This window comes from Salmo salar, chromosome ssa13, assembly GCF_905237065.1.
Source record: "Salmo salar chromosome ssa13, Ssal_v3.1, whole genome shotgun sequence".
Lineage (NCBI taxonomy): Eukaryota > Metazoa > Chordata > Actinopteri > Salmoniformes > Salmonidae > Salmo > Salmo salar.
This window is the reverse complement of record NC_059454.1, coordinates 34,567,450-34,638,690: the sequence shown is the minus strand read 5'-3', so window position 1 is coordinate 34,638,690 and position 71,241 is coordinate 34,567,450. Positions and strand designations below refer to the sequence as shown.

The following is a 71,241-nucleotide window of genomic DNA, read 5'->3' as shown; positions in this document are numbered from 1 at the left end:
CTTTGCCTTGATGACAGCTTTGCACACTCTTGGAATTCTCTCAACCAGCTTCATGAGGTAGTAACCTGGAATGCATTTGTGGAATTTCTTTCCTTAATGCATTTGAAACAATCAGTTGTGCTGTGACAAGGTAGGGGTGGTGTGTGTGTAATATATATGAATGATAACCCTATTTGGTAAAAGCCCAAGTCCATATTATGGCAACAGCTCAAATAAGCAAAGGGTAACTACAGTCCATCATTACTTGGGATTTTTGGTTCTAACCACCGTGTCATTGTGAGACTCAGAGTAGGTGAATGGATGATCTCTGCATGTGTGGTTCCCAGAGTGAAGCATGGAGGTGTGGGAGTGCTTTACTAGTGACACTGATTTATTTAGTATTCAAGACACACTTAACCAGCATGGCTACCATAGCATTCTGCAGTGATACGCCATCCCACCTGGTTTGCGCTTAGTGGAACTATAATTTGTTTTTCAACAGGACAATGACTCAACACACCTCCAGGCTGTGTAAGGGCTATTTGACCAAGAAGGAGAGTGATGGAATGCTGCATCAGATGACCTGACCTCCCAATTGAGATGGTTGGGGATGAGTTGGATTGCAGAGTGAAGGGAAAAGTAGCCAACAAGTGCTCAAAATATGTGGGAACTCCAACACTATTGGAAAAGCATTCCAGGGGAAGCTGGTTGAGAGAATGCCAAGAGTGTGCAAAGATGTCAAAGCAAAGGGTGGCTACTTTTGAAGAATCTAAAATATATTTTGCTTTGTTGGACATTTTTTTTTTTTTTTTGGTTACTACATTATTCCATATTTTATTTCAGTGTTGATGTCTTCACTATTAATCTACAATGTAGAAAATAAAAAACCTTTTGACTGCTACTGTATATTGAGAGAATACACAGATTACATGGTGCACTACATAAGGATATACAGTGCTTTTGGAAAGTATTCAGACATTATAGAAATGTTTCCAAATGTAGATTTTTTTTTTGAAGATACCTTATGTAAATAAGTATTCAGACATTTTGCTATGACACTCAAAATTAAGCTCAGGTACATCCTGTTTCCAGTGATCATCCTTGAGATGTTTCTACAACTTGATTGGAGTCCACCTGTGGTAAATTCAATTGATTAGACATGATTTGGAAAGGCACACACCTGTCTATATAAGCTCCCACAGTTGACAGTGCATGTCAGAGCAAAAACCAAGACATGAGGTCGAAGGAATTGTCTGTGGAGCGCCGAGACAGGATCGTGTCGTGGCACAGATCTGGGGAAGGGTACCAAAACATTTCTGCAGCATTGAAGGGCCTCAAGAATACAGTGGCCCCCATTCTTAAATGCAGTAGTACAGAGAGATCCTTGAAAACCAGCTCCGGAGTGCTCAGGACCCCAGACTGGGGGGCGAAGACAACCAAGGAGTGGCTTCGGGACAAGTCTCTGAATGTCCTTGAGTGGCCCAGCCAGAGCCTGGACTTGAACCCGATCGAACATCTCTGGAGAGACCTGAAAATAGCTGTGCAGCGATGCTCTCCATCCAACCTGACAGAGCTTGAGAGGATCTGCAGAGAAGAATGGGACAAACTCCCCAAATACAGATGTGCCAAGCTTGTAGCGTCATACCCAAGAAGACTCTAGGCTGTAATCGCTGCCAAAGGTGTTTCAAAAAAGTACTGAGTAAAGGGTCTGAATAGTTATGGAAATGTGATATTTTTATTTGTAATACATTTTCTAAAAACCAGTTTTTGATTTGTAATTTTGGGGTAGTGTGTGTAGATTGAGGGGGGGAAATGATTTAATCAATTTTAGAAGTGGTCCCGTGTGGCTCAGTTTATAGAGCATGGTGTTTGCAACGCCAGGGTTGTGGGTTCGATTCCCACGGGGGACCAGTACTGGGGGGGAAAAAAGAATGAAATGTATGCACTCACTACTGTAAGTTGCTCTGGATAAGAGCGTCTGCTAAATGACTAAAATGTAAATGTAGAATAAGGCTGTAACATAATGTGGATAACGTCAAGGGGTCTGATTACTTTCCGAATGCATGAAGATTAAGTGTTTGAACCTACATTAATATAAAGTATGCTAATTTGGTTATGTACTGCTATCATGTGGAAATTACTTCTCATGCTTTGTCTCGAGTAATAAATACATTTTAAAGTGTACTGTCCTTATTGTACCTTCAACTACTGTAGGGTGATTTTAATCCACTTTGCAATACGGACAATACAGGCACTACATCAATATACTGAGACCCCATGGTTGCATCGTGGGCCATATCTGCACTCCTACTCCGAAAAGAATGCACACTTGAGAATTCTAAGCTTTATTAGGTTGATACATTTAAAGAAATGCACTTATACTCTTAATGTTGACAAAACGTGAATGTCTTTTTTGTATAAAACAAATAAACATATTGTAAGGTGTAGTTCCTGTCAAAGAAGCAACAATCTGTCCTAACGCAAAAATCGTTAGTTTACACTGCAACAATTTGCATTAAGACTTAAGTGCCTGGAATGCAGAAACCATACAAAGTATGTGACAGACAAGAAATTTGATCAAATAAAAACTATACAGCTTGACATACTGTATATATTGTTCAATACCGACTTACCGAAGCCATCATCACTTTCCCAGTTGAAGGGGGATTTATGTTTATGTCAGGTGTTCACGAAGGCATTATATACACCTTAAGGTAAATTATTTATAAATCACTGTCTGGCAATGCTTCCCTGACACTATTCAACATGAAAGGGTTTTGTTCTGTTGTCACTGATCCCAATTCAGCTTTGTGTCTGTGACCCTTGAACTCTTCGGACAAGACTGAAGCCACCAATCTGTTTAACTTAAAAATACTGAGATGGCTCTAGGAAATAAGTTTTATTTTATAAGAGGGTAATTATCACAGGTTCTAGTAGAGATCGAGCTACTTCAATTAAGTCCACACACACACTACTTTGCAAACATTTAAGTATTTGTATCAGTTACCAATAGGATTGAAGTACTCTTGTGCAATAATGGTTTGTGTTTGTCCAAGTAATGTTGTTGAAATGCTCTAACCAATAGGAGAGGAAATGCTCAGAGCAGCACACATTTGCGCCTCTTCTTGGGTTCCGGAGGCTCCAGGGCAGCCAGTATTGCCTCATCAAACACATTCTTTAGTCCTTTCTGCAAACACAAAACATGAATGTACCAAATACATATTTCAACCTTGCAGTGTGTAACCACAACTATTGTAATTGTTTGAATGTAAAACAAATTTGACTGAACTGGGAGAGAGTTGTAATTTAAACTATCCTTTATTCATATATCATAACAGGTTTTAGTCATTCAAGATTGCAAAGATCTTAACCTCCAATGGAAAACTTAAACTTTCAATAATGTTTAGTTACGGTCTTTGATATAGTAGTAGAAAAAAAATACATTGATGTGATAGAAAAACATTAAGTTAGTTGAAGCTCATAATACTTGTTTAGACAGCACAGAAATGTTTCCTGGAAGGGTTGAATGGAACCGAAGCATATAAATACTGAGGTATTATATTTTATAAGGAACACACAAACTCAGCTACAGCCTAATGTAAACTTGCACATTAAGTACTAAAATGAAAGTGTTGGCATCCTTGACACGAAGGCCAAGGCAGTATGGTCTATTGTGATTAGGGTAAGTCAAAACAAAATCAGACATTGAAATGAAGTTAATGGGCACACATTTTAAAAGAGCAACTTGGTTAGTTACTTGACAGACAGTAATTTCTTGACATTAAAGAAGCAGCAGACGATCAGAGGCAAAGCAAGATTTTAAAAGACACTTGTCATCAGAACAGACAGCACTTTCTCTTTCGCTGGGTTTCAGGAGGTTCTAGAGCTGCTAGGATAGCTTCATCAAATACATTCTTCAGACCTCGCTAGAGAGGGGAGAAAAGGGAAAATATGACTAGCATTAGAGAGAGGTTAGTTAGCAGACAGACAAGATTAAAGAGCATTGTAAGGATGGGTTTCCATGCAGTTCTAGGCCACCACTAACAGAGTGTAACGTCGAGCTTAGCACAAAGACGACATAGAGCAACGTGTACATCTAACACAATAGGTTGTTATCATGCAAGTCACAAGTATTACCTGTTTGGTTTATACTTTAGAACATCTCACCTGTGTCAGGGCAGAGCACTCGACATATTTGACTGCCTTCAGGTCACGGGCGAGCTTCTCAGCCATCTCAGGGCTGATAGGCTTCTGTTTGTTCTTGGCCAGCTTCTCTACTGTGGAAGGGTCATCTCTCAGATCAATCTGAGTTCCAACGAGCAGGAATGGTGTCTTGGGACAGTGGTGAGTGATTTCAGGTACCCACTGCAAGAGAGAGGAAACATTGTTTTCAAACACTCAGAATGGTCAGTCAGTCAGCTAGTCAACGACACCATAACTAGTATCTTTCCCATCCCTTCATTTTGTTGCCAATTTGACATTACATTTAACCTACTAGAAATAATTTATTTTAACTCAATATTCCTTTATTCAAAAATGTGCATTGTATGCTTCATGGGCTTGGCATTGTACTCACCTTTTCTTTAACATTCTCAAATGAAGAGGGTGAAACACTAGAGAAACAAACTAGAAAAACATCCGTCTGGGGATAGCTCAAAGGCCGTAATCTGTCATAATCCTCCTGACCTGTGGAGACGGGTATAAAGCATTGATTAAATGTGAATAGCAATCAACCAAAATATTCTTTATTCAAATTGGGAACTGAAGACCATGTCCTTGAAAAGGATCCACTCTTACCTGCAGTATCAAATAATCCTAGGGTGTACGGCTCACCGCCAATCATGACAGTTACTGCATAGTTATCAAACACCTGTGATGAGAAAATGAAAAGAGAATAAGGCATCTGTCCTATTCAGAATGGTAGTTATTGAGAAGACCCAAGTCTCTTCTGTTAGAGTCAGTGTGAAACAATCACCAAATCAATAATCAGAAAGAAATCCAATGTATAAGTTAGATGTACTTACTGTTGGTACATATTCAGAGGGGAATTTGTTGGTTGTGTATGAAATCAAAAGGCAGGTTTTTCCCACTGCTCCATCTCCAACCACAACACATTTAATCGTCTGCATATTTGTGCGGTCTACTTTTGTCTGAAAAAGACAAGTGAAAGTTAGCTACAAGACTTGAGTGGCAGGGAAGTATACCACCACCACCAGCTGTTATCCTACTAGCTAACTAGCTGGCGTCTGAAACGGGTTTGCTAGCTAGCAAACCAGGTCTAAATGGAAATGTTGTAGCTAGCAACAACCATCTAGCTACATTATGGACTTCGTTGTACAGACTCAATACAAATAGAACTAGTTACTTGGTTGTAGCTAATTTAAACTGACACAGCTAACGTTAGCTAGCTAGCTGGGTCGGTGTTAGCAGCTAACTGGCTGGCTGGCTAGCGAGCTCATTCTCAATTTCCTATTACATTTTATTTTTCCTAACAATGAATGACAAGCCGTTTGCTAAAACACCTTAAATAATCGCTTTGGTATTGCTGTTCGTGTCAATTATTGATGAGGATAAAATGTAATTCGGTGATTTTCCTACCTCTTCCTCACTGAATCTGGTATTTACTTCGCCGGGCGTTGGCAGCTGCTTGTCTTTCTGCTGCTAGTGACAGTGCGTGTGATCCCAGTCAACACCAGTAGGAGGTGCACGATAGCAAATCATGTGGAGGTAAACTTCGGGCCGATGTGGCTCTGGGACTATGAAACCACAGACGATCAATTATATTGACCAGATACTCAACCGGCCGCTCTAACAATTAAAATCAATGTCTTAAAAATGGAAGGCAAGATCACGGGGGACCATTCTAGCCAATGAGAGGGCAGATACGCGTGTGAACGACAGGCTTACCGAAAGTGTTTTTTCTCAAAGTTGCCGGGATGTCACGTGTCCTACCTATATCAGTACACTCGTGACTACCTAAGCATTACGGAAATTATATTTGATTTTATAAGCCCCCGTAGCAAATAAGCCATTACATTTTGTGTTAACCAAATTCGCCCTCTTATTGACCTCCATACAAAAACTCCTCGCTTGATGAGCAAAAAACAAAAAACGCCACCTATAGGAAAAGACAGATTTTGGACCTAGTTATGGCTCTCACTTCGCCTCTTCCTCTCTGATTTGTATTGGCGGATCACAACCAACTGAAAAGTGCATACACTGCCATCTACTGTACTGGATTGTGAGACCAGTCACGGCCTCTATTTGGCTATGGTATTTTTCTTATCTTGCCCTGTTATGGTGTGAATTCATTGCACTTTGTGACACAAAAGGGGAAGGGAAAAGGGAAGAAAAATGGCCCTACCAGCTAACCCTACACCCATTAAAACCTCACCACTCTTCCACTACTTTGGACACTATCATTCAACACACCATATAACTCCTCTGCAGTAAAATATCATACACCCAAGTACTTCTCTGCAGCTGCCACCATGACATCTATTTTCTGTGTTTTACATTCTATTTCTGGAGTACAATTGATAATAATGGCTATTAATGCTAAGAAGCCAACCTTACTGAAGCACATGCTATTCCTATCACTCTCTACTGGCCTCTGCCTACTCACAGGGATCCTCTTAGGATCCCTCACCCTGGACCAGTCTTCCTCTACTACTCTCTTCACTACCTCAGACACCTTCTGTACTACTTTGACCCTGGCAACCTCGACCTGCCTTTCTCTCACCGGACACTTCTGATCTCCAGCAACATGGGTACGCCTACAGTTAACACAGCTTTTTCCATCGATACTACACATTCCTTTGTCTCCTGCTGTCCTGCACACTTCTTACGTCTAGCGATTGCATACTACATACTGCTGCAACATGACCATAAGCTTGATACCTAAAATACTGGAATTGGCACCGTGTCACGCCCTGACCTGAGAGAGCCTTTTTTAGGTCTCTATTTTGGTTTGGTCAGGGTGTGATTTGGGTGGGCATTCTATGTCCTTTTTTCTATGCTTTGTATTTCTTTGTTTTGGCCTGGTATGGCTCTCAATCAGGGACAGCTGTACATCGTTGTCGCTGATTGGGAGTCATTCTTAGGCAGCCTGTTTTCCTTTGGGGTTTGTGGGTAGTTATTTTCTGTTTTGTACATTTTGTGACCTGACAGAACTGTTGGCTGTCGGTCTTCTTTGAAGTGTTTCTTATTATTAAAACATTAATATGAACACTCACCACGCTGTGCTTTGGTCCCCTTCTTCTACAGACCGAGAATCTTACATTTCAGTTCCCAAACTCTTCTCTACCCAATCACATATGGATCAGCCAGAATGCAAGTACCATACTCTCCAAAAATCTCACTACCACTGGGAAAATCATCGGGACGAGGCTCGACCTCAGCGGTCTTCACCGCACCTGTCTCTGCAGGTAATTCCTCCTCACTCTCATCAGGTTGAATTTCTGAGCTCCCGGTGACGCCAATCTTCCTCCCCACACTACTCCCCTCTACACTCAGCATCTTTCCTTCTTCCTCGCTGTCTATTTCCACATCTCCACGCTGTTTCCGCTCCTTTAGTAGCAAACTGTTCAAATGGTACTTGTATCTTGAATTTGTCGCGTTGACTCAAAAAGCTCTACCCAGGACAATAGTTTGACTTCTGAATACTCATGTCAAATAATTCATTATCTTGGTGCTGGGACCCCAACCCAAGTCCTGGATGAAACATTGTTGTTGACTTGTTGACATGATTTATGGATTTTATTTTATAAAACTGTAAAACTAAGAGGGGTAGGACTACCCATCTCCTGAAATTATACTCACACATAATATAGACACATGTAGCCTATTTATTTAGACATTGTATATTGTTGTTGGTGAAAAATCTGTCGATGTACCCTTGATTGAGCCACTTAATCCTAATTTGCTCCAGGTGCCGTACTTCTATGGCTGACACCGACCCCCTCCCCTATAAACTAAACATTCTACCCTTTGAAAATGTTATTTTTTTAGGACTCGCCATGTTGCACTTTCCTCCTGCACTAATGTTGTTGAATCGATAGATGCAGTGGAAGCAGTTGAAAAAGATATGCCTGGTAAAATATGTTAATGTCATATTATAATTTACAATATGATCAAGTACAAGGACATACACTGTACATTGTTTTCATATTCTCATTTTCTACAGAAAGCCATGTGGAAGGAACACAATAGTTGATCTTAAATGAAATGGTACACTTCATGCAGATCATACTGATCTGGCTTTTTGCATGGTTTCACAACACTGTGGATGAAACGTTCTGATGTTCCAGCAGGACAATCTGAGTGGCATTAAATGTGCAGAAGACATGTAGCTTTAGACATTCCTCCCAGGTCTGGAGATGACACACCAGTACCTCCCCTCCTCACTTTGCCTCAGTGCACTCATTGTGACAGTGAAGACCTCAGCATTCATATCCTCCATGATGTAGCTCCTTTCTGTAACTCTGGGCTTGCTGGTCTTCACCACAATCTGACAATAATCTAAACTAGGTCCTCTACACCACTACTTTGTGTTCTGCCTATAGTAAGGATTACACTGGCAGGAGATGGCTATAGATCTATCCTGGTAGCATATGATAGAAACATTTGTAGAATTGCAAGAAATTAACATAAAACTACAAAATGTTCTCCCAGCCTCATGACAAAATGTGAACAACAGCATGAGATGAGCTATAAAACAGAATAAAATAAATCCCTGCCCCATGGCAAAAAGTGTAGAATTGCAGGATTTTTGGGGGGCAGTAAAGGCCTCCATTTGAAGTTAGTTTTCTCTTCAAATCAGATCATCGATTTAAGTGCCAATGAATGACACCAGATCCTAGGTGTTCCCATAAAGAATTAGGTTTTCTTTACTTTTTTACTTTTTGTATTTTTTTTATAAGAAACAGTGGATTATTGGTCATTTTGTTAGAAAACCACCAAATATGTGGAATGCAGTGTATTTTTCTCTATATGCTACTTTAATATCATGATAAAATGATAAATAACAATAAATTAAACATGATACAAAACATAATTGCCTTGAATAAACATTGCAATCAAAAACACGTTACATGTTTAGTAACCTCATCAAAATCATTCAAAATAAATGTAAAGATTCCAATGCGGAGCTGCCTCCCACTGCTGTGACTTTAGAGCATTATACTTGAAGATATGCATGTTTGTGCATTATTATACATTTAAAACATCAGAATTGCGGATTCTGACACTGGCATATTCAGTCATCTCTGTGGCTGGTGAGGGTTTGGCGTTAGCACTTCGGATGGTCAGGTCACTGTAACTAAAGTGGTCATCAATCATCTGTGCCTTGGATTTACCAACGTTTGCATATGTGTGCTCATTTTCAATAACAACAACCTGTAAAATATTATACAAACAAATTACACCCTAAAGTGGTGTATTGTGAGAGACTGGTAAACGTATGCTTTTACGGTGCATTCAGAAAGTAGTCAGCCCCTTGACTTTTTCCACATTTTGTTACGTTACAGCCTTATTCTAAAATTGATTAAATTGCTTTTTTCCCTCATCAATCCACAGACAATGCCCATAATGACAAAACAAAAATTGTTTTTTAGAAATGTTTGTAAATGTATACAAATAAAAATAAACGGAAATATCACATTTAGATAAGTATTTAGACCCTTTACTCAGTACTTTGTTGAAGCACCTTTGGCAGCGATTACAGACTTGAGTCTTCTTGGGTATGACGCTATAAGTTTGGCACACCTGTATTTGGGGAGTTTCTGACATGCACTATCAACTGTGGGACCTTTTATAAACAGCTGTGTGCCTTTCCAAATCATGTCCTATCAATTGAATTTCAAGTTGTAGAAACATCTCAAGGATGATCAATGGAAACAGAATGCACCTGAGTCTCATAGCAAAACATCTGAATACTTATGTAAATTAGGTATTTCTGTGTTTTATATTTGTTACATTTGCAAACATTTCGAAAACCTGTTTTCGCTTTGTCATTATGGGGTATTGTGTGTGTAGATTGATGATACAATTTTTTTTTTAAAGTCATCCATTTTATAATATGGCTGAAACATAACAAATTGTGGAAAAAGTCAAGGGGTCTGAAAACTGTCCCAATGCACTGTATCTCCTGTACAAATAATAGGAACTTGTCCAAATACTTAGGTATAGAGTATGCTTTTGGTCTGTGTTAAATTATGAATTTCCAAACCTGTGGTTTGTCTGTGGTTTTTGTTTCATCATCCAACTCTTTTGCTTTTGGCCCACATGGTGGAAAAAAAACAGAAAAGGGAAACAGAAGAAATATATATATATATATATATATATATATATATTTTCTCAGAATAAACTAATATTCATCTCTGTCTGTGTTATGTTAAATAGGTTCAATAAGTTTCAAAATAAGATGATTATTCACCCAAAGCTGTCTTTCTCCAGAAGGTATAAACAAGCAGACCTGATCCAGCCACCATAAGAACACAAATACAGGTGGCCAGGCCAATAATGATCTGCTCCACTGGTACATACCTAAAGGGTAAAAAAGAACAAGAGAGAAACGGTGATTTAAGAGTTGAAAATGTATTATATAAGCCTTTTATCTGACTTGGCGTTTGTGAATAAAATGTATGAATTTGAGTGACTATGAATTAGTTGTAGAATTCAAGTCTTACCTTTGGTCAATTAATGTAGTTGTTGGTATGTATGTGGTTGTAAGAGGAGTTGTTGTTGCTACTGTTGTTGGTGCTATTGTAGTAGTTGTTGCTTTAAAGGATATGAGTATATTTATAGTAGCCATAACACAATATCAAATAATAAAAATAGAGCAAAATGTAATTAGTGCTTTAGTATTGTGTCAAAGGAATACCACAAAAAACAGCCAACAGAAACATGTGTTCATGACAACTTCATATAACAACCATACAGTATATTTTATTTGACTAATATTGCCTGTTTACAGCTGTTTAAGTCCCAATCACTGCCACCACAAGGTCATCTTTGACTTATCCATCCCATATATAGAACATTACAATTAAATACACATCTTTGATCGCATAACAATGTAAAGATGTATGTGTGACAGTATATTATGTAAGAAATACTGTGGATTTTCTAGATCCTTTTGTGAATAGGAAATGACTTACTTGATGGTTGGTTTCCCATTTTTGTCAGCAAATGTTGTTGTTCTCTCTAAGTGAACAGACCAAATTGGTGAGGCACAGCACACAGAGTGATGAATAACTTGACGCCCTAATCTCTTTCAACACATCTTTGAATTTAGTCTAAACTAACATTGAAAATGTCCTAAAACGGTCTTTGTCTCTGGTTATACAGTAGCCTAAGTCGACGAGCATACTCGACTTAAGGGGATGGTTTAAGATGATAAAAGGAGAACAACCAGACTTTCAAAAAAAGATAACACTTCTTACCTTTAGTAACACTTCTACAATGTTCTTAACATTCTGAGCCAAGTTTGACTTTATGTGCTTATATCGTTAGGAAACTCTCAGTATTGTGAAATTGTGTGACTCAACGTTTTTATTCATGAAGAAATAACTGTTGCGTCAGCTCAAAACATATGTCGTACGGTCGGTGTTTCCAAAGTGAGATACAGGATGTTAACTATTTGCTTAAACAGGAACACAGTAAATGAGAGAGCAGAAAAGCTCTCTCAAGAGTGTGTGGTAATGATTCATTATGTCCTTAATTGGCATTGTAGTGAGAGACAAACTATTTACAAATATTTATATCCACCAAGGACTACCTTCAGTAATAATATGCCAATAACCGATGTCAAAACCTGGTTTGGAGTAAATATGACCTTAGAGATTAGTTCACCATGAATTAACCATGTTTTAATAAAGGACCTTGGAGTTTTGGGGCTGGTGTTTAGCAACCTACTGTAGTTGTACACAATGGACCTACATGGCCCACATATGACCTTCAATTTTTGGGGCTGGTGTTTAGAAACATAATGTAATTGCACTCCTGACCAACATGGCCCACATTTGACATTGGCCAAGGTAAGTTCATATCCTATGGGTATACATAGGAGGGCCGAGCACGACCTACTAATGTCACACTTACATCTGGTTAGCTTCCTATCTCAAGTTTACAAATGCCTCCAGCAGAACATACAAGGTTGCTAAGGGAAATAGTAAGAACAAATTATTACTTCTTTCAATAAATTCTACTTTAAGGTGGTTGCTCACACTAGAACTGACACTGCACATGTTCCATTAGCATCAGAATTTTCTATTGGATTTATGCATGCCACGTCCTGACCAGTAAAGGGGCTATTTGTTATTATTGTTTGGTCAGGAAGTGGCAGGGGGGTGTTTGTTTTATGTGGTTCGGGGTTTGTTGGTTTATGTGTTTTGTAGAGGGGTGTTTGTTTAGATTAGTCTGGGGTTTTTGGTTAGGTTCTTTGTTGTGTATTTCTATGTTAGATCTAGGGTGTTTAGTTCTATGTTTAGTTTATTGGGATTGGGCCTTCAATTGGAGGCAGCTGTTCTTCATTGCCTCTGATTGAAGGTCCTATGTATAGGGGTGTGTTTGTTGTGGGAATTGTGGGAGGTTGTTTGTGCACTGCTATGTTTAGCCTGCATTACTGTTTAGCTGTCGTTCGTTTTTTCGTTTTGTTGTTTTTGTATAGTGTGCGTCATAAAATAAAGATGAGCATTCACGTACCCGCTGCATTTTGGTCCACTTCCTACGACTGCCGTTACAGAACCTCCCACCAACAACGGACCAAGCAGCGGGAGAAGGAACGACAGAGGAATTATGTGGCCTATTTGGAAACTTGGACATGGGAGGAGATCCTGGACGGGGCTGGACCGTGGCACCAGGCTGGGGAATATTGTCGCCCACCGGAGGAGATAGAGGCAGCCAAGGTGGAGCGACGCCGGTATGAAGCTCTATACACACGGTTGGCATTTAAGACTGAGAGGCAGCCCCAAGAATTATTTTTGGGGGGGCACATGGGTAGTTTGGCTGGGCCAGGGTTAAGCCCCAAGCCAATTCCCCGTGCTTATCGGAAGCAGCCTGTTATTGGTCAGGTCCCGTGCTATGGACTGATACGCACGGCGTCGAGGCCGAGCAGTCACAAGCCGGTGTGCGAGGTGCCAGCACCCCGCATTTGCCAGGGGGAAGCAGGCATCCAGCCAGTAAGGGTGGTGCCAGTACTGTGCTCGAGTCCGCCAGTGCGCCTTCACGGCCCAGTGTATCCTGTTCCCGCTCCTCGCACTAGCCCTGAGGTGCGTGTTTCCAGTCTGGCACATCCTAAGCCAGCACCACGCACCAGGCTTCCAGTGCATCAGCCCAGTCCAACTTGTCCTGTTCCTGCTCCTTGCACTAGCCTTGGGGTGCGTGTCTCCAGTCTGGTACCTCCACTACCAGCCCCACGCATCAGGCTTCCAGTGCGTCAGCCCAGTCCCGAGCTTCCGACGACAGTACCCCGTCCAGGGCTTCCGGCGACAGTGTCCCGTCCAGAGCTTCCGGCGACAGTGCCCCGTCCAGAGCTTCCGGCGACAGTGCCCCGTCCAGAGCTTCCGGCGACAGTGCCCCGTCCAGAGCTTCCGGCGACAGTGCCCCGTCCAGAGCTTCCGGCGACAGTGCCCCGTCCAGAGCTTCCGGCGACAGTGCCCCGTCCAGAGCTTCCGGCGACAGTGCCCCGTCCAGAGTGTCCGGCGACAGTGCCCTGTCTAGAGATGACCCACAGTCCGGAACCGAGTGAGACGACCCACAGTCCGGAACCGAGTGAGACGGCCCACAGTCCGGAACCGAGTGAGACGGCCCACAGTCCGGAACCGAGTGAGACGGCCTACAGTCCGGAACCGAGTGAGACGGCCTACAGTCCGGAACCGAGTGAGACGGCCTACAGTCCGGAACCGAGTGAGACGGCCTACAGTCCGGAACCGAGTGAGACGGCCTACAGTCCGGAACCGAGTGAGACGGCCTACAGTCCGGAACCGAGTGAGACGGCCTACAGTCCGGAACCGACGCAGCCAGAGTAGCCCTACAGTCCGGAAGCTCCCAGGGTCGCCCTACAGTCCGGAAGCTCCCAGGGTCGCCCTACAGTCCGGAGCTCCCAGGGTCGCCCTACAGTCCGGAGCTCCCAGAGTCACTCTTCTGCCCGAGGTCTACAGCGATGCGCTTCAGCCAGAGACATTCAGCGGGGGTGGACAGGTTAGGTGGGGGACTAAGGCCAGAGCCTAAGCCACCTCCACAGTAGGAGGATTGGGGGGGTAGCCACCCTCCCTTCCCTCCCTTTAGTTTGAGGGGTTTATTTTTTTTTGTGAGGGACCAGTAAAGGGGTTATTTGTTATTATTGTTTGGTCAGGACGTGGCAGGGGGGTGTTTGTTTAATGTGGTTCGGGGTTTGTTGGTTTATGTGTTTTGTAGAGGGGTGTTTGTTTAGATTAGTCTGGGGTTTTTGGTTAGGTTCTTTGTTGTGTATTTCTATGTTAGATCTAGGGTGTTTAGTTCTATGTTTAGTTTATTGGGATTGGGCCTTCAATTGGAGGCAGCTGTTCCTCGTTGCCTCTGATTGAAGGTCCTATGTATAGGGGTATGTTTGTTGTGGGAATTGTGGGAGGTTGTTTGTGCACTGCTATGTTTAGCCTGCATTACTGTTTAGCTGTCGTTTGTTTTTTCGTTTTGTTGTTTTTGTATAGTGTGCGTCATAAAATAAAGATGAGCATTCACGTACCCGCTGCATTTTGGTCCACTTCCTACGACGGCCGCTACAATGCAGTCTGAAATTAGGACGGAAAGATAGCAATCAGGGGAGAAGGGCCTTGGTCAGGAAGGACACCAAGAACCCGGTGGTCACTCTGAAAAACTCTAGAGTTCCTCTGTGGAGATGGGATAAACTTCCAGAAGGACAACCATCTCTGCAGCACTCCACCAATCAGGCCTTTCTGGTAGAGTGGCCAAACAGAAGTCACTCAGTAAAAGGCACATGACAGCCCGCTTGGAATTTGCCAAAAGGCGACTGAAGGACTATCAGACCATGAGAAACAAGATTCTCTGGTCTGATGAAACCAAGTTTGAACATTTTGGCCTGAATGCCAATTAAAAAAAATAAAAAATGGTAACATGCGCCGAATACAACAGGTGCAGACCTTACCGTGAAACGCTTACTTATAAGCCCTTAACCAACAATGCAGTTCAAGAAAGAGTTAAGAAAATATTTACTAAATACACTAAAGTAAAAAATCAAATAAAAAGTAACACAATAAAATGACAATAACGAGGCAATATACAGCAGGTACCAAGTCAATATGCGGGGGTACAGTCGAGGTCATTTGTACAGGTAGGGGTAAAGTGAATATGCCTAGATAATAAACAGCGAGTAGCAGCAGTGTAAAAACGAAGGGGGGTGGGTGTCAATGTAAATAGTCCAGGTGGCCATTTGATTAATTGTTCAGCAGTCTTATGGCTTGGGGGTAGAAGCTGTTAAGCAGCCTTTTGGACCTAGACATGGCGCTCTGGTACCGCTTGCCGTGCAGAAGCAGAGAGAACAGTCTATGACTTGGGTGACTGGAGTGTTTGACAATTTTTTGGGCCTTCCTCTGACACCGCCTAGTATAGAGGTCCTGGATGGCAGGAAGATTGGCCACTTCTTCTCTCTCTCTATCCTTAGTAAAGTCTATTAGAGTTGCTTCCGTGCAATGAATCCTTCCTTTGGTCTCAGATAGATAGATTGCAAACTCAGTTGGTCTTGAAGGCAATAAAAGTTGGAAAAGTTGATCGCTGTTCATTTGCCAAGGAGATGGGATCACTCAGTTCAACTTGGTGTGGCCGCACCGCAAAGAAACTTGATCTAACATCTGGCCGGACAGGGCATCAAGGAACCCTGTTGGTTCTAAGAATTCACCACATTTGGGTTCAGTGAGATAAATCTGAGATTTCACCGTAAGTGTTCACAGAATGTTCCTTCTGTACAAAAACAGTTTAACAGTCCTGATGATGTAATATGAGCCTGTAGGTACCAAACACTACTTGGGTAAAATCCATACATTTGATGTTACAGCAAAATACCATTATACCCATTTTAATGACATAGGAAAAGAGAAGGAAAATATCACTATGATTGAAGTTTATATCAACATGTCATGAGTCCTTCAGTTTGATACATTGTCTGGAAAACATGTTTTAATGTCCTTTGCGCTGTTGGTGACATTTTCTCTTTGTTACAAAGAGTAGGAAAAAGAAGTTCCTGACTTCTCTCCTCTTGGGATACACATCCCCAGTACTCAAAAACCTGGCTGGTCGTTTACTCAGTACCACATGCAGATCACAAGATGGTCTGCTGACTTGCCGAAGGTGTCTGTTTTCTGTCTGCTGACCCCCCTCAGGGCCATCTCAGAGGCGAAAAGAAGAGCAGTTTGTTTGTTCTCGTGATGGCTTGTAAAGGGGGACTCCATCACTAACAGAACTGTAAGTCTTGGCCTGGAATGTGGACTCACCCACAACCAAGGGTGCATGGTTACTTCGTGGGCTCTCGTTACAACATGATGCAACTTCATGGTCGCACCAAAGGAAGCTAAGCACCCTGTCATCTTGTGTTATTTCCTGACCTAAACTATGAATGGAGAGACGCAAGTGACTGCAACCTATGACAGATAGGACATTTAGCTTTCAAATATCATTTAGACACAGTTTGGCACCTGAAAGCAAATCATTGAGACTTGAAATAGATCCAATGTTCATGAATCTCCCATGAACTACAAAGGACATCCTTTCAGTTATGTCATTCAGGGGGAAACTCTAGCTTAAAAGCTTTAAAAGAGAGGGAATCCCTTAAGATAGCAAATATTATACTACAAGACCTACAGCAGATAGAGACAGAGTAGTTACCATACTGTAGACTGGGCACCAAATAACAAAAGGCAAGTTAGGTCTACTACTGCAAATTTTCAACTTTCATTTCTGAAGCTTGTTAAACAATGTTGTTTTGTTAGACTTCAGTGCAGCTTTTGACATTATCGATCATAGTCTGCTGCTGGAAAAACATGTTATGGCTTTACACCCCCTGCTATATTGTGGATAAAGAGTTACCTGTCTAACATAACACAGAGGGTGTTCTTTAATGAAAGCCTCCAACATAATCTAGGTAGAATCAGGAATTCCCCAGGGCAGCTGTCTAGGCCCCTTACTTTTTTCAATCTTTACAAACGACATGCCACTGGCTTTGAGTAAATCCAGTGTGTCTTTGTATGCGGATGACTCAACACTATACACATCAGCTAACATTTAACAAAGAGCTGCAGCTCATTTCAGAATGGGTGGCAAGGAATAAGCGAGTCCTAAATATTTCAAAAACTAAAAGCATTGTATTTGGGACAAATCATTTACTAAATCTCAACTAAATATTGTATTAAATAATGTGGAAATTGAGCAAGTTGAGGTGACTAAACTGCTTGAGGTAACCCTGAATTGTAAACTATCATCGTGAAAACATATTGATACAACAGTAGCTAAAATGGGGAGAAGTCTGTCCATGATAGAGCTTCTCTACCTTCTTAACAGCACTATCAACAAGGCAGATCCTACAGGCCCTAGTTTTGTCGCACCTGGACTATTGTTCAGTCGTGTGGTCAGGTGCCAAGAAAATAGCAATTGGCTCAGTAAAGGGCAGCACGGCTGGCCATTGGATGTACACAGAGAGCTAACATTAATAATATGCCAATCTCTCCTGGCTCAAAATGGAGGAGAAATTTACTTCATCACTACTTGTATTTGTGAGCGGTATTGATATATTGAATGCACCGAGCTGTCTGTTTGAACTACAGGCACACAGCTCGGACACCCATGCATACCCCACAAGACATGCCACCAGAGGTCTCTTCCCAGCCCCCAAGTCCAGAACAGACTATGGGAGGCGCACAATACTACAAAGAGCCATGACTACATGGAAATCTGTTCCACATCAAGTAACTGATGCAAGCAGTAAAATTTGATTTAAAAAACAGATAAAAATAGACCTTATGACCCAGCGAGGACTGTGAAGCAACACAAACATAGACACATGCATGCATACATACATACACGTACACATGGATTTTGTGTTGTAGATATGTGGTAGTGGAGTAGGGGCCTGAGGGCACACACTTATTGTGTTTTGAAATGTGTTGTGAATGTATTGTAATAATTTTGCTAGACCCCAGGAACAGTAGCTGCTGCCTGGCAGCACCTACCGGGGATCCATAATACAAACAAATACAAAAACAATAATGTTTTTAAAAGAGCGGATTCAAACACTTTTTAAAATGAACTTACACCACATCTGTACATACTGGAGTGTGTTCTTCAGTTTTGGACTCTGTATAGCCTTCCTGGGATCCACCATAATGTACTTGCGATGTCAAACCCAGTCGACTCTGAGTCAGATCACCTTGGTGTTCTTCTCCCAGCAGTTCTGCCTGATCATCGGCAGCTCTATCGGAGGGGTCTTCAAGAAAACATGAGTGACTATTCAAACAGTTCTCTGATCCCTGTGTGAAGCATTTTATGGAGATCCAGCCCGGTGAATACATCTTTAGATTATACAAGAAGAGCCTATTTCTGCTCACACAGTAGACATCTTGACAAGGATTTGGGCACAACTGTGCTAGTTGAATTCTCACAAAAACTATGGCTGTTATTTGAGATTGAAGCTCTGTGAATGCATCAGAAAATTTGGGAATAACCTCTGTAGCCTATTGTATTCATAGTGAGGCCCTAGTCAGCATACTTTGCAAAATTCAATCATAGTGTTGGCTGACATCGTGTTCAATGTTTGATCCATTCAAACCTATAGTACGTGTGTGTGTGTATGTTATCTCTAGTAAGATAATACCGCCCCCTCGCCCAAAGGTTGTTTGTTCAGTGCTCTAGCTGCCCTGTTCTTGTTCTAGCTTCCCTGTTCTGCCCTGTTCTACTTATCTCTGTAATATTTGCCATCATCCCCCTTCTGCCATAATATGCTGCTGTTGGATATTGGCATGGCTGTGTCCGGTCTGGCCATGTGCATCATCGACACCAATGCCAATATCCAAGTTGTCGCCATCTATCAGACGGACTCGGCTGTCTTTCGCCAGGTGAGGGAGGTAACTATGCCCAGTTCAGTTGAGTATTTTGAGTACATTTTTTTCCCGTACATCACAATTTCTTGTTTTTGCAGGCCCTACATTTCTTCATTGGTTTTGGGGCGCTGGTGAGCCCTCTGATTGTGGATCCCTTCCTGTCCAGGACAGGCTACAGGATTAGGAACACACTGAATGGTCCTGTTCATGACCGATTGCCTTGTTCTGTTAAAACTATGCAGCCTGGTCCATATTAGTGTATGTATAAAGCAATGGATTAATCTGTGGACTTCCACGTTCTATTCCCAGGGTGCAAGTGCAGGCTTTGTGTACACATACGCAGTGTCTCTGGTCCCTGATGTCTCTACCAAATAAGACCGCGGGATACCTGGCTAGTACAAGCATTTCGCTACACCTGCAATAACATCTGCTAAACAGGTGTATGTGACCAATAACATTAGATTTGATTTAGTATCTCCTGGGCAGCCATCACTGCAGGATGTCTGGTGTCCAGCCCTTTCACTGTCCGCTTCCAGCCCATTCGACTGCTCATGATCAATCTGGTAATGCAAATGATAGATAGAATACTTTATTGATTCCCAAGGGAAATGTATGACATTAATTGAGGGATGTAATTAGAACTTCATTATATTTTCATTACAATACATTTTAATAATGGAACACGAGTCACTTTAATAATGTTTAAATAATGTTTACATACTGCTTTACTAATCTCATATGTATATACTGTATTCTATTCTACTGTATTTTAGTCAATGCCACTTTGACATTGCTCAACCTAATATTTATATATTTCTTAATTCCATTGTTTTACTTTTAGATGTGTGTATTGTTGTGAATTGTTTTTAGATACTACTGCACTGTTGGAGCTAGAAACACAAGCATTTTGCTACACCCGCAATAACATCTGCTAAATATGTGACCAATACATTTGATTTGACCATTTTTCCTACGTACTTTATACTTTACATACTCTATTATTAAGAAAAGTATATATTTTGTAATTAAAGGGAAACCTCGGGATTTGTCTCTACTTCCCTGTGACATACAAATTAATGGATACCCTTTTTATGTCTCTGCATCCAGTATGAAGGAAGTTAGAGGTAGTTTCGCAAACCAATGCTAACTAGCATTGGCACAATTTCTGGAAGTCTATGGTATCTAGTAGCATGCTAGCAGTTACCATAGGCTTCCAGTCATAACGCTAGTTAGCTACCTCCTTCAAACTGCACGCAGAGACATAAAATTGTATTTACAAGTTAATCGGACTCTGGGGAAGTAAATAAAGGGCATCATTGCCAAAATCCTGAAGTATCACTTTAAGTGTTAATATTTGTATTTATTATATCCCAGAGTTACCATCCACTACATCATCAAAATAGCACGTCTAATAAAGTGCCACTTGCCCACTAAAGCGCTGATTATAGTAGAGTTGTGGGGTTGAGATTGCTGAATTTCAACACTTGATGGTACACATATGTTGTGTTCCCTCAACATGAAATTACATTTACTGCTCAGTACTCAAATTAAATGCCAATTATGGCAATATCAACATCAAGATGGCCCTTCTTAATTCAATTGGGGATCGCATGTAGAAATGAAATATTATGACACAGCACGATTTATTTAGACATAGTAGATTTTCTGTAAATATATTTAGCTAAAAGAAAATATGCTGATTAATCCTGCAAATCAGATGTCTCTAATACTGAACGTTTATCAGATTAACACTTTCACACTAAATAGCAGACAAAGTCTCTGTCACGTATCTTGATCCATACATTATTGATCAGATTAAATGAAAAACTGTACTGGCAGACAGTTTTTCATTTTCTCTCAGGAGTAATGCCCATGAGTCAACCTCTGATTTATTTTTTTCTCCGTCACCTCTCTTTTGTCTTGGTCTGTCGCATTGGCACACACCCCCCTCCTTGAAGCCTGCTGACATCATCAACGTCAAAGTTACTGTACCTGGCATAAACTACAGATAAGTGTCTCAGGCCTCCTCTCCCTCCCCTCTCCTGAATAATGATGAGTGAGAATGTTACAGACGCACAAATATCATACCCCCAAGACATGCTAACCTCTCACCATTTCAATAACTGAGGAGGTTAGCATTTTTGGGGGAGTATGATATTTGTGCATCTAACTTTTTCACTCATCATTATTCATGATTCATTCAGGACTAATCGGTAATCATAGTAGCATCCACATTAATGTAGAAGTGTTTAGAAATATATTATTCTTATTTACAATAAAAGTGACTTCAAAATGACAAAACACATGATTTACCATTAATTTGTATTGGGCACAAAATAATCTGAAACGCAATCAAAACAAACAGCAAATGTATCCAACAAGTGTGTAGAGTCACAAGCTTAATGTAATCATTGCATGCTAGGAATATGGGACCAAATACTACACTTTTGACTACTTTAAAATACATAAGTACATTTGTCCCAATACTTTTGGTCCCCTACAATGGGGGGACTATTTACAAAAAGTGCTGTAATTTCTAAAAGGTTAACCCGATATGGATGAAATTACCCTCAAATTAAAGATGACAGTCTGCACATTAACCTCATAGTCATTGTGTCATTTCAAATCCAAAGTGCTGGAGTACAGAGCCAAAACAACAACAAAAATGTGTCACTGTCCCAAAACTTTTGGTGCTCACTGCATCATCACATCAAGATCCTCTTTAAGACATACTGTTTGATTTTTTTGAAGAGCCATAATATTACAATTGGTGAACGAGAAAAAAGTAAGGGTGACACATAACAGAGGATAAGTTTATGTGGAAGGGGAGATTTCCCAAAATGGATGTGACACTAGACTAGATTGATGTGTGAAGTATTTATGCATATCATGCACTAAAGGCCTGTCACGTCCTGACCAGTAAAGGGGTCATTTGTCATTGTAGTATGGTCAGGACGTGGCAAGGGGTGTTGTTTTTGTGTGTTTTGGGGGTTGGTTTATTTAGAGGGGATTTGTTCTAGTTTCCATTTTCTATGTTCGTTTTCATTGTGTGGCCGAGTATGGTCACATAACAGAAAAACAAACCACCAGATGAGGCATCACACACTACAGTCTAGGAAGTGATTTTTACAGACATCTGGAAAGAGATAAGTATATTGTGATTTATTCTCCTCTATTACAACATTTCTCTCCCTCTCTACCTCCACCCTTCCCTCTCCTCCCCTGCACTCAGCCATAGTGAGTAGAGCAGTGAAGCGCGTCTCAGTGAGACCTGGTGAATAGTAATGAACTGAGCCTGTGCATCTATTTGAGGGAAAGTGAGAAGGAGAGAGAGAGTAGAGTGGGGGCCGGGGTGGTGGCGGAGGGGAGACTGAGTGAGGGCTTTTCTAGAAGCACTGATGCAGTACAAGCTGTGCAGGATGCAGGCAGACAGGGAGTAGAAGGGGGATGCAGAGCGAGGGGAAGCAGTTTCATTACACCCCTCTAACCATTCTCCAACCTACTCTATTTGACTTATTTTGTCTCATCAGAATATCTACAGCGATGAACAAGTTGTCATGACATCATGTCCTAAACCTTTTTACTCATTAAATCTTTAACAATTCACTTTTATTCTCCCTCTGGTTCCTTCCACTTTATTTCTCTCCTCTTGTTCTTACTTATAGAGTAGCTCATTTTTTACCCCCCTTCCCTTCACCCAGTTCGTTAAAAGCAGAGGGGAATGTGTTAACAGGGGATGCGGATGGAGGGAGGAGCAGAAAGGAGAGATAAAGAGAGAATGTGGCTAAGAGCGGGGCACAGCGCCTGCTGTCTTCATCCCTGCACCGCGAGCGGCATTCTCTCTCTGCCAGTGATGAGGACTCTTAAAGAGGACAAAGAAGGAAGAAAGAAGGCCTGAACAAAGAATAGTGAAAAAGCTCTCTGAGGAATGAGGATACCAGGATTTTTCTGCATTGATTTGAGTCCCACTGATTCTCTCAGACATGTTTAATTTTCCTGCTCTTTTCTTCCATGTCAATCCACTACTTTTCTGTGCTGGGAGAAGATATCAAAGTTCATGTCAATGTCGGCAGTTACAATGTAACAGATGAAACAAAATGTACAAAAAAAACCTTCCAACCCAGAGGTTGATAAACAATGAATCTTTGGGAAGATTCAGCAGCCATCCGCCACCTGCAAAGATCAACTGGAGTGCCAGGGTTGAAAGGAAGGGGACTCACACAATAGATGCCCCCCTACAACCCTCTCTTTTATCCTCACCATCCAACACACATGGGCACACTGCCAACTCGGAATCTTAAGAACTCTCATTCAAAGAACCCCCCTTAAGAAGGGGATTTGTTTAAAGCCAGGACCCATTCTCTCTCCCAGTCCTTGTATTTGTCCCCTTTCATATCCCCATGAGAAGAGCGATTTTTGCTTGATTATTCTCCGACACTGCAACTGGGATTTCTAAAATTGCCACTCCAGCAGCGTTTTGTCAGATTTATGAATTTGTAAGTATTGTCAGCAATTGATCCTGCAAAGCTCTCCCTCTTTCAGTTTTTATTCTGCTTTACTCCCTCTATCACTTTCTCCTCCAGCTCACACATTAACTCCTCCCCCCACTACCCATTGTCTCTCTATACAGTATCAGTGAGGGGATGCCATTCTCGCTACAGCGTGGACACAGCCAGAGGAGGAGGAAATGGAGGTAAGTGAGAGATTTATTACATAGAATAAATCTGTCCATCAGTAAACTGTGGGCTATGCCATTATTTTGTATTTTAACTGTACGTATAAACTAATTCTACATTCATTGGTAATTGTTTTCTGAATGAAATGCAGTTTCAAACAAGAGGATCTTCCAGTTGTTCTGCTGCTTACAGAATGCAGTGTTTGCCTGTGATAGTGACTGTGTAGGCTGACAGTAATAGGTGCATGTGTATTGAATGAATAGTGGGTTGTAATGTGACTGGCTGGACATTTGGGTGCTGTCCTTTATTCCTGTGTAATGGGGGAAACAAGTAAATACTTCTGTGAGATGGTTTCAGTTTAAATCAGAGTTTAAAACGCAACTTCAAATGGTGGAATGTATCATATCCTGCATTGTAATAGTGAAGGGCCCCATTAAATACAACCCAGAACCTCTGCACTTAGAATGTCTCTTTTTCTATGTTCTATTTTGTTTAGTCCATTACTCTATAGACAGATACACACCTCGTATGTGATTACAAGCACACAGACATACACATCTGGTGTGTGAGACAGTGTGACAATTACTCCAATTGGCTCCCAGTAGAGATTAAACGTTGTAGGATGTTTGGGATTAGTGCTAATCCTCTTCCCTGAGATTCACCTTATCGTCTGGCCGTGTCTGACACACACAGCAAAACAGAGCAGAGGCCTTGCTAATTTATGCCAGGATATGCAACAGTAGGCTCCCTGGAGTTAAGGGATCTGGAGGACGGAGGGGGCCAGAGGGGCCTGTCAACCCAGGGTTTGAATTGGGTGTCTGGGGAAAGCAGACATTAGGGGTGTGAGAGCTCACTGACTTCCAATAAAGTGATCAGGGAATATTCTCACCAATAATAGCCATCTAATGTCTGCGGGCCAAATTAAATGTTCACCCAGGCTGGCTGGGAGACTATTAGAACAGAATAATAATGAGATGGGACAGTGAGACAATGGCAGGCAAGATGGTAAGCTACTTGGCCAGAAGAACATTGTTATAGAATGTTAGGTACTATAGGGCCTTCGTATCTAAATAATTAAATCCAGGAACATATGACAAGGAAAATAAAGCTCTGAATGTACTGTAGCCTTAGCTCTGTTGCATATTGGCCTGTACTCTGTACACTTCCTGTCTTAAGAGGGCCTGGCTGTTTTGCAACTATAATACAGCCATATACAACCCCCATATGGTTAAAGAACAAAACTGCTTGGAAGTCTATAATCGTCATACCCTTTTTGTGTTTTGTCTGAATAACTTGAGACTGGCTAACACATAAGCCCTGCTCTGCAGTGGACAGTCACTGCCCTACAGGAAGCTTTGAGTTCAGAGAAGAATAAAAAAAACGGTTTGCCTCAATGGGTCTTTTGTTGTTTGAGTTGGAGACACAGCAAGCACCAGAAACCCTGAACACTGACTGACAAATACCTGGCCCCCCTGTGCCTCAAATGTCACTCGATACAACGTCAACAAATAATGCCTCTGTCCTCCTCAGTTGCCCGTTTTCTTCTCTGAGCTAGACTAGATCATCCAGGATTTTTATCTTTTCTTCTCTGAGCTAGACTAGATCATCCAGGATTTTCACTTTTCTTCTCTGAGCTAGACTAGATCATCCAGGATTTTATATTTTCTTCTCTGAGCTAGACTAGATCATCCAGGATTTTTATCTTTTCTTCTCTGAGCTAGACTAGATCATCCAGGATTTTTATCTTTTCTTCTCTGAGCTAGACTAGATCATCCAGGATTTTTATCTTTTCTTCTCTGAGCTAGACTAGATCATCCAGGATTTTTATCTTTTCTTCTCTGAGCTAGACTAGATCATCCAGGATTTTCACTTTTCTTCACTGAGCTAGACTAGATCATCCTGGATTTTTATCTTTTCTTCTCTGAGCTAGACTAGATCATCCAGGATTTTTATCTTTTCTTCTCTGAGCTAAACTAGATCATCCAGGATTTTCACTTTTCTTCTCTGAGCTAGACTAGATCATCCAGGATTTTTATCTTTTCTTCTCTGAGCTAGACTAGATCATCCAGGATTTTCACTTTTCTTCTCTGAGCTAGACTAGATCATCCAGGATTTTTAATCTTTTGTACTTTTTCCTCAGCAGAGATGGCCAGCTTGATTAACCCCCAAAAAAGTGTACAGGGGAAAGTTTCTGACTGGTTCAGACCAATAGAAACATGGGGAGAAGGGGAGAGTTAACAGTGATTTACGTATGCGTTTCAGTCAGAAGAGCTGCACAGAAGACATCGCACTAATGGTAAGTATAGTTGGCCCCTTTGTTAAATAATGTGTTTGGATGTCTATCTCTATGTATTTTGGGTATGCGGTATAGGGAATTGGTTTGTAAAATGAAGAAAAATCATTTCTATTCATTGTTTTTGTATTATTTTGTGTGCAAATATTTTCTCGCTGAGTGGGGATATTGTTGTATTGGACCTATCCTGGAAGACCCAGTTAGGCTACCAGCTTTAATTGAACAAGGCCAAGAGTCTCTGAAAATAGCATACAGTGCCTTACATACAATGCACATTTTGTTTTGTTACAAGGTGGGATTAAAAAGGATTTAATTGTAATCTTTTATCAATAATATACACAAGATACTCTGTAATGTCAAAGTGGAAGACAAATTATAACATTTGCAAAAAGAAATATGAAGAAATCGTTATATATCTTGATTATATAAGTATTCAACCCCGAGTCAATACAAACTAGAATCACCTATGGCAGCGATTACAGCTGTGCGTCTTTCTGGGTAAGTATCAAAGAACTTTGCACACCTGGAGTGTACAATATTTGCACATTCTTTTTTAAATTCTTCAAGCTCTGTCAAGTTGGTTGTTGATCATTGCTAAACAGCCATTTCCAATTCTTGCCATCTAAGTAGGCGACTCAGGAACATTCAATGTCATCTTAGTAAGGAACTCCTGTGTAAATTTGGTCTTGTATTTTAGGTTATTGTCCTGCTGAAAGGTGAATTAGCTCTATACCGTTTATTTTTATCCCAAAAATATCTCTAGACTTTGCTGATGACAAGCATACCGATAACATGATGCAGCCACCACCATGCTTGAAAATATGAAGAGTGGTACTCAGTGATATGTTGTATTGGATTTGCCCCAAACATAATGCTTTGTATTCAGAACATAAAGTTAATTTATTTGCTGCATTTTTTGCAGTTTGACTTTAGTGTCTTATTGTAAACAGGATGCATGTTTTGGAATATTTTTATTCTGTACCAGCTTCCCTCTTTTCACTCTGTCATTTAGGTTAGTTTTGTGGAGTAACTACAATGTTGTTGATCCATCCTCAGTTTTCTCCTATCACAGCCATTAAACTCCGCAACTGTTTTAAAGTCACCATTGGCCTCATGGTGAATCCCTGAGCGGTTTCCTTCCTCTATAGCAACTGAGGTAGGAAGGACACCTGTATCTTTGTAGTGACTGGGTGTATCGATACACCATCCAAGTGTACTTAATGACCACCATGCTCAAAAGGATATTGAATGTCTGCTTTTTTACTTTATTTACCCATCTACCAATAGGTGTTCTTAATTGCGAGGCATTGGAAAACCTCCCCTGGTCTTTGTGGTTGAATCTGGGTTTGAAATTCACTGCTCGACTGAGGGACCTTACAGATAATTGTATGTGTGGAGTACATGAAATAGTAATTAAAAATCATGTTAAACACTATTACTGCACACAGAGTGAGTCCATGCAACTTATTATTTGTCTTATTAAGTCCATTTTTACTCCTGAACTTATTTAGGCTTGCCATAACAAAGGGGTTGAATACTTATTGACTCATGACATTTCAGCTTTTCATTTTTTATTAATTTGTAAAATTGTCTGAAAACATTATGGGATAGTGTGTGTAGGCCAATGACACAAAATCTCAATTTAATCAATGTTAAATTCAGGTTGTAACAACAAAATGCGGAAAAGGTCAAGGGGTGTGAATACTTTCTGAAGGCACTGTAACTTAAATGGGCAGAATAATGTCCATGCAACTAAAGCTTATCGTCCTGTTCCCAATCCCAAATACTGCCTCTATCTGTTTGCACAAAGATTTAGTTAATTGCCCAAATCTGCTTAGTTCTCTGTGTCTCAGTCATGAATGAATCAATGCTGAGGTCATTTTCTAATCCTTTGTCAGTGGTTCCAAAAGTCAGGAAGAGGCCTGCCACTGAACAGAAAGGACTGTTTACGTAAACCTTCTTGTATTCACTGCTTCCCTTTAAACCACAAACCCCCTTTTGATTAACGTCGTACCTTTTCCTTTCAGACATTGACTGAAAGCAGTGTTTTTTTTCCATCAAAGATTATTGTCTGTAATTACCCTTGGGAATTAAATGTTTTGGAGATGGGAGAATATTTTAGACTAAAGCATTGAATAGGGATCACTCTGTCAAAAACACAATTCTCATTTGTTCACTGAGGATCAGTTGAAAAAGAGAAGCATAATAAGATACTATCATTTAATTCCTCTGAGGCCCCAGTTGAATACTACCAGTTCAGTTCCTTTGGTTAATTATTCATGGAGATGTGAGTTTTAAATCCTGAGCACTGCCTCCCTGCAACCTGCCCTGATTATTCCTCTTTTTTAGCTTCTGATATCAAAATCATAAGTGTGCCACACGGCATTGAACATATTGCTGCATATTATTTGGGAAGCTAATAAACAAAATAAGCACATTGGGACTATTTAGTAGTTTGATGTTTTCTCTGATCCTTTAGCCACACCTGTGTTCTATGGCTTTCTATTCCTATGTGATTTCTCTCTGGTATGTCATGTAGGGTTTAAAGCCATTGGGTACAGAGTGGAAATGCAACAATGGTACTGACTGTATCCTAAACATAGACCATGATGAAGGAATATCACTTCTCCCCTATCACTTGCAGAAATTCATAGCCCCGTTTATTATTGTACTTTATATCACAAAATAGTGTCTCAAAATCAACAACAGGCTCATCATCAATTAATTGAAAAGTCAAAATGTTTTGTCTGAAAATGAAACTAATCAGCTGTCCATTGTTTAGGAACATACAGTGCTGTGAAAAAGTAATTGCCCCCTAAACCTAATAACTGGTTGTGCCACCCTCAGCAGCAACAACTGCAATCAAGAGTTTGCGATAACTAGCAATGAGCCTTTCACATCGCTGTGGAGGAATTTTGGCCCACTCTTCTTTGCAGAATTGTTTTAATTCAGCCACATTGGAGGGTTTTTGAGCATGAACTGCATTTTTAAGGTCACGCCACAGCATCTCAATCGGATTCATGTCCGGACTTTGACAAGTCCACACCAAAAGCTTCATTTGTTTTTTTTTAAGCCATTCAGAGGTGGACTTTCTGGTGTGTTTTGGATCATTGTCCTGCTGCAGAACCCAAGTGCGCTTCAGCTTGAGGTCACGAACTGATGGCCGGACATTCTCCTTCAGGATTTTTTGGTAGATAGCAGAATTCATGGTTCCATCAATCACAGCAAGTCGTCCAGGTCCTGAAGCAGCAAAGCAGCCCCAGACCATCACCATATTTGACTGTTGGTATGATGTTCTTTGTCTGAAATGCTGTGTTACTTTTACGCCAGATATAACGGGACACAAACCTTCCAAAAAGTTCAACTTTTGTCTCATCAGTCCACAGAATATTTTCCCAAAAGTCTTGGGGATCATCAAGATGTTTTTTGACAAAAGTGAGACGAGCCTTTGTTATTTTTGGTCAGCAGTGGTTTTCGCCTTGGAACTCTGCCATGGATGCCATTTTGACACAGTCTCTTTCTTGTGGTTGAGTCATGAACCCTGACCTTAACTGAGGCCTGCAGTTCTTTAGATCTTGTTGTTGGGTCTTTTGTGACCTCTTGGATGAGTCGTCGCTACACTCATGGGGTAATTTTGGTGAACTCCTGGGAAGGTTCACCACTGTTCCAAATTTTCTCCATTTGTGGATAATGGCTCTCACCGTGGTTCGCTGGAGTCCCAAAGCTTTAGAAATGGCTTTGTAACCCTTTCCAGACTGATAGATGTCAATTACTTTGTTTCTCATCTGTTCCTGAATTTCTTTGGATCGCGGCATGATGTCTTTCTTTTTGAGATTTTTCGGCCTACTTCATTTTGTCAGACAGGTTCTATTTAGGGGATTTCTTGATTCAACAGGTCTGGCAGTAATCAGGCCTGGGTGTGGCTAGTGAAATTGAACTCATCTTTCCAAAAAAATGTGATTAACCACAGTAAATTCATGATTTAACAAGGGGGGAGCAATTACTTTGTCACATAGGGCCATGAAGGTTCGGATAGCTTTTTTCCCTTAATAAATAAAATTATCACTTAAAAACTGCATTTTGCATTTACTTGGGTTATCTTTGCGTAATATTAACATTTGTTTGATCTGAAACATTTAAGTGTGACAAATGTGCAAAAAAATAAGAAATCAGGAAAGGGGCAAATACTTTTTCACAGCACTGTATTATGTTTCTGCTTTAGGCTATCCTCTGTGTTGTCGTTTTTGCAGTTTTAAAGCCAATTTCCTGAAATTCTACACATTTTGCCAAGACTTATGCCATGTTAATGATATCTAAGTGAGAGTGACAAACAAAATCAATGGGGGCCCCCCCCCTGGAGGTCAGGGCCCCTGGGCACAAGTTTAGATAGCTGGCTAGACTAACTTACATGACACTGCAACAACATTTCCCCATGGGGACAATAAAGGCAGTAAAGTAATTTGTACATGTAGGTAGGGGTGAAGTGACTATGCATAGATAATAAACAGTGAGTAGCAGAAGTGTACATAAGAAATGGAGGGGGGAGTGTCAATGTAAATAGTCCGGTGGCCATTTGATTAATTGTTCAGCAGCCTTATGGCTTGGGGGTAGAAGCTGTTAAGGAGACTTTTGGTCCTAGATTTGGCGCTCAAGTTGACTGTGCCTTTAAACAGCTTGGAAAATTCCAGAAAATGATGTCACAGCTTTAGAAGCTTCTGATAGGCTAATTGACATCATTTGAGTCAATTGTGGGTGTGCCTGTGGATGTATTTTGAAGCCTACCTTCAAACTCAGTGCCTCTTTGCTTGACATCATGGGAAAATCAAAAGAAATCAGCCAAGACCTCAGAAAAAGAATTGTAGACCACCACAAGTCTGGTTCATCTTTGGGAGGAATTTCCAAACGCCTGAAGGTACCACGTTCATCTCTACAAACAATAGTACGCAAGTATAAACACAATGGGACCACGCAGCCGTCATACCGCTCAGGAAGGAGACGCGTTCTGTCACCTAGAGATGAACGTAGTTTGGTGTGAAAAGTGCAAATCAATCCCAGAACAACAGCAAAGGACCTTGTGAAGATGCTGGAGGAAACAGGTACAAAATTATCTATATCCACAGTAAAACTAGTCCTATATCGACATAACCTGAAAGGCCGTTCAGCAAGGAAGAAGCCACTGCTCCAAAACTGCCATATAAAAGCCAGACTATGGTTTGCAAAAGCACATGGGGACAAAAATCGTACTTTTTGGAGAAATGTCCTCTGGTCTGATGAAACAAAAATAGAACTGTTTGGCCGTAATGACCATTGTTATGTTTGGAGGAAAAAGGGGGAGGCTTACAAGCCAAAGAACACCCTCTCAACCGTGAAGGACGGGGGTGGCAGCATCATGCTGTGGGGGTGCTTTGCTGCAGGAGGGACTAGTGTACTTCACAAAATAGATGGCATCATGAGGAAGTAAAATTACGCGGATATATTGAAGCAACATGTCAGCAATTTAAAGCTTGGCCGCAAATGGTTCTTCCAAATGGACAATGACCCTAAGCATACTTCCAAAGTTGTGGCAAAATGGCTTAAGGACAACAAAGTCAAGGTATTGGAGTGGCCATCACAAAGCCCTGACCTCAATCCTATAGAAAATGTGTGGGCAGAATTGAAAAAGCATGTGCGAGCAAGGAGGCCTACAAACCTGACTCAGTTACACCAGCTCTGTCAGGAGGAATGGGCCAAAATTCACCCAACTTATTGTGGGAAGCTTGTGGAAGGCTACCCAAAACGTTTGACCCAAGTTAAACAATTTAAAGGCAATGCTACCAAATGCTAATTGAGTGCATGTAAACTTCTGACCCACTGGGAATGTGATGAAAGAAATAAAAGCTGAAATAAATCACTCTCTCTACTAGTATTCTGACATTTGACATTCTTAAAATAAAGTGGTGATCCTAACTGACCTAAGACAGGCAATTTTTTACCAGGGTTAAATGTCAGGAATTGTGAAAAACAGTTTAAATGTATTTGGCTAAGGTGTATGTAAACATCCGACTTCAACTGTATATACTGAACAAGAATATGCGTATGGGAAATTTCTGGGATATTTTATTTCAGCTCATGAAACACGGGACCAACACTTTACATGTTGCATTAATATTTTTGTTCAGTCTAATATTAGTAATCTTCTAACCAACTGATATGGCTGGCTGGCGGTTTGTGTGGACAGTATTTTAGTATGGTGGTTAGCTACCAGTCTTTCTTTCTGGCTCTCTCTGCTTCGTATATTAGCCAACCAGACCTAATATTGATGATGTAGGCTAAATCAAGTGTCAATCAAATGTCATGCTGATGTGGCAGTACTGTTGATATTTAAACCATGTAGCTAGCTACACACACTCGACCGATGACCGCGTCCGTCAGGCCATGCATGTTTGGATACAGGGCAGACTAGCGAAAAAGGCGCAACCTGTTGCGCGCGAGCTCTGTACAGGGCATATCAACAGGCGCAACCAACAGACGAACGGGGTTCACTCACAACGACTTGCGGGCAGGGGGTTCCGAACAGCAATGACAAAAAAATTACACAAAAAGTATTTTGGTGGAAATTATACCAACACCCAAAAGGTCACTTTGGAGACTGGAAGGGCAAAAGGGCATGTGCTCTGCACATGTAGAGCCCTATACGTGTACGTGCCTGCTGTGAACCTCATTGGTATCGGCATGTTAAAGTATATGCTGAGAATGAAACATCTCTATATCTTATTGTTTATAGCCCAAACCTGGTCAAGTAGAAGCTTCTTTATTTTAATTTTGTCCCCAATGTGTGTAAATTAAATATACCTTCTTTCCCAAATGATGTCCCAGCCAGCCTCACATGTAAAAGTAGACTAGTCAAGGTGACTTGACGTTTGTAAAAGCAAGCGTGATGTGAAAAGCATCCAATTAAGATGCTGTGCATGTAATTTGGAGCCAAATCAGCACAACGTGGAACGACCAAGACCGTGTACCACCCTCCGATCCAACAGGTCCCAGACGTGCTCAGTGGGATTGAGATCCAGAACACTGACATTCCTGTCTTGCAGGGAATCACGGACAGAACGAGCAGTATGGCTGGTGGCATTGTCATGCTCGAGGGTCATGCCAGGATGAGCCTGCAGGAAGGGTACCACATGAGGGAGGGGGATGTCGTCCCTGTACCACACAGCGTTGAGTTTGCCTGCAATGACAACAAGCTCAGTCCAATCATGCTGTGACACCCCCCCCCCCAAGACCATGACGGACCCTCCACCTCCAAATCGATCTTGCTCCAGAGTACAGGCCTCGGTGTAACGCTCATTCCTTTGACCATAAATGCGAATCCGACCATCACCCCTTGTGAGACAAAACCGCGACTTGTCAGTGAAGAGCACTTTTTGCCAGTCCTGTCTGGTCCAGCGACGATGGGTTTGTGCCCATAGGCGACGTTGTTGCCGGTGATGTCTGGTGAGGACCTGCCTTACAACAGGCCTACAATCCCTCAGTCCAGCCTCTCTCAGCCTATTGAGGACAGTCTGAGCACTGATGGAGGGATTGTGCGTTCCTGGTGTAACTCGGGCAGTTGTTGTTGCCATCCTGTACCTGTCCCACAGATGTGATGTTCAGATGTACCGATCCTGTGCAGGTGTTACATGTGGTCTGCCACTGCGAGGACGATCAGCTGTCCATCCTGTCTCCCTGTAGCGCTGTCTTAGGCGTCTCACAGTACGGACATTGCAATTTATTGCATTGGCCAAATCTGCAGTCCTGATGCATCCTTGCACCTATTGACGATAGTTTTGTTGCTCTAAACATTAACAAGCATTGCCTTTGGTAGTGTTTTGGAAACATAAGGATCATATCTTTCATATCACCAAGAAATCATTAAACAAAAACAAAAGGTAAATTACTACACCTTTTATAGGGTCAGTGTTCCCACACGGCCATATTTTCATGTTACAGCGCTTGTTTACAGAAGACTATGTGTTCGAATATCCATACTAATGTACTGTATACTACATACTAGAGGTCGACCGATTATGATTTTTCAACGCCGATACGATACGATTATTGGAGGACCAAAAAAAAAGTCGATACCGATTAATCGGACAATTTAATTTTTTTTTTTTTCACATTTTTTATTTGTAATAATGACAATTACAACAATACTGAATGAACACTTAATATAATACATCAATAAAATCTATTTAGCCTCAAATAAATAATGAAACATGTTCAATTTGGTTTAAATAATGCAAAAGAAAAGTGTTGGAGAAGAAAAAGTGCAATATGTGCCATGTAAAAAAGCTAACGTTTAAGTTCCTTGCTCAGAACATGAGAACATATGAAAGCTGGTGGTTCCTTTTAACATGAGTCTTCAATATTCCCAGGTAAGAAGTCTTAGGTTGTAGTTATTATAGGACTATTTCTCTCTATACGATTTGTATTTCATATACCTTTGACTATTGGATGTTCTTATAGGCACTTTAGTATTGCCAGTGTAACAGTGTAGCTTCCGTCCCTCTCCTCGCTCCTACCTGGGCTCGAACCAGGAACACATCGACAACAGCCACCCTCAAAGCAGTGTTACCCATGTAGAGCAAGGGGAACAACTACTCCAAGTCTCAGAGCGAGTGACGTTTGAAACGCTATTAGCGCGCACTAACTAGCTAGCCATTTCACATCGGTTACACCAGCCTAATCTTGGGAGTTGACAGGCTTGAAGTCATAAACAGCACAATGCATTGCGAAGGGCTGCTGGCAAACGCACGAAAGTGCTGTTTGAATGAATGCTGACGAGCCTGCTGCTGCCTACCATCGCTCAGTCAGACTGCTCTATCAAATCATAGACTTAATTATAACACAATAACACACAGAAATACGAGCCTTAGGTCATTAATATGGTCGAATCCGGAAACTATCATCTCGAAAACAAAACTTTTTTTCTTTCAGTGAAATATGGAACCGTTCCGTATTTTATCTAACGGGTGGCACCCCTAAGTCTAAATATTCCTGTTACATTGCACAACCTTCAATGTTATGTCATAATTACGTACAATTCTGGCAAATTAGTTCGCAACGAGCCAGGCGGCCCAAACTGTTGCATATACCCTGACTCTGCGTGCAATGAACGCAAAATGACACAATTTCACCTGGTTAATATTGCCTGCTAACCTGGATTTCTTTTAGCTAAATATGCAAGCGTCCCACCCCTGGTACACCCTATCAACAACAGGTGAAATATCAAGAGCGCCAAATTTGAAAACAATTAAATGTCAGAATTCAAATTTCTCAAACATACAACTATCTTACACCCTTTGAAAGATAAACATCTCCTTAATCTAACCACGTTGTCCGATTTCAAAAAGGCTTTACGGCAAAAGCATAAAGTTAGATTATGTTAGGAGAGTACATTGACAATAGCTGTGTGTAATGTTTTGTCAATTCAAAGACAGGCGTCACCAAAAGCAGAAAACCAGCTAAAATTATGCACTAACCTTTGACAATCTCCATCAGATGACACTCCTAGGACATTATGTTAGACAATACATGCATTTTTTGTTCTATCAAGTTCATATTTATATCCAAAAACAGTGTTTTACTATGGCGTTGATGTTGAGGAAATCGTTTCCCTCCAATAACCGCCAGTCAATCAGCACAACAAATTAAATAATTACTATTCGAAAACATTGGTAAAATATTATATTGTCATTCAAAGAATTATAGATTTACATCTCTTGAACGCAACCGGATTGCCAGATTTAAAAATAACCTTACTGGGAAATCACACTTTGCAATAATCTGAGCACTGCGCCCAGAAAAATACGATTTGCGATACAGACTAACCGCCATGTTGGAGAGATCGAAAATACTATGTAAATAATCCATTACCTTTGATTCTCTTCATCAGATGTCACTTCCAGGAATCCCAGGTCCATAACAAATGTAGTTTTGTTCGAAAAAGCTCATAATTTATGTCCAAAAAGCTCCGTGTTGTTAGCACATGATCTATGCCCGCCGGACTTCTCTTCATGAACGAGGGGGAAAAAAATATTTACGTTCGTTCAAACATGTCAAACGTTGTATAGCATAAATCATTAGTGCCTTTTTTAACCAGAACATGAATAATATTCAAGGCGGACGATTGCATTCTCTTTTAAAACGTATTGGAACGAGAGTACCCAACATGAACTCGCGCTCCAGAGTCTAATCGGCCACCACCGTTCCAAGGCTCTTGTTCGGTCAGATCTCACAGTATAAGACTGTAAAGACTGGTGACATCTAGTGGAAGCCATAGGAAGTGCTCAACGATTAATAAACCCCTGTGTGTTTCAATGGCATAGGCTTAAAGGTAATTCAACACATCAGGTATCCACTTCCTGTCAGAATTTGTCTCAGGGTTTTGACTGCCATATGAGTTCTGTTATACTTACAGACACCATTCAAACAGTTTTAGAAAATTCAGAGTGTTTTCTATCCAAACCTGAACAATAACATGCATATTCTAGCTTCTGAGTTGGTGTAGGAGGCAGTTAAAAATGGGCACATATTTTTTTCAAAATTCTCAATACTGCCCCCTAGCCCCAACAGGTTTTAACCGTAAGGTTGCAAGATTGAATCCCCGAGCTGACAAGGTAAAAATCTGTCGTTCTGCCCCTGAACAAGGCAGTTAACCCACTGTTCCTAGGCCGTCATTGAAAGTAAGAATGTGTTCTTAACTGACTTGCCTAGTTAACTTGTTATGGATAGGGGGCAGTATTTTCACGGCCGGATAAAAAATGTACCCGATTTAATCTGGTTATTACTTCTGCCCAGAAACTAGAATATGCATATAATTAGTAGCTTTGGATAGAAAACACTCCAAAGTTTCGAAAACTGTTTGAATGATGTCTGTGAGTATAACAGAACTCAAATGGCAGGCCAAAACCTGCGAAGATTCTGTACAGGAAGTACCCTGTCTGACCATTTCTTGGCCTTCTTAGTCATCTCTATCCAAAACAGAGGATCTCTGCTGTAACGTGACACTTTCTAAGGCTCCCATAGGCTCTCAGAAGGCACCCGAACGTTGAATGATGACTTTGCAGTCTCTGGCTGAAAAACAGTAGCGCATTTGGATAGTGGTCGATCTGAGAACAATGAGACGGGTGCGTGCATGCACGAGACGACTCCATGTTTACATTTTCAGTCTTTGAACGAAAAAGACGTCTCCCGGTTGGAATATTATCGCTATTTTACGAGAAAAATAGCATAAAAATTGATTTTAAACAGCGTTTGACATGCTTCGAAGTACGGTAATGGAATCTTTTGAATTTTTTTGTCACGATACACGCCGGGCGAGTTACCCTTTAGATAGTGTCTTGAACGCACGAACAAAATGCCGCTATTTGGATATAACTATGGATTATTTGGAACCAAAACAACATTGGGTGATGAAGTAGAAGTCCTGGGAGTGCCTTCTGATGAAGAACAGCAAAGGTAATCCAATTTTTCTTATAGTAAATCTGAGTTTGGTGAGTACCAAACTTGATGGGTGTCAAAATAGCTAGCCTGTGATTTCCGGGCTATCTACTCAGAATATTGCAAAATGTGCTTTCACCGAAAAGCTATTTTAAAATCGGACACCGCGATTGTATAAAGGAGTTCTGTATCTATAATTCTTTAAATAATTGTTATGTTTTTTGTGAACGTTTATCGTGAGTAATTTAGTAAATTCACCGGAAGTGTTCGGTGGGAATGCTAGTTCTGAACGTCACATGCTAATGTAAAAAGCTGGTTTTTGATATAAATATGAACTTGATTGAACAAAACATGCATGTATTGTATAACATAATGTCCTAGGGTTGTCATCTGATGAAGATCATCAAAGGTTAGTGCTGCATTTAGCTGTGGTTTTGGTTTTTGTGACATTATATGCTAGCTTGAAAAATGGGTGTCTGATTATTTCTGGCTGGGTACTCTGCTGACATAATCTAATGTTTTGCTTTCGTTGTAAAGCCTTTTTGAAATCGGACAGTGTGGTTAGATGAAGGAGAGTCTTGTCTTTAAAATGGTGTAAAATAGTGATATGTTTGAAAAATTGAAGTTTTCGGATTTTCGAGGAGTTTGTATTTCGCGCCACGCCCTATCATTGGATATTGGAGCGGTGTTCCGCTAGCGGAACGTCTAGATGTAAGAGGTTCACTAAAGGTAAAAAAAAAAAAGTTTTTAAATCGGCGTCCAAAAATACCGATTTCTGATTGTTATGAAAACTTGAAATCGGCCCTAATTAAATCGGCCATTCCGATTAATCGGTCGACCTCTACTACATACTATTAGTTCCTTTTAGTATACTGTAAACGGAACAGTATCCTTTCAGTTGAGCGTACTGGCTCTTTGCCATTCTACCGGAAGTTGATGCTGTTGCTATGCAACCTCTTGCTAGCTAGTTAGCATAACAAATTACTAGTTAGACATTTTACGACTTTGGGTGTGTTCTTAAATTCAATCTGGAGTGCCAGAGTGCGCTTGTAAATTCAGAGCGTTGTCACATTGTCCTGTCCGTTTGTAAATTCAGAGCGTTTTGCTCTCGGCGCACACACTGGATGCTCGGGCCGAGGAGTAGTGTTGATTTTGAGCGTTCTGACCTTACAAGTTGGATAGCCTTCAGTTAATATACTGGCAAGTTTGATGTATAAGTAGCTAGCTAACATACCAGTACATACTGCTGTAATGATATGCTGTGGTACGTAAGGACAGCGTAACTAACAAATTGTTAGCCAACATAACGTGTAAGGTAACTTATTTGAAAAGTAATTACTTTATTACATTGCATAAACATTTTTTAAACATTTGTTATAATTAGTTAAAGCAATGAATTTGTATCCGCTATTGTTGTACTTCGGCTGCATATTTTCTTCAAATCTGAAAGCGATGTGAAGCCATGCCTGTTTCCTGAAGAATTGCATTATGGGCCCTGAAGTACAGAAATAGTGTCCTCTGCGTGCATACTTCATATTTTGGCATACTAACTATATCCATACTATGATCAAAAAGCATAATATATGATATATATACTCAATTCACGTCACAAATAGTACGGTTAGTGTGGGTAGTATGAGTATTCGAACACAGCTATAGATTGCCACCTGTGCTAGTTAGCTATCTAGCGTGCAGGGTTGGGTAGGTTACTTTCTAAATGTAATCGTTTACTAGTTACCTGTCAAATTTTCAGCAGTAACGTTTGGATTACTCAAACTCAGTAACGCAATCTGATTACTTTCAGTTACTTTTTGATTACGTTCCTGTTAAGTGGTTGCCATGAATTTCATATTAACTTACAAGCAGCTCGATGGCAAGTAAAATTCTGTATTTCATATTACAGTATAGTTCCTGTAATATAAATATGGTATCAAAGCAAGTACTGTGTTAATGACAAACAGTAGACCTACAATACTGTATTATACTGTAAAAAGTAAATGCTACCATAATCGGCATGAATTAATGACATTTATTGAGGAGAGGGTTTTGTATTTTACTGTAATTACAAGGGATTGGTGGAAGCAGGTTGGCTGCTTGGTAAAGTTTTTATAAATTACAGCATATTAATAAATATTTGGTGTTTTTATATCACTTGCACTTATAGAGGCCTCAACAAAGGCTTCCAAACTGGCAGCGACTACAGGGCAAAACAGACCAAAAGAACATGGCAAAATACTCAACCATTTAAGGTTTAAGACTTTCTGCCGCTCCAATCTTTCCCCTAAACATTTTTAATTGATGGGGCACTATAACCACATAGGAGTTAAATTGGTACAGCATTCTCACTCACAGGTGCAACAAATGTAGCCTCTTACAGCGCACACCTCAATATGTTAATGAGACAGAGACAACAATACCATGCACCTACTAGTGGGTACGGAACTGTATTCTGTGGGGTGGAATTACAGCACCATTTGAAATGCAGCATTTTTCCCACAAAGCACAATTTACAGTATGCTACTGTTAAACTTTTCCGCTTAATGAATTTTTTTTTTTTTTTACTGTTGATAATACCTAAAATTACCCTGTAAATTACTGTTTTCTGTTAGTGAGGCATTAGAAGAACACAACAAGGATCCAAGAAACACTTATGCCTGTTTTCAATGCTGAATTGAATGTCATTGAGAAAACAGAAAGGTGTCATGAGGTTTTTTTTTGTTGCAAACATCCTTTCTTAATTTAGATGTAATCCAATAATTAATCATTTCGTTTTTAAATTTTTTATTCTGTAATCTGATTACAATATATTTGCTAGCAACGTAAAAAAAAAATTGTAATCAGATTACATGTAACTGATTACATGTAGTCAGTCACTCCCCAGCCCTGCTAGCGTGCCAAAGAACACCTGCGTGTAAGCTAACTGGGCAGGAAGTGTAGTTCATCAACTGGAGGCACACACAGTGTATGGAAGTAGTGTGCGAAACTGCTACAGTATCTTTAATAATTTGAACGATTATTTCTCGCTGACATGAATGATAAAGGGCATATCAGCATATGTTTCGAAAACCGTTTTAGAAAGCGATGATTATTGACGTTTTTAAACGTTAAAACCCAGGGTCAGAATTGTAGTTTACACTGAGCCAAATGTGGGCGACTGTAATGGCTGAAAACCCTAGTGTTTGACAGCTACAGAGTCATTTGCTCACCAAAGTATGTTCAAATGGTTTAAGCTTAGCTACTACTATACTTTACTATACTAAAATGTTGTATGTAGTGTTTAAATAATGACTGCCTAAAGTGAAGGGAGCACACAGGGTGGCATGCAGCTGTTGTAGCCCCATATCAATTGATACCCTGAACTCTGCAAGGTCAGCTATATAGTTGGCCTAGCTGACTGCACTGCAGGGAGGGGCTGTCTTCCAGAACTGGGTTGCCAATGCCATGCCATCAGTGTGGTTTCAGACTTTGCTAGAGCTTAATGTTTTACTGCACTACCCACCGACTAGACGGTTGTATTCCTACATTTGAGAATGTATTGCAGAGAAGGATTGCCCACAGGCACATTAGTCATGCTGATCTCTTCTTCCCACACTTGTTTATGTACACTCACTGTTCAGTTTTAGGTAGCCCACCCAACTAGTACCTGGTCGGACCTCCCTTTGCCTGCAGAACAGCCTGAATTCTTCAGGGCAATTTACAATGTGTCGGAAACGTTCCACAGGGATGTTGGACCATGCTGACACGATGCATCACGCAGTTGCTGCAGATTGGACAGCGGTACATTCATGCTGCGAACAGCCCGTTCCATCTCATCTTAAAGATGTTCTATTGGGTTGAGGTCTGGGGACTGACCAGGACACTCAAGTTAACTGAACTCGCTGTCATGTTCCAGGCAATGGTTTTCCACTTCTCAATTGTCCAGTGTTGGTGATCGCGTGCCAATTAGTTACTGCTTCTTGTTTTTAGCTGATCGGAGTGAAACCCCGTGTGGTCGTCAGCTGCAATAGCCTATCCGTGACAAGGATCAACGAGTTGTGCGTTCCGAGGTGCCGTTCTACACACCACTGTTGTACTATGCCGTTATTTGTCCGTTAGCTTGCACGATTCTTGCCATTTTCCTTTGACCTCTCTCATCAACGAGCTGTTTTCGCACACAGGACTGCCGCTGACTGGATGTGTTTTGTTTGTGGCACCATTCTCGGTAAGCCCTAGACACTGTCGCGCGTAAAAAGCCCAGGAGGGCGGCTATTTCTGAAATACTGGATCTGCAACGATCATACCACACTCAGTCGCTTAGGTAACTCATTTTGCCCATCCTAACGTTTAATTGAACAGTAACGGAATTCCTCGATGCCCGTCTGCCTACTTTATATAGCAAGCCACGGCCACGTGACTCACTGTAGGAGCGATCAATTTTCGTCAACGGGGTGGTGTACCTAATATACTGTGAGTGTATATGGGCAGTAATTCTGCTCAAACACATGCTTGATGCTTTCAAAGGCTGGACCTGATTTGTCTTCTTTTGCAACTTACAATACGTCAGCTAGCCCGTCAATGAATGTATATGAACACTGAATTATTTCCTGAATAAGGGCTAGCACCAAGCCTTATGTATAAGTCGGATTGTAGACAAAACAGGGTGTCTTCTATAGGAGGTGGAATTTGAAATGCTGTAAAACCAGCACTTTGTGCAACTTGCTCTTATATTGATTATTAATGTTTTGCTGTAGCAGCTAGCTTATTATCTTGATGTTTTGATCAGCATTCAATTGTCCATTTTTAAAAGACACTTCTCAGTTATGGTAAAAGTTGTGTCAAGGGATTTACGTGAGTTTCATCATACCTGGTCATTTCCTGTCCCCACAGGAAGAAGAAAATAAGGAAGATCCAGAGATGACTGACCCCTGTTGACTTACGGAAGATGAACTCAAGGCCACACTGCTCAAATATGGAGTAAAAGCTGGAGCCATTGTAGGTGAGACTACTAAATACTACACATTAAAGCGGCAATCAGCAGTTGAAACAAAAAATCTAAAAAGCTGAGTGATGGGGCTGGAGAAATGGTATCACTCTCAAATTCATAGACCGAGTTATGGATGCAAGGACTGACCATCCATAGTTTTAACCATGTTTTGATACTATGCAGTGTTTGTTTACATTTGCTTTGTTTACAAACATTGGAGTAAATAAAACAAGCTTATTTTGGGTTCTGATGGGGTACGACAGTTTAACTAAAGTCATGAGGAATTTATAAGTTATATTCTTCAAGAATCAATGGGTATATATCATTAAGTCCAAAAATGGATGTAGCTACTGATAATTGCCCCTTTTTGATCTCTGTATTTGATCTGTCTGTACTTGCTAATTCAACCTATCCATATGGTACTTTGTACAATGTCTTTAGTTTGAAATGGATCTCTGTGTGTGATAGACCTGGTGGTGACTATGAGAGGAAGCTACAAAGGCTACTAGAACGTGCCCAGACAGAACGGTGGCACAGGAGATGCAGACCAGTACTCTGATAGTGAAGAATAGTGGGGTATAATCATTAAGATTTGTTACTGTTAAAGACACAGATGTGGATTCTGTATGCAAAAATGGATGACAAAACGGTGTCCTCAAACAAGGATGTGTTTACCTCTGATTCTGTTGGTCTTCCTTGTTCTGAAGAGAAGGAATATCAGCATGGTAATGAACAGGTGAGTGCGTTCATACTCTGATCTTATTTTGAGACCCTGATCAAAGAAGAGTGAATATCCTATGCAGCTATGTCATTCTCCTCAAGGAAAAGATGTTGCCTACAGTGCCCCCTTGTGACAGTAGTTAGGTATTTCTGTGCCTGGGTTCTAATGCAAACTGTGTCTCAGTGTCAAAAGAAGTTGTTATATTTTAGGAGTGGTTCTCAGCTCGGTTACTCCTTACTTTTAACAGATGGAACGGCACTCTCTGAATAATAAGAAAGCTGAATATCATTATCATCAGTGTTTTATGCCATCGTCGAGAATGGTAAATCTGACAACTATTTAGACCACCAGTACCCTTTATTTATGAATTATTCATAAATTCAAAATTTAAAATGGGTGATGGAATTATTTCTGGAGTGTGATGCTTTTGTGTAATGGGATAATAATGATGCTACCCTGGCAGCGGGTTTGGAGAGCTCCGGGGCGCTATGAACTCAATCCCAAGAGGAATGCAGGGAATCATGGGAATGTGGCTGAGTCTTCCACAACAGCAGAGGGGGGGCACCCAGGGCAGTTGCCCCCATTGCCTGTTACACCTGGGCATGGAGCTGGGCTGAGCAGAACATCCTCTCTGCTAGGACATACCACAGGATCAGTGGTAACCCTTTTAGAAAAACTAATTAACTCTTCAATGGGATCTCTGCTCTTCTTGCAATTTTTTCCATCTTGAATCTGCACATTATGCACTCTTCTCACACTCCAAAGCTGGTGCATATTTTGGGTTTTAAGGGACAACTTAAGGGATGGAGCAAGCTGTTGGAGCATATTTTTGGATGTCCTGTTATTGGGCTGTGGCTCTGAACAACTTAACTTTTAACCCATGCAGGTGCAGCCTCCGTCTGTATCTCTGGGAGGCGGTCGTGAGGATTCCTCCTATTCCTCTTCTCAGAGCTTCAGCATTACTGAGATGGTAGAGGAGGGAAGTTTGTTTTTGATCTGGTTTTTATCTAATCTTGACAATCACATCAACCTAAATATCTAATCCCCACTAAAGTGATGACCATTGAGTGATATGCTGTATTTACGTTTTCCTCTGGAATCACAGATTGAGAGTCAACGCCCTCTCTCCAGTAGTAGAACACAGAAGCACAATGGGAGTAATATTCTGGTACCTTGGCCAAGGCCCCACCGGGTCAGTAGTACTCACAAACATTTCAGTAATCTTATCTGTGCTAAGCTGTTGTTGGTGGTTACAGGGTGGATGTTGTTAGGTTCTAAATAAACAAGAGTAAAAACTCATGGACAACTATGAAAAGCTCAAACCAAGTTTTCACCCAATGGGTCAGACCGCTGAACAGACAAAGATATATTCACACAAGCACTGGTATTTAAACCTTCCCCCTATACTGATTCTCCTCCTTATACATATGGACAGCCAATACATCTCTGTTGCTAGACAGGACTTCAGTGATTCCTGTACTTTCTCACTTCATCTGATCTGATCTTGGCCCACATTCCTCACTCCTCCCAACTCATGGCTGTCCTGTTGACTTGTACCAGACTGTGGCCTTTTCTCCTTTCCATAGGATACCTGATGTCTAACAGTAACATGTTCTGACAATGTAAACGTTCTGCATTTCCCCTCTCTCTCCCACAAGGATATTTCATATTTCAACTTTAGAATTCAGAACCCATCAATGTGATTCACTGGGCTGTGGTCAACAGAGTGAGTAGAGGGGATGTGGAATATACTTTGAATTAGTTTTTTTCTTACTTCTTTTAGCAGGACATGGCGATGGTGGACAAGTATACCATGACTAACGGATCACCTTGCGTCACCCCAAAGACCTCCTTTTTCAAACAGCCTATCAAGGCACTTACATTAGCTTGTTTAGTTGTCTTTCAGATTCACTCCCATCTTTTCACTCTTTCAACAGTTCATACACTAGAGCTATGGTGTATATGCAGGTCTACACTGTATACTTTATTATCCTGTTAATGGTTTTACCATCACTGTGACTTTGATTGGGTTGTTCATGTATATAACCAAGCTAGTGCATTAATCAAAGTGTTCATTCATACCTAAAATAATGTTTTACTAAGAAAAGGTTTGGGGGAAATGTCTTGGTTCACTGTACATTTACTTCAGGACTTTGAACCTTTTGCACAATAACCACAAGTGGCTTTATGACTTTCCCCTAACCTTTTATCTCTTTGCCATTCCACCTGATCTGATTTAAGATGGTGAGGGACACTGGTAGTGTGGATGTTTCTCTTTCCTCATCTGTTTTGGTTTGGGTCAGATGGTCTGATTTGTTTCTCTTCTTCAGGAGCTGGTCACAGATGTCCTGATGGAGATGTTCCTAGAGACAGAACCTATACACACTGGCATTGTGTAAGTCCAGTTTCCATAAAACAACACTACACATACAGAAGCCATGACAATTAGGGAATAGTCACCATTTGTAAGGTAGCCATCTCTCAGGTTAAATAAGGCTATGTCCCAGAGACTTTTTGGTTACTGCTTACTGAGGCTACCTAGATTCCATATTCTCATAGTATTTGTCTACCTTTTTTATGTGGTAAATTGTACTCTTTCTTCCAGTGCCACCCGTCGGAGGCCTATCAAGGGTGCAGCGAGGCGACCAGTCCAGTTTAAATACCCAGACCTGCCTGCTAGTCCCATGACCCTACAGAGACAGGCATTGGAGCGCCGCCTGGTGCCTCTGTGGGCCCAGATCCTGGTCTTCCTCATCTTGACTTGCCTCCTCTACCTCATCTACTCTGCCATGGAGCACAGCTCGAACCATCCCTTTGTGGCCTTGCTGGACAACCTCAGTATGGGGACGGAGACTGAGGGACTGTTGCTCCAGGATGACCCTTAGGACTCATCTGTACACCTGCTTTAGGGAGGAGTAACTCCCCTGCTCTAGGTCTGTGTACTGATTCTCCACCCTTCTCCTAAAGAGAGACATCCTTTTATGCATGGATTTAATAATGGATAAAACTTAATCCAGCCAATGCTTATACCAATCCTAAACTTTCAAATCCATGATGTGAAGTAGTGCACACTTCGGGAAAAGGAAGGATACTCCACAAATTGGTTTACAGTTGTTGTGAGGAACTTCATTTGGTCACTGTAATTCACCTTTACACTTTGGATGATGTCACTCTTAACCAAGCAAGGTAGCCATTATAACCTTGTTGGTTGGAAAATGTTCAGGTGAAACTACTGTTCAAATATATACAGTGATGGTGGAAGTGCAGAAAATAAAGTGATTAAGCCTAGTTTAGAGAAATAATACCATTTTTAGATTTGTAACTTAAATGGAAGATTTTTTGTATTTAATTAAAAGTATGTATCAATGACAAATTTAATGGAGTTACGGTTACAATTTACACATTGGTTCGGGTGAGGTTATCAAAGTCCAGTCTGTGTTAGAGCTCATCAAAGATGTGGCCAGGGACAGTATTCTCTTGTTTTAAAGGTTTGTAAATGTATTTTTATTCAGTACAGTTTTTAGGCACTGAAATGTCAAACTAATAAGCAATATTAAAAAATATATTTTGTGAATACTCATTACCTTTTCGAACATGACTGTAATTTTTCAGTTTCTATTTTGGTTGTGAAATAGCTACTTTTAATAAAAAATGTTAGGGAATTCAGTGTTTTTTTTTCAAGAGTTGCTTTTGTGTTGTCCGAGTTATTTTGAATAAAGAGATGATTTGTTTCATTTGGACATGGTCCCAAATGAATAACAAATGCTGTATGACATTTTGATTCAAACTGCATGCATGTGCATATTTAGTTGAACAGTCAGTATGCTGATTATGACACACAGGAAGCGGCGCAGGTCCTAATCCAGGCACTTGTCATCTCCCGTCTGGATTACTGCAACTCGCTGTTGGCTGGGCTCCCTGCCTGTGCCATTAAACCCCTACAACTCATCCAGAACGCCGCAGCCCGTCTGGTGTTCAACCTTCCCAAGTTCTCTCACGTCACCCCGCTCCTCCGCTCTCTCCACTGGCTTCCAGTTGAAGCTCGCATCCGCTACAAGACCATGGTGATTGCCTACGGAGCTGTGAAGGGAACGGCACCTCCATACCTTCAGGCTCTGATCAGGCCCTACACCCAAACAAGGGCACTGCGTTCATCCACCACTGGCCTGCTGGCCCCCCCCCTTAAAAGATTTAGATGCACTATTGTAAAGTGGTTGTTCCACTGGATATCATAAGGTGAATGCACCATTTTGTAAGTCGCTCTGGATAAGAGCGTCTGCTAAATGACTTAAATGTAATGTAAATGTAATTATCTGGTGACATATTTCCAGGGTCAGTGCTATCTTGGATCCTTATGATGACCATACCCGAACTTTGTCTTTCCATTTCAAATGTTAACTTAAAGGGTGGGTACCCTATTTCAAGCCCAGCAGATGGCGCTCTAACGATCATATATAAAAACATCACGAGCAGCTGCATTAACACGCTGTGTGTACTGTCAAATAGTAAAAATGACTGACCGCAGTGGAAAATGTAACATTATGAAGTTAGTCAAAATTGTGTCTTTCGGTTTATTAGTCGTTGTTTTAGTATGTTTCGTTGCAGCCACTTTAAGGACACTGACGTTTGACGTGAATTCAGGACTTCAACTTGCACACTGGGAGAAGACGAGGAACATTGCGTCTGACATAAACCAGCACCAGCGAAAGGAGCTTCTTGCCAATTTCAGAGGTGAGATCCGGTCTAACTTCACCATCAAACCGAGCAGACTGGACAGCCTATGTTGTGTGAATAATCGCTATAACGTTCACACTAAATTTGGTCAATGCCACCGGCTTTTTTTTTAATGCAGAGGCCATCCAGATTCCCACGGTGTCAACATCGAAGACGCAGCTCAACATCACCGCACTGGGCGAGTTCAACAGCCTGCTGAGGAAAGGTAACTTTGTTTTGGTCCCGGGAGTATACGATGATCCATTCCATAGGCAGACGATTACTGTAGGAAACATGTTTTCACTGAACACAGTTACCCATTAGCACTTCGACGCTGCTTTATGATACTCAAGCAGAAATGCACCCGTTTACTCCACTAGAAATGATATCACGTGAAAAAACTGGATGTTGCGCGAGAATTGTTTGGCGCTGGTGCTATACATTAATTTATACTGTTAAATATTTTGACATGTTCCTTAATATGTGAATAACGTGTGTAAATGTCAATGTTGTCTGATTTAAACGTTCGTAAGCAAGCCTTTTAACGTGTGAGCTTACCCTGAATCAGTGGACCAGAGCGGTTGACGCTCCTGAAAATACTGCTTTCACATTCTTCAATACGGGGAGGTAGAGGTTTTCTCCTCTCGCACCGCGCTCCCTGTCTCTCTCGATTTGGTGAAACAAAGACTTTAATACATTCAAACCTCAGATTATTAGTAACAATTTTATATGCAGCAGGTGACAATTTCTGTTTTTAGCAAGTCTGCTAGTTAGCTATTAGTTAGAGAGAGGAACGTTGCTTGTCACCTGTCGAGGGAGAGATAGCCTCAGCAAGGACTGCCAGTAAACTACATATTTGTATGAAATTAAAGATGCTCATTCTCTTTTGGTTTGTTTGATATTAATAGGCCTGTATTCGTCCCATGTTTAACAGATATATTGCTCCTCTGGATGGCCTCTTCTGACCAATTAGTTTGAGTAATGCAAGTACACGCAGTCTGAGGGTGGGGTAAAAGGTGGGACAGATGCAAGGTTTCCAATAGCCGGCTTTTGGCCATAAATAAATATAAATTATAAATACAATTGTGAAAAGGGGGGGAAAAATCCCGTTGCGAAATAATGCTTTTTAGCCAATTCATTGATGGAACTAACAGTTGATCTAAATACATTTGACCATTCATGCTTATTGGTCATTAGGGTAATTTGCATAATTTAGTGGAATTTAATTGGCGCTGTCGGACAGATGGTTGTATGAATTTGGGATCTATTGTCCCCTTCCTGTCTGTCTTTTTTTGGCTATTTCTTTCTCGACAAACTGACCAATAGAATAGGTAAACCTTTCTACTTTGGTGGATAGTAGGTTGACTTAGGCTCGTAAGTGGTGCGTCCATAAGGCTAAGTAAATGTAATTAAATTGCCAAAATTGTATAGCCCAATTAGCCTGCTCCTGTTTATACAGAAATAAATACAATAATTCAAAATAGGTTACTAAAGCATGATTTGGCCACAGAGGAACATTTAGCTTCCCCAAGCCTTAAAAAACAAGTTGTGGATTGTTTTAAATGACCTACAGTTAGCAGCAAAGGCAGCGCGTGCGCAGCAAATACCGTAGATGATTATAGAGTTGCGACTGTCTGTGGAAAGTAGAGGGGGCCCAGCCACAGACATATCACAATATTTCTTAATTTAATTGCGTGGAAACGTAGTTTGGAAAGCAAATGGTATTGCTGTAAAGAGAAGACAGACTCAAATCAGTCTTTTAGTTATATAAATACTCTATATAATTGAGCGAACAACCGTAGGCCTATAGCCTATCTTATTGGCACCAGCGGAGAGCATCGGCCGTATCCCCGGTGATATTCACTTTATCATTGTTGGGTCAGTGCAACTTAAGTTTGTTTTCGACAATTTCCTCCTCCAGTTTAGATGGGAGTCATATTCTATTTGTCTCCCCTTCTCATAGGCCTATTGTATGGACAACGTCTATACGCATCAATGCATCCTCGGCTTGCATTTTCTGCTAAAATAAATCCCATTTAGATTATGGTAATTAATTTAATTCTCAGCACTGTGGATGAACTCTCTAATCAGGTTATGCACCTAATGCATATTGGTCCGCAAAATTTCTCAAATGTCTGTTAAGGTCAAATGTCCGGCGCCACATTTTCATAAAGGAAACCCTGGACAGATGTCAAGGTAATGTTTGAGCCCATGATCATGATGCTCAGAGCTTAAACTCTCAAGACAGTCAACATTTTAACCATCAAATTTAATATTTTTATCTTTTTTTAATGTATTTTATTTTATTTTTTTCTGTTTGTTTTTCTTTCGTGCACACAGTTTATTGGTTGGCCTTTTTTTTTTGCATGTTCACTATGAACTAAGGAACTTAAGATATGCACCTAGTGTAATGACATCTGCCTGTATGGAATATTTTCTTTGCTGCTAATAAATGGGCCAAGAATCTATGTTTGGAAAATGGTTTGTTGTGCACACATTTATAAACACTTACAATCTCACCTTTGCTAGATTAGCTCAGGAAGGTTAGCTGCCACCACACACACACACTCCATGTAGTCTAAGGGAGAGGTAAAGGTTTGGTGAGTCGAGCATAGGTGTGTGAGGAGTTTCGAATTCAAATTTCCCTGTTTGGAAGTCTGTGGACTTTGGAATGCATTGAATTGTATGCATATATTGCTATGGTGTAGAAATAGTATCAAAACTATCTTGTCTGAAGCAGTCTGTTAGATCAGTGTCTCTAGCTCAGGTTTTAAAGCGGGGTGTGCAGAAGAAAAATGAGTGTCTAGTCGAATTACATAAGTGTTGCTGTTTTATAAGCACGCTAAAACCCTGAAAGTATTACTTCTGGTTAGTTCAGTAGCATATGTGTGATTAATTGCATTAGTTGGTTAAAATAAATAACTCAGTTGGAAAAATGCTAATTTGTCAGATTTATTGTGAACAACATGAAATATGTGTATAAATTAACAGCTAATTTGTACTTTTTGGTGCAATTTTTGGCAAAGGCTTTGCCATTGATCTGTGCATTATCTCCTGTGACCTTTTTGAGCCAAATTGGAATATGTCAGCAATGGTAAGGCTTTCAGACATTAAAACCAAGTGCACTGTGCTTCTGGGATTATGTTGTATCATTTCAGTTCTAAAAGCAATGTTCATTTTACCCCCCTAACACTCAACACTAGGGGTTGCAAAAAGTAATTATATATACAGTACCAGTCAAAAGTTTGGGCACCTACTCATTTGAGGGTTTTTCTTTATTTGACTATTTTCTACATTGTAGACATCTAGTGAAGACATCAAAACTATGAAATAACACATGGAATCATGTAGTAACCCAAAAATTGTTAAACAAATACATGTATTTTATATTTGAGATTCTTAAAAGTAGCCACCCTTGACAGCTTTGCACATGTTTTGCACATGCTTGGCATTCTCTCAACCAGCTTCACATGGAATGCTTTTCCAACAGTCTGGAAGGAGTGCTGAGCACTTCTTGGATGCTTTTCCTTCACTCTGCAGTCCAACTCATCCCAAACCATCTCAATTGGGTTGTCAGGTGATTGTGGAGGCCAGGTAATCTGATGCAGCACTCCATCACTCTCCTTCTTGGTCAATTGGCCCTTGCACAACCTGGAGGTGTGTTGGGTCATTGTCCTGTTGAAAAACAAAGTGCAAACCAGATGGGATGGCGTATCGCTGTGGGAGTCATGCTGGTTAAGTGTGTCTTGCTTTCTAAATAAAGCACCATCACACCACCACCTCCATGCCTCACAGTGTGTAAACCAGACATGCAGAGATAATCTGTTCACCTACTCTGCGTCTCACAAAGACATGGCGGTTGGAACCAAAAATCTCAAACTTGGACTCCAGACCAAAGGACAGATTTCCACTGGTCTAATGAACATTGCTCTTGTTTCTTGGCCCAAGCAAGTCTCTTCTTATTATTGGTGTCCTTTTAGTAGTCATTTCTTTGCTACAATTTGACCATGAAGGCCTGATTCACGCAGTCTCCTCTAGAGGTCGACCGATTTATTATTATTTTTTTCAACGCCGATACCGATTATTGGAGGACCGAAAGAAGCCGATACTGATTAATCGGGCGATGTTTTTAAAAAGATTATTATTATTGTTTTTTAATTAAAATGTATTTATTTGTAATAATGACAATTACAACAATACTGAATGAACACTTATTTTAACTTAATACATCAATAAAATCAATTTAGCCTCAAATAAATAAACATTTTCAATTTGGTTTAAATAATGCAAAAACAAAGTGTTGGAGAAGAAAGTAAAAGTGCAATATGTGCCATGTAAGAAAGCTAACGTTTAAGTTCCTTGCTCAGAACATGAGAACATATGAAAGCTGGTGGTTCCTTTTAACATGAGTCTTCAATATTCCCAGGTAAGAAGTTTTAGGTTGTAGTTATTATAGGAATTATAGGACTATTTCTCGCTATACAATTTGTATTTCATATACCTTTTGACTATTGGATGTTCTTATAGGCACTTTAGTATTGCCAGTGTAACAGTATAGCTTCCGGACCTCTCCTCGCTCCTACCTGGGCTCGAACCAGGAACACATCGACAACAGCCACCCTCGACGCAGCGTTACCCATGCAGAGCAAGGGGAACAACTACTCCAAGTCTCAGAGCGAGTGACGTTTGAAACGCTATTAGCGCTCACCCGGCTAACTAGCTAGCCATTTCACATCGGTTACACCAGCCTAATCTTGTGAGTTGACAGGCTTGAAGTCATAAACAGCGCAATGCTTGAAGCACAGCGAAGAGCTGCTGGCAAAACGCACGAAAGTGCTGTTTGAATGAATGCTGACGAGCCTGCTGCTGCCTACCACCGCTCAGTCAGACTGCTTTATCAAATCATAGACTTAATTATAACATAACACACAGAAATACGAGCCTTTGGTCATTAAAATGGTCGAATCCGGAAACTATCATCTCGAAAACAAAATGTTTTTTCTTTCAGTGAAATATGGAACCGTTCCGTATTTTATCTAACGGGTGGCATCCCTAAGTCAAAATATTCCTGTTACATTGCACAACCTTCAATGTTATGTCATAATTACGTAAAATTCTGGCAAATTAGTTCGCAACGAGCCAGGCGGCCCAAACTGTTGCATAGACTCTGCGTGTAATGAACGCAAGAGAAGTGACCCAATTTCACCTGGTTAATATTGCCTGCTAACTAGGATTTCTTTTAGCTAAATATGCAGGTTTAAAAATATAAATTTCTGTGTATTGATTTTAAGAAAGGCATTGATGTTTATGGTTAGGTACAGTCATGCAACAATTGTGCTATTTTTTTCCCGCAAATGCGCTTTTGTTAAATCATCCCCCGTTTGGCGAAGTCGGCTGTCTTTGTTAGAAAGAAATAGTCTTCACAGTTCGCAAAGAGCCAGGCGGCCCAAACTGCTGCATATACCCTGAGTCTGTTGCAAGAGAAGTGATACATTTTCCCTAGTTAAAAGAAATTCATGTTAGCAGGCAATATTAACTAAATATGCAGGTTTAAAAATATATACTAGTGTATTGATTTTAAGAAAGGCATTGATGTTTATGGTTGGAGCAACATGTACCTAAGCGATTATATGCAACGCCGGACCGGCTAGATAAAATAGTAATATCATCAACCATGTGTAGTTAACTAGTGATTATGATTGATTGTTTTTTGTAAGATAAGTTTAATGCTAGCTAGCAACTTACCTTGGCTTCTTACTGAATTCGCGTAACAGGCAGGCTCCTCGTGGAGTGCAATGTAAAGCAGGTGGTTAGAGCGTTGGACTAGTTAACCGTAAGGTTGCAAGATTGAATCCCCGAGCTGACAAGGTAAAAATCTGTCGTTCTGCCCCTGAACAAGGCAGTTAACCCACCGTTCCTAGGCCGTCATTGAAAATAAGAATGTGTTCTTAACTGACTTGCCTAGTTAAATAAAGGCGCTAAATTATTTAAAAAAAGAATAATAATAATAATAAAAAATCGCCCAAATCGGCATCCAAAAATACCGATTTCCGATTGTTATAAAAACTTGAAATCGGCCCTAATTAATCGGCCATTACGATTAATCGGTCGACCTCTAGTCTCTTGATGTCTTACTTAAACTGTGAAGCATTTATTTGAGCTGCAATTTCTGAGGCTGGTATGAGAGCCAGTTTCATCATAGCGCTTGATGGTTTTTGTGACTTGTGGTGGCTAATTTCTGCATTACCAAATGAGGAGAGAGACAAACTTCACACACCAGTCAGAGTTATACTTAAACTACATCTTTAATAAGAGTTTTGCAAAAGCACTTGACTTTCAATGATGTGCTATCTCTAATGACCCATTGAAAGTGACAACACAAAAGTACAAAGATCTTTTATAGCCAAGATACACCCCTCTCAACCTACATGACGAACCACAGATCTTAGGAACAGTTCACAAAGGGACTTTATACTTGAGAAAGGAGTATCTCTTAGCCAGATAACATTCGCTATAAATTATTGTTCAGTTTGGTCCCTATGATGAGGTTCTAATCTCGTTCCTGGTACTTCATAGTACAAAAACACCAACTCATCCAATGGCATATCAGTTGTCAACTCTAGATACTCCCATCTCAAGTAAACCCCCTCTTGATCCCACTCCTGGACAGGCTCACTGAGGGGAGTGACTTGCGCACAGACATTGTGGAGACAAATAATTGGTTCCCCATTAATCACGACATCCCTTCACATGGTTTAAGAATAGGTAAAGACACATTCACATATGAAGACAATGTTCCATTCTGTCCTCTTCCCTTTCTGATATTCTGCATAGCACCAGGGATATGTTAAAGACAAGCCTGACCTCTCCCCTCTCTGGGCCCCAAGTGACTGAGCCCTAGCTAAGGGAAAAGTACCACTGCCAACACCAGAGTCCAAAGGGATACATTCTAATGACAAGTATCTCACATAAGCATATTATGCAAATAAAACATCTTAATTATCTATGTTACCCAACTAATTCTGATTCATCAGCCACAGACTGCACTTGAGAACTTTCAAAGTCTTTGACGTTTTCTGGATTGATTGACCTTCATGTCTTAAATGAATGATGTACTGTCGTTTCTCTTTGCTTTCTTGCGCTGTTCTTGCCATAATATGGACTTGGTCTTTTACCAAATAGGGTTATTTTCTGTATACCACCCCTACCTTGTCACAACACAACTGATTGGCTCAAATGCATTAAGAAGGAAAATAAATTCCACAAATTAACTTTTAATAAGGCACACCTGTTAATTGAAATGCATTCCAGGTGAAGCTGGTTGAGAGAATGCCAAGAGTGTGCAAAGCTGTCAAGGAAAGGGTGGCTACTTTGAAGAATCTAAAATATCAAAACTATGAAATGACACATGGAATCATATAGTAACCAAAAAAAGTGTTGTATTTTAAAAGCGACCCAGGCACAGCTTCTTTCTAGATCTCCAACCTGAAGATCATTGTCCTCGTTGTCTTGAAAGCACCATAAAACTCATGGTGCCCATCGTCAGCTCATAACTGTGTGAAGTTGGATTCAGTGCTCTCGTCAGCATTAAAACCCACATTTTGATCCAGGTTGAACGTCATAGCCCCACATTAAAAGTAAGCGATGGTGAGTTGAGAAGACTGCCATAGGTCCAAGTAAAAAAGTGAACATTGGCTGTTAATTACAGAATTTTTATTTTCACATGGTTGGGGTTGTGGACCAAAAAAGTTTGGGAACCACTGCCCTAAACTAAACACATGTTTTCCCTCTTCCAGTTTTCCCTACAGTTTTCTCTTCCCACCTGGTCCAGCATGAGGTTGTGGCCAACTACAGCCACCTGTTCTGGGTGCCTGGCTCTGACCTGGCCCTGGTCCCCTACATGCTACTGGCCCACATAGATGTGGTGCCTGCTGATGAGAACGATGGATGGGAGGCCCCACCATTCTCTGCAAAGGAGATGGATGGATTCATCTATGGTAGAGGGACCATCGATAACAAGCAGTCCGTCATGGTGAGTTTTGAATGTAGGTAGAGGTTTATGGGAATTGGGTTTTCCAAGGACCAGAGCGTGGAGATTATTCTATGATTTGTTTGCTATGATTTAGGCCAGGGAAGGGCAGCTGGTGGCACGAAGGCGCTCAGGTCAATTTTGGGAACTCAGTTGGGGTCTCAATTTACTGTTGCGAGTTAGAAGTAGTAGAATACACAAGGTGCAATTTAGAAATGTTGTTGTGCATCAGCAGTTTCTCTTTTTATGTGAGTCACTGATAGTCAGTCATTTAGCCCATGTCAGCTACATTATTTTAGATAACTGGCTGCAAAACTAACTTAGCAATCTAAACTTGTTATCATGGTCAAGTTACCTTCTGGGGGGGCCCTCCCATTGATTTTGTTAGTCAGTCTCACTCAGATATATTAAACACTGCAAACATTTCTCCACCCTACGGCAAAATGGGTAGAATTGCATGAAATGAGCTGTAAACAGCAACAACAAAAATATCCGCCCCATGGAACAATTTGTAGAATTGCATGAAATTAGTTATAAAATTGCAAAATCTGTAATTGCAGCAAACTGAAACATTTTCTCTACACCCTGTGGCAAAATGTATAGATTTCACTGAAATGAACTCTAAAACGTAAAAATTCTTTCTGCTGTCAAGAGCGGGGACACCCCCATCAAAGTTGCCCATCCCTGATTTAGGCCAAGGGCCTGATTAACAATGTGGTTACTGTTTTTCCTCATCCAATAATACGATTTGACATTGTCAGAATTTAAACAGCCTATTTTTTTTCACTGTAGGGAATCCTCCAGGCGCTGGAGTACCTGTTGATAAGAGGTTATTCTCCGCAAAGGGGATTCTTCATTGGTCTGGGTCATGATGAAGAGGTTTGTGAAGTTAGTAGAGGTATTTTATTTCAGAAACCGAAAGGGACAGAATTCAGAAGCATGATCTTCTCTTTGTACTGTAGGTGGGTGGCTTGCAGGGGGCCATGAACATAGTGAAGGTGCTGAAGAAGAAAGGGGTGCAGCTGGCATTTGTACTGGATGAGGGTCTGGCTGTGCTGGATGGAGTCATCAGTGGTCTACAGGGGCCTGCTGCTCTGTAAGCATTCATTCATTCATTAACTCTTGTCTCATATTTTAGACTCTATAGCACTTTGTGACATCTGCTGATGTAAAAAGGCCTTTATAAATGCATTTTATTAAGTGCAACTTAAGGTTTATGTCATAGATTGCACTCACAGTTTATTAAAAGTGTGTGGGCCTGCCTGTGTGTATATGTGTCAGGATTGGGATCAGTGAGAAGGGACAAGCCACGGTGAAACTGAGTGTCTTTAAGGCCCCGGGTCACTCCTCCATGCCTCCCAGAGAGAGCAGCATCGGCATCCTGGCTGGAGCTGTCAAAAGGTGAGAGGGGATTTGGGAATCACACTCGTCACAGACTAGATGGGTCTTTCTTCTATGTATAGCCATTGCTTAACACCTACAGGTACAGTTGAATAAAGGGGAATTCCACTTTTCTTGCTTGGTCAGCCTTGAACATTATAGAGCCTGAGACAAATATTTTATAAGGCCCAAGGTTCAGGTTTTATTGTCACACGCATAAGTGTAGTGAAATGCCTTTCTTGCAAGCGCTATCCCAACAATGCAATAATCAATATCCATAGTACTATAACGTAAAGTAGTACAAAAACGCACAAAAAATAGAAATAAGAACACAAGAAAGTAAGTAAGCTGTATACACCTCTCAGTTGAGTATGAGTGAACTCCGTAAAGGGAGGACGTTTGTAAATCGGCTAGTTCTACATTGTTTTAGGTCTGCATCATAGTATATTGTGTCATGTCATGTTGTGAACCTAAGCCCACATTCTCTAAGCACACGTGATCTGTTTTGTCAGGTTGGAGGACAACCCTATGCCCATATTGTTTGGTGAAGGCCCTGAGCGCAGGACCTTTGAACACCTAGCTCACAGGGTAATGCTGTGTTTCTAACCTCTGTCCTACATTGGTTTCAATTATCCTATGGGATATTCTGCGATATAGAGTGTCGTGTTTAGTACTAGTCTTAACACCATTTTAAAATAAGTACATAGCTTTTTAAATCACTTTGAAATGTCTTTGTCTTACAGTTTGGACTCCCAATTAAGTTTCTCATGTCAAATATGTGGCTGTTCTCTCCACTTATTGGCAGGTAATTTCCCTCACTGAATTTCTCTGGTTTGTTCAACCTTGGTTATTTCAATTACATGCAGATTATACTTGATTGAGTTATAAAACCTAAATAACATTTGTTTATGTTACAGAGTAATGGAAAGAAGTCCTGACACAAATGCTTTTTTGAGAACCACAACTGCAGTCACCATGTTCAACTCAGGTGTTAAGGTACAATATCTTGTCATAATACATGAGTTATAGTGCATGAAGATGTTTCGTTAAAGTGATGCTTCTGAGGTTTTCTATAGTTTCAGCAGTAGTTTGGCTCGAGAACACTTTCAAAACGGTTGTACTACATCATCCATTTTGTGTGACATGTTCTTTTAAAAAAACATTTTTTTCAATTTGCATATGTTCAAAATTCCAATTGTTTTATGTTATATAGTCCTGAACTGCATCTATTAAGCAAATACAATACTTGGATGTTTCTATTCTTCACAGGTGAATGTTCTTCCCTCCCTCGCTGAGGCCTATGTGAATCTGCGGATACATCCAGCACAGACCGTACAAGAGGTGGGGATTAGCATTTTACGCATCTACATGTATGCTTCAACAGCATGCTATATTCAAAATTCATGTTCTATTATACTGTAAAGCTAAAATCATAGGTCCATCTCACAAAACCGAGACACTGAATTTATAAACTACTTTAGTCATGCTGGCAACTTTGAAGTACAGTTCAAGGAAACTGTCCCCAGTTTTAAAAATGATAGGGTTTGTGTCTTCCTGTCAGGTTCTGGAGTTCATCCAATCCACAGTGGGAGATGAGAGAGTGAAGATGGAGCTGGTGAATGGCTTTGACCCACTGCCTGTCAGCTCGTATGATGAAACATCCTTTGGGTTCCAGACCATCAAGAAGACCCTGCTGGACCAGTTCCCACAAGTTTCTGTTGCACCTGGTAAGAAACGGAATAGAAGGGAGTGTGTGAAGAGGGAGTGGTATTTGTTTGATTTGCCCACTGTGATGTTGGGGAAAGGGGGGGATCCTGCTTTTGGTATGGGTTTTTCAGGTAACATGTTCACATTTTTATGACATAGATTTGTATGCAGAATACTATCATATTCCAACGTGCAGGTCTCTGCATCGGGAACACAGACAGCCGCCACTACACTGACCTGGCCAAGGACATCTATCGCTTTGCACCTACCTGGATCAAACCAGGGGACACCCAGAGGTACGACTCATTGTAGCTGGAGCACTGGATATTCTGTAGAGAAGAGCTCTCTCTTTGTCAGGTGTTGAATGTAGTCACAGTAACTCGATACGTACTGTACAACATACTGTATCTTTCAATGGCCTGTTGGGGTTGAGGAGATTGTTCTAACACTGCCCTTTTGTTGACCGGGAGATTAAAACTCCAGTCTTATGATCTAGCCATGTGACATGGTTGAACCATAAAATGTAAGTCAGCCCTACATGCACAGCGTCTTGACAAGCAAAGTTTAACAATGCCCTCTGTTTGCATTGAACAAACAAGATAAAGTCTCACCTTACTAACACTGTAGTTTGCTCGCTATCGTTCCACTGCTTATACATTCTCTACATTTGCAGGTTCCATGGTATTAACGAGAGGATTTCTAAGAAGAACTACGAGGAACTGGTGGTCTTTTACTTCAATCTGATCCAGAACTGTGACATCAAGGAGCTCCCTTCTCCCCACGGTGCTGGCCATGAGCTCTAAAGCACTAGGGTATTTGGGGGCCACTATTACATTCATAATCTACTGTGATTTCCGGACTATTAAGCGCACCTGAATATAAGCCGCACCCACTGAATTAAAAAATATATATTATTTTGAACATAAATAAGCCGGTACATTGAAACAAATGAACTTTACACAGGCTTTAACGAAACACGGCTTGTAACAAAAATAAATAGGCTTTAACGAAACACGGCTTGTAACAAAAAATAAAAAATTAGCAGTAAGCTTTAGTTGTCTTTTTGCACTGAGTCAATTCCTCACGCTGCTGTTTCCAACGTCTTATCATCGACTCATTAAGACCAAGCTCCCGTGCAGCAGCTCTATTTCCTTTTCCAACAGCCAGATCAATCGCCTTCAACTTGAAAGCTGCATCATATGCATTTCTCCGTGTCTTTGCCATGATGAGGGTGACAAAATAACTACCGTAATCAGAATGATGGGAAGTTTGAGAGCGCTCGATTTAATCTAAACAGTAAACAAAAAAGTTGTTTGACCGTAACCCGTTCGGCAATTTCATTGGTCTAATGAAAGCTTCATGCCGCCAAAAAACTGAGCACGTCACAGAATGTGTTTTCTTTTTTTTTTTTTTTAATTGAAAGCGGGAAAAATCCATATATTAGCCGCGTCATTGTTTAAGCCGCGAGGTTCAAAGCCTGGGAAAAAAGTTGCGGCTTGTAGTCCGGAATTTACGGTAGATAATATTAGTTTGTTGTGTCAGATTCTATTTACCCATTCAGGTTGTGTCCCTCCTTTATTTTGGATGAAGTACAGACATCTCTTGGTGATCCTTATATAATAAACAACAAACTACCAATGCTCTAGTTTGAATGAAGGCAGTCTGATGGAATTGATGTACTCACTGATAATACAATGTTACTCAGACATCAAAAGGGGGCAAGCTCTCACAAGGAACAGACATGTAACATGGAGATTTTGATCTCTGTGTTGTAAAAAAAACTACTGGTGACGGTATTGCATTAGAGAGATTGAGTTTGATTTTTGTTATGGCCATAGAAACAGTTTTTAATGGGTATAAAAATCTATGTAACATGTTACTGTTTTGTTATTGATCATTGACATGAAACTTGAAATGCAGCGTGCATGTGAGACCTGCTGGCCAAATTTCCTCCCTGTGGAATGGTTTCTAAACAAATATAAAGATATTATATAAATCATTTTATTTTCAATGCACGTTAATGGTATGAAACTTGAAATCGCTATATTTTGACTAAGCGTGATATCTTACTTGCTGATTTCTATGAGGTACTTGAGGTTTTTTTTGTGAATATTTAACACCGGTTAATTGAGGTGCAATACTTGATTTATCTGTTTGAGGACTGAAATTCAAAAAAAATTATTGAAATACCGCCTCCCGATGTGCGAGGTACTGGGCCAATAAAGCTGAAGATATCGATGATGTGAGCGAGTGGTGAACATAATGGTTAATAAACATGATGCACTGTGGTGATGGCCATCTTTGTTTCCAGTTGATGTGTCCAAATTGTTACAATGTACGGTCAGACATTATTTTAGACAGACAGTAGGTCTAAATTCATTCCAAATCATTAACAAGGAACCTTACAATAGTTCATTTTTTTCTACCTATACCAAGGTTGTCAAACTCGTTACATGGAGGGCCTAGTGTTTGTTCTTTGGGTTTTGGGGTTTTCCTTTCAATTAAGACCTAGACAACCAGTTGAGGGCAGTGTTGCCAACTTAGAGACTTTGTTGCTATATTGAGCGAGTATTCAGACCCCTTTAGCGACACATTTTCCAAAAAATCGACTAGCAACCAATCTAGCGACTTTTTCTGGTGTTATTGGAGACTGACGTGAATGCACATATCGTTCTTACTGCCCCCACCCCAGTCCCAAAGCGCTCACAGGCAGCCCAGTCCTCGCGCTGCAGTCCCTCCCAGCTGCAGACAGAGCAAGAGATATTCATCCCTCCGCTTCCAGACTGCAAATGAATCGCGCATGCGGGAAGCCGCCGCTGGCTGATCCCGCCCTGGCTTACATTCAGGGTGGGATGTAAATGTAAAATGTTCTTTGTCTAAAATAAATCACTGCACAAAAATAAATCAATGCATTTGACTCACACAGCCTCAGTCACTTACTCACCTTGTCCACTGTGTGTGTGCCTCTCTGTGACGTAAGATAAACATCTAGCTGGCTAGCTCATGTCTCAGTCTAAACTGTACACTCAAAAATACAGATAAGAGTGGGAATCAAACCCTGAATTCAAAGGCTTGTTGAAGCCGTTTATTGGAGATGATACACGGGCATACTGCCTGTATTGTAAGGCTGATTTCTACGCCAAACACAAAAAAACACATGACAACTTAAAAACATACTCAAAAGGCAAAGCCTTGTAACAGTTCCACCCAAAACAAGCTGCCAGTTATGGTTAAAAAAATTGACTCTCTGAACACTGTTCCATTCTGGCATGTGTTCACATTGGAGAAGCACGTAGAGCTGCTTTCTCAGACTCCACTGCTGCTACCCACTTCAAAATGCACAGGACAAAGTGCACAGAAATGATTAATGGTGTTCTAGCACCATACGTTCTGAAAAAGTTGGTCGCAGATGTGGGTGACCAGCGTTTCAGCCTCCTCCTCGATGAGTCCACAGATGTAAGTGTTTCTAAGTACCTGGGGGTTGTGATAAGGTACTTTAGTGACACCAAGCAGACAATTGTATCAACATTTCTGGGGCTTGTTGAGACGGAGGGAGGAGATGCCAAATCTATAGCCCGTGCTGTTGTGGCTTTCCTTAAGAGCTGTTGTCTTAAAAAAGAGAATCTCCTGGGGATAGGGACTGACAATGCCTCTGTTATGACGGGGATTATCAATGGGGTCCATAAAGTGCTGAAGGAGGAGTATGGCCTCATATCTGGTTCTTATTCGCTGTGTGTGCCACTCTGCAGCTTGCTGTAAGTCATGCTTCCAATGACACCATCCCCCGTAGTGTGGAGTACTTGGTATGAGAGACTTATAACTGGTTTTCAGTGTTTCCAAAGCGCAGGGAGGCCTACAAGGCCATATATGAGACCATCAACTGTGGGGAGAAACCTTTACAGATAACCAAGGTGTGTGCCACACGTTGGCTCTCCATTGAAAACACAGTTTCGTGCATTTTGGACCAGTGGGAGGAGCTTAGGCTACATTTCGCAGTCACCAAGTCCAGTGAACACCCCTACATGGCTGAGGTTTTATACTCCATGTACAGTGAACCTCAAAACATATTGTATCTGACTTTTTTGAAGTCAGTGCTGGGTGAGGTACAGTTGGCCATCAAGGCTTTTGAGGGAGAGCAAGTAGATCCTCTTAAGCTACTTGACAGCTTGGTTAGCCTGATGAAGTCTGTGAGCAGCAGGGTGCTGAATCCACTGGCAAATGTTGATGTACTCAAAGGGCCAATAGATGGATACATCAGTCCCAAACCGTACCTTGGTTACCTTTTTGAGTCAAAGGCAGCTGAGCTCCACCTTGCGCCTGAGGATGAAAACAATATCCGAAAGCGGTGTGTAGCCTTCACCATCTCCCTCACTAATGAGTTGAGGGTGAGACTGCCAGACAACATCGAAGCGTCGCAGTACATGTCAGTTTTCAATGCGGAGGAAACTCTAAAGCACAATAAGAGCCCAGGAGAAATAGAAAAAAATAGCCAAGCTCCTTGGCTACTCCCCTGCAGAGATAGACAAGCTTGTCCAGCAATGGTGTGCCATCCATCTTAGTAAATGGAATGAGACAAAAAACACACTGGGCTTCTGGAGTGAGATTTGGAAGTTCAGGGATGCAGCTGATATCAACCCGTTTCAAGAACTTGCCATTGCTGCTGTGTCTGTGTTGTCCTTGCCACACTCGAATGCTGAAGTCGAGAGAGTATTCAGCCAGATGAGTGTGGTAAAAAGCAAACTTAGAATCCAGATGTCCTTGCAGACCCTTAACTCCATCCTGTACATTCAATGTGGACTGAAGCTGTCTGGTGAGGCTTGCTATGAGCACCAGCTGCCTGATAATGTTTTGCAGCTTTTTGGCACATTAGCTGCTTACTCATTTAAGTCAGCTCCTTCAGTTGCTGAACCTGCCATAGAGAGCCTTGACCAAAATGACAATGACCCACTCTTTCTGTGAGCTAGCACAGCCTGTGTGTGTGTGGAGGGGGATCTGGGAAGAAAAAAATGTTTTTACCTGAATTAGGGCCAGACTAGTTACCATCATTTTCTCACATTGCCATTGACATTTTTTTCTATTGTCTCTTTTTGGTCCATTTAGATTGTTAATGTAGATTGTATACAATTTTTTTTTTTAATGTTATGGTTAAAAATGTTAATGTTTTACTGTGACTTGTTGTAGGCACCTAAGTGGACCATGAGATTAAAAACCAAACCAAATTAAGAAAAAATAAAATAAAATAATATATATATTATTTTTTTTATATATAAAAAAAAAGTAACTCTGTCTTTTGGGTCACTTTTGCCGGTCCCAAACCCGGATAAAGGAGGAGGGTTGGAATTGTGACATAAAAAAACCCAAGAATCGACAGAAGAAAGTTCATATGTAGTTCTAAACATATTTAGGGTGTTTTTTACTCACTTTTTGTCTCTCCCACGACGTTATTCCTCTCTCCTACAGCGTCCATCACACTTACATGCACATGGCCAATTATGCATATTAGGCGGTGACGTCATTTAGTGACTTTTAGGACAGCCAATAGCTACATTCCTTACTGAGGAGTTGGCAACACTGGGTGAGGGGAGTTCTTTACTAATTTGTGACCTTTTTCGCATAATTTCCAGTCACAACTTGTATATGTGCTGCTGTGTGGTTTGTTGCTCACCTTACTTTGCTACCTGCCAACTTTACGGTTTTTACTTTTTAATTACCGTTTTATATATATATTTTTTCCCCTCGCTCAACTTTTTTCATTCAACTTTTTCATCCCGGACGCTTTATCTGGACGGGGTTTGTCAGGACCTCCACCAGCCGGCGCAAATTAGTAACATTAACATTATGCCTTCTAATTGCGGTTGCTGTACTCATAATATACAAGAGAACGATCACCTTATGGCGAGGATAGCCGTGCTGCAAGCCCAGTTTCAGACAAAATTGTTAGGCAAGGGTAATTTAGATGTAGGAAAAGATGAAACAGCGTCTGTGCCACCAGTAAGTACAGATAGTAGTATAAATCCCCTCGCACGGTCCCCGGAGCCGGACAATTTTCTCATGGCTTCTGGAAAGAAATGCTGTAGGAATGCTCAACCGGTGTCGCTCATTCAACCGACAGAAACTTTCAACCGGTTCTCCCCATTAAGCAGCGAGTTAGAGTCCGTGTCTCTCTGGTCTCTCCTCCCGTTACTGGGTCTGAGATGCTGAAGCCTCCGACTATTAGTTCTGACAAATTGAAATCCCTAGTCATTGGCGACTCCATTACCCGCAGTATTAGACTTAAAATGAATCATCCAGCGATCATACACTGTTTACCAGGGGGCAGGGCTACCAACGTTAAGGCTAATCTGAAGATGGTGCAAGCTAAGGCTGAAACTGGTGAGTGTAAAGTATAGGGATATTGTTATCCACGTCGGCACCAACAATGTTAGGATGAAACAGTCACCAAGCGCAACATAGCTTCAGCGTGTAAATTAGCAAGAAAGATCTCGGCATTGAGTAATTATCTCTGGCCCCCTCCCAGTTAGGGGGAGTGATGAGCTCTACAGTAGAGTCTCACAACTCAATCGCTTGTTGAAAACTGTTTTCTGCACCTTGCACCTTGTGGGACTCACCCACAAACAGGACCAAGCCTGGCCTGCTTAGGAGTGACGGACTCCATCCTAGCTGGAGGGGTGCTCTCATGTTATCTACAAACATAGACAGGACTCTAACTCCCCTAGCTCCACAATGAGATAGGGTGAAGGCTGTTAGCCACCCTGCCAGTTTAGTGGAGTCTGCAACTAGCACAGTCAGTGTAGTCAGCTCAGCAGTCAGCTCAGCTATCACCTTAGCAATCTTACTGGAATAAAGACCTCCATTCCTGTCATTATTGAAAGAGATTGTGATATTTCAAAATAGGGCTACTTAATGTTAGATCCTTCATTTGCAAGGCAGTTATAGTCAATGAACTAAGCACTGATCCTAATCTTGATGTGATTGGCCTGACTGAAACATGGCTTAAACCTGATGAATTTACTGTGTTAAATGAGGCCTCTCCTCCTGGTTACATTAGTGACCATATACCCCACTCATCCCGCAAAGGCAGAGGTGTTGCTAACATTTATGATAGCAAATGTCAATTTAAAGAAAAGAAAACGACTGCATTTTCATCTTTTGAGCTTATAGTCATGAAATCTATGCAGCCTACTCAAATCGCTTTTTATAGCTACTGTTTACAGGCCTCCTGGGCCTTATACAGTGTTCCTCACTGAGTTCCCTGAATTTCTATCAGATCTTGTAGTCATGGCAGATAATATTCAAATTTTTGGTGACTTTAATATTCACATGGAAAAGTCCATAGACCCACTCCAAAAGGCTTTCGGAGCCATCATCGACTCAGTGGGTTTTGTCCAACATGTCTTCGGACCTACTCACTGCCACAGTCATACTCTGGACCTAGTTTTGTCCCGTGGAATAAATGTTGTGGACCTTAATGTTTTTCCTCATAATCCTGGACTATCGGACCACCATTTTATTACGTTTGCAATCGCAACAAATAATCTGCTCAGACCCCAACCAAGGATCATCAAAAGCTGTGCTATAAATTCTCGGACGACCCAAAGATTCCTAGATGCCCTTCCAGACTCCCTCCACCTACCCAAGGATGTCAGAGTACAAAAATCCGTTAACCACCTAACCGAGGAACTCAATTCAACCTTGCGTAATACCCTAGATGCAGTCGCACCCCTAAAAACAAAAAACATTTGTCATAAGAAACTAGCTCCCTGGTATACAGAAAATACCCGAGCCCTGAAGCAAGCTTCCAGAAAATTGGAACGAAAATGGCGCTACACCAAACTGGAAGTCTTCTGACTAGCTTGGAAAGACAGTACCGTGCAGTATCGAAGAGCCCTTGATCATCCTATTTTTCCAATGTAATTGAGGAAAATAAGAAGAATCCAACATTTATTTTTGACACTCGCAAAGCTAACTAAAAAGCAGCATTCCCCAAGAGAGGATGGCTTTCACTTCAGCAGTGATAAATGCATGAACTTCTTTGAAGAAAAGATCATGATCATTAGAAAGCAAATTACGGACTCCTCTTTAAATCTGCGTATTTCTCCAAAGCTCAGTTGTCCTGAGTCTGCACAACACTGCCAGGACCTAGGATCAAGAGACACTCACGTTTTTCAATACTATATCTCTTGACACATTGATGAAAATAGTCATGGCCTCTAAACCTTCAAGCTGCATACTGGACCCTATTCCAACTAAACTACTGAAAGTGCTGCTTCCTGTGCTTGGCCCTCCTATGTTGAACAAAATAAAAGACTCCCTATTCACCAGATGTGTACCAAACTATTGTTTTCACTATATATTTTACCTCTTGGTGATGTCATTCGGAAACGTAATGTTAACTTTCACTGCTATCGGACGACACACAGCTGTGCATTTCGATGAAACATGGTGAAGCCCCAAAATTGCCCTCTCTGGAAGCCTGTGTTTCAGATAAAAGGAAGTGGATGGCGGCAAATGTTCTATTTTTAAACTTGGACATAACAGAGATGCTAGTTATACGTCCCAAGAAACAAAGAGATCTACTGTTAAATCTAACAATTAATTTGATGGTTGTACAGTCGTCTCAAATAAAACTGTGAAGGACCTTGGCGTTACTCTGGACCCTGATCTCTCTTTTGACGAACATATCAAGACTGTTTCAAGGACAGCTTTTTTCCATCTATGTAACATTGCAAAAATCAAAGTTTCTGTCCAAAAATGATGCAGAAAAATTAATCCATGCTTTTTTCACTTCTAGAATAGACAACTGCAATGCTCTACTTTCCGGTTACCCGGATAAAGCACTAAATAAACTTCAGTTAGTGCTAAACACGGGTGCTAGAATCTTGACTAGAACCAAAAAATGTGATCATATTACTCCAGTGCTAGTGTCACTACACTGGCTTTCTGTTAAGGCTAGGGCTGATTTCAAGGTTTTACTGCTAACCTACAAAACATTACATGGGCTTGCTCCTACCTATCTTTCCGATTTGGTCCTGCCGTACATACCTACACGTCTGCTATGGTCACAAGACGCAGGCCTACTTACTGTCCCTATAATTTCTAAGCAAACAGCTGGAGGCAGGGCTTTCTCCTATAAAGCTCAATTTTTATGGAATGGTCTGCCTTTCCATGTGAGAGACGGAGACTCGGTCTCGACCTTTAAGTCTTTATTGAAGACTCATCTCTTCAGTAGGTCCTATGATTGACTGTAGTTTGGCCCAGGAGAGATACTCTGAATGATCCGCTATAAAAATCCAACTGACATTTACTCCTGAGGTGCTGACCTGTTTCACCCTCTACAACCACTGTGATTATTATTTGACCCTGCTGGTCATCTATGAACATCTTGGCCCTGTTCTGTTATAATCTCCAACCGGCACAGCCAGAAGAGGACTGGCCACCCCTCATAACCTGGTTCCTCTAGGTTTCTTCCTAGGTTCTGGCCTTTCTAGGGAGTTTGTCCTGTGCTTCTACACCTGCATTGCTTGCTGTTTGGGGTTTTAGGCTTGGTTTCTGTACAGCACTTTGTGACATCAGCTGATGTACGAAGGGCTTTATAAATACATTTCATTGATTGAATTCATCAATCAAGTACAAGGGAGGAGCAAAAACCTGCAGACACCCTGTGGAATGAGTTTGACGCTTGACTTATACTAACTACATGGAAGTACTTTACAGTTGGGTTAACGGTGTAACAACAAACAAAGGTTTCAAACATTTCAAATGAAAGGAAGAGATTACAATCTCTTGGAATCGAGTCACAATAAGCAGCATCAATAACCATTACATAAAAACATTACAAATACTTTATTTTTTTGTATTATTCCATTGTAATTGGAGTGGATATTTTATCATTTAAATCTAAACTAGCCTTGGTACCATGAAACTGAGGTAAACAGTATATCAGTTACTCAGGCTACAATGTGTACATTAACAGAAAACACCTATGCCGGGCTCATGTTCCAGTCACAGCACTTGCATTTCTCGTTGAAAATAAGGTTAGCGGCGCACTTCTGGAGGTAGGTGTGTCCACTGGCACACTGGTAGAAGGCATTAAGGTCTTCCTTGTTACAGTACAGGCCGTCAGCTTTCCCCCCACAGAAGCCACTGCCGGGCAGAGGAGTGGAGGTGGTGGCGGGTACACTGCTGGTGGTAGTTCCTGGCAGTGGTGGGGGACGTGTTGTGGAAGGAAGGGGTGGCGGACGTGTTGTGGAAGGAAGGGGTGGCAAATCTATAAAACACAGTGTGTTATTGTCAAGCATGGAATGATACAATGTCATTGTTATACCAACCAAACCTCTTATGAGACATAAACCTCAGTGCTCTAGTAATGGCTGCGTACCTGAGGCCAGAAGATAACGCAGATGGCTGATCAGGGGATAGTTGCCCTGCCCACAGAACTGTCCAGCAAAGTCATCCAGATCCAGAGCCCAGATCATGGCCCCTCCAAACTTGTTTTCTTTTAGATAGCGTGCCTATAAAATGACCAAATATTTTATTTTCCAAAACCATATAGCCTTCTACCAATCACCATGTAATCAATAACAAAGATATTATGGTTGAAATGAGCAATAGACATTCGACTGCTAGAATTTACAGCAATCAACTGAAAGGAGATTCCTTCTGGCAGTGTATTAAGTAATATGATACCGTACCTTTATTTCAAAGCTTTCCCGATTGTCATATCCCACCCACTCATTTCCTTTGGTGGCATAGGGAACCATCTGATCCTCAATCAACTCAACAGTTGCTCCATTCAGGAAAGTACAGATCTGGTGGAAAAGAAAAATAAACATGTCATGAGTATGTTGGAAAACTGATCCTGACATAAAGAATACCTGTTGTTTTGAATTGGCCCCGAGTACAGTATACTGAAAGTGTGCATTGATGTATTGTGTTAATCTATTTTTTACATCCTAGTGTTTCACAATCTCCCTGGTTCCAAAACATAGCATGTTAATTAACTCCACATTGGTAGAGTTGGGAGATCACACCACCAGTGACAACTGTATTTGTAGTGTTGAACTTTGACCTCTCTCCCTGACCTCATAATAGGACCAGAAGCCGGCCTCGCGGGTATATGGTCCAGCAGAGGCTGGTCCACTCGTTCTGGCTCCGACACCATTGTCTCCAGAGACAGTGCGGAATGTGCGCCCATAGGTGGCGAAACCCATCATCAGCTTCTCAACAGGGGTGCCCTGGTCCCTCCAGTACTTCATGGCAAAGTCCTTTGGAAAAGGAGAAAACATTCAACAACTATTTGACAAATAGTTAATGGTTTCTAAAATGGTTTCTAAATTATTTATGGTTTCAAAAATAGTAAAAAAATAAATAGATATTGTAAAGTTTTATATTTTTTACTCACAACGTTGAAATACTTGTGCTCTCCTTCCTCTGCATCTGAAGCACCGCGGAAAAGGGGGCTGTTGTGGCGTGTGAATGGGTCCCAGGCTCCACCCATGTCATAGGACATCACATTGATTAAGTCCAAGTATCTGTTACACAGTCACACAAGGCAAAAGGTCACGAAATGTAACATGGAAAACACCAACTGGTAAATGATGAACCTTCACAATAATTATTACTATACCAATCACCTATGGTGAATGAAGGCCCTCTGTTTTAACCTTTGAACTCACTTTGCAACCTCTGCAATTTCATAACCGTTATCAATGTTTCCCTTCCCAGCAGCCACTGCAGCTGTGACCAGCAGCCTTGGTCTGCTGGTGTCAGCGGCTTCCTTCTCAAATGCCTCGAGCAACTCCTGGACCCCAGAACCAAATGAGACAGTGTATTTTGTTAATGGTATGAAATAATAATATGACGACATTGTGCTGGATCAGTTAAAGTTGAACATAATTATTATGGTGCCCCATTAAATCTGTTACTCAGGATCCAAATATAATGCTTTCCAGATGTTTGATTATTACTACTGTGGCTGTGAATGTCAAACTGACCCTGCACAGCAGTGTAAACCTTTTCTTGTCTTCTGGGGGGCTCCCTCGTGCTCCAGGGTACTCCCAGTCCAGGTCCAGGCCATCAAAGCCATACATTCTCAGGAAACTGATGGATGACTGGATGAACTTCTGGCGATTGGCAGGTGTTGACACCATGATGGTGAACCTGAAAAGTTATTCAGTGTCAGTAATCATAATACTTGTAATTGTTATTATTCATTGGAAAAGCATAATGACCA

The 71,241-nt window shown here is 41.0% G+C and overlaps 4 protein-coding genes across 18 annotated transcripts in view; 2 read left to right on the top strand and 2 right to left on the bottom strand.

Moving 5' to 3' along the window:
* Window positions 1–2,308: 2,308 nt before the first annotated feature.
* LOC106567263 (cell division control protein 42 homolog) lies at window positions 2,309–6,081 on the bottom strand. 2 transcript variants are annotated; one of them, XM_014136363.2, is made up of 6 exons: window positions 5,578–6,081; window positions 5,004–5,129; window positions 4,777–4,849; window positions 4,556–4,665; window positions 4,147–4,344; window positions 2,309–3,166 (listed from the first exon to the last, which is right to left on the bottom strand). In XM_014136363.2, the coding sequence occupies exons 2-6, from the start codon at window positions 5,106–5,108 to the stop codon at window positions 3,077–3,079; spliced, it is 576 nt and encodes a 191-aa protein (XP_013991838.1). In that variant the 5' UTR covers window positions 5,109–5,129; window positions 5,578–6,081; the 3' UTR covers window positions 2,309–3,076. The 2 variants fall into 2 exon arrangements, with proteins under 2 accessions (XP_013991838.1, XP_013991837.1); XM_014136362.2 differs by lacking the exon at window positions 2,309–3,166 and adding an exon at window positions 3,279–3,905.
* Window positions 6,082–22,706: 16,625 nt separating this feature from the next.
* LOC106567264 (lamina-associated polypeptide 2, isoforms beta/delta/epsilon/gamma) lies at window positions 22,707–46,846 on the top strand. Of its 13 annotated transcripts, XM_045693172.1 has the most exons (8): window positions 22,850–23,560; window positions 23,695–23,757; window positions 26,003–26,036; window positions 42,363–42,471; window positions 44,067–44,372; window positions 44,964–45,053; window positions 45,511–45,575; window positions 45,786–46,846. In XM_045693172.1, exons 5-8 carry the CDS (start codon window positions 44,253–44,255, stop codon window positions 46,063–46,065), a joined length of 555 nt encoding a protein of 184 aa, XP_045549128.1. In that variant the 5' UTR covers window positions 22,850–23,560; window positions 23,695–23,757; window positions 26,003–26,036; window positions 42,363–42,471; window positions 44,067–44,252; the 3' UTR covers window positions 46,066–46,846. The 13 variants fall into 13 exon arrangements, 6 of the variants coding, with proteins under 6 accessions (XP_045549128.1, XP_045549129.1, XP_045549130.1 ...); XR_001320029.2 differs by lacking the exon at window positions 44,964–45,053 and having other exon boundaries at window positions 22,707–23,560; XM_045693175.1 differs by lacking the exons at window positions 22,850–23,560; window positions 23,695–23,757; window positions 26,003–26,036 and adding exons at window positions 41,395–41,542; window positions 41,654–41,793.
* A 760-nt stretch (window positions 46,847–47,606) lies between these two features.
* On the top strand, window positions 47,607–60,057 carry LOC106567266 (N-fatty-acyl-amino acid synthase/hydrolase PM20D1.2). Its single transcript, XM_014136365.2, has 13 exons — window positions 47,607–47,911; window positions 48,033–48,119; window positions 55,690–55,925; window positions 56,715–56,801; window positions 56,885–57,018; window positions 57,204–57,323; window positions 57,815–57,890; window positions 58,046–58,107; window positions 58,220–58,298; window positions 58,572–58,643; window positions 58,864–59,029; window positions 59,206–59,305; window positions 59,683–60,057. Exons 1-13 carry the CDS (start codon window positions 47,692–47,694, stop codon window positions 59,810–59,812), a joined length of 1,569 nt encoding a protein of 522 aa, XP_013991840.2. The 5' UTR covers window positions 47,607–47,691; the 3' UTR covers window positions 59,813–60,057.
* Window positions 60,058–68,833: 8,776 nt separating this feature from the next.
* The window catches only part of LOC106567267 (acidic mammalian chitinase), a 6,711-nt gene continuing 4,303 nt past the window's right edge, over window positions 68,834–71,241 (bottom strand). For both annotated transcript variants that reach the window (XM_014136367.2, XM_014136366.2), the window contains 7 exons: window positions 71,003–71,168; window positions 70,685–70,809; window positions 70,411–70,540; window positions 70,091–70,273; window positions 69,701–69,817; window positions 69,388–69,520; window positions 68,834–69,276 (listed from right to left, as the gene is read on the bottom strand). In XM_014136367.2, coding sequence (XP_013991842.1) covers window positions 68,990–69,276; window positions 69,388–69,520; window positions 69,701–69,817; window positions 70,091–70,273; window positions 70,411–70,540; window positions 70,685–70,809; window positions 71,003–71,168 — 1,141 coding nt within the window. In that variant the 3' untranslated portion in view covers window positions 68,834–68,989. The remainder of the gene's footprint in view (window positions 69,277–69,387; window positions 69,521–69,700; window positions 69,818–70,090; window positions 70,274–70,410; window positions 70,541–70,684; window positions 70,810–71,002; window positions 71,169–71,241) is intronic.

Bases quoted from the DNA above. Each gene is read 5' to 3' on its own strand.
- LOC106567263 (XM_014136363.2), bottom strand. From the start codon at position 5,108: ATGCAGACGATTAAATGTGTTGTGGTTGGAGATGGAGCAGTGGGAAAA. The intron at 4,850-5,003 runs GTAAGTACATCT...TTCTCATCACAG, and splicing joins CCTCTGAATATGTACCAACA to GTGTTTGATAACTATGCAGT. The intron at 4,666-4,776 runs GTAAGAGTGGAT...CCGTCTCCACAG, and splicing joins AGGATTATTTGATACTGCAG to GTCAGGAGGATTATGACAGA.
- LOC106567264 (XM_045693172.1), top strand. From the start codon at position 44,253: ATGCTGTATTTACGTTTTCCTCTGGAATCACAGATTGAGAGTCAACGC. The intron at 44,373-44,963 runs GTCAGTAGTACT...TACTTCTTTTAG, and splicing joins CTTGGCCAAGGCCCCACCGG to CAGGACATGGCGATGGTGGA. The intron at 45,054-45,510 runs GCACTTACATTA...TCTCTTCTTCAG, and splicing joins TTTTCAAACAGCCTATCAAG to GAGCTGGTCACAGATGTCCT.
- LOC106567266 (XM_014136365.2), top strand. From the start codon at position 47,692: ATGACTGACCGCAGTGGAAAATGTAACATTATGAAGTTAGTCAAAATT. The intron at 58,299-58,571 runs GTACAATATCTT...TATTCTTCACAG, and splicing joins TGTTCAACTCAGGTGTTAAG to GTGAATGTTCTTCCCTCCCT. The intron at 59,306-59,682 runs GTACGACTCATT...CTACATTTGCAG, and splicing joins AAACCAGGGGACACCCAGAG to GTTCCATGGTATTAACGAGA.